The following is a 72,089-nucleotide window of genomic DNA, read 5'->3' as shown; positions in this document are numbered from 1 at the left end:
CATATGCTTTGCTCCGGATCCGATGCATAAATTTCGTCAGTGCCTCCCCTGTTGTTCTCCGGGTACACATCCTCTTTGTTTATTGCAGAGACGTGTATTAGGAGAACAGCGGGGAGGTGCTGCCGAAATTTTGCGTCGGATCCGGAGCATAGCATGGGAAAATGAACCCAATCTACACATACACGGGTGGGATTAGGACCTATCATTACCTATTAGAGTGTAGGTTGCATGGACGTAATAAAATTGACAAAGTAGATCAACTGATGAATATATACATGGTGAATTACATATATAATTGTTGTGTGTCCAGTAGCTCTGAAAGTCAAGATGAGTGACCGTGCGTGGATGTATACCGGTCACACTGGTCAGAACAAATGGAGCGCTGAATGGTTCACAAAAACCAAGGGGTTTGTGCGAGCCGCATTTGCAAATGGCCAAAAGAAAACCTGGTGCCCCTGTTTCCGGTGCGACAATTGGGAAAACAAGACAGAGGCTGAAATGGGCAAACACCTGCAGAAGAGTGGTTTTACGCACGATTATACGGTGTGGACATTTCATGGTGAGTCTGCCCAACATGACCGAGCTGAGGTGAATCGTTGTCGCACCGACGAGCATGGTACCGGGATGGAAAACATGGTGCAAGACTATGATGATGCTCGGGATTCGGACGAGGAGATGGAGGAATCTGCAAAGGCCTTCAATGAAATGTTGGAGTCTTCAAAACGTCCGCTCCACGAGCACACTAAGCTTTGTCAGTTGGATGCCATCTCACAAGTAATGGCTCTGAAGGCTCAGTTCAACTTGGGCAGAGAATGCTATGACGCAATTATGACAGTATTTGGACGCTTTCTACCCAAAGTCCATGTAATGCCTGCAAACCTGTACCAGTTGGACAAAATCCTCCGTGCACTGAAGATGCCCTATGAGAAGATACATGCCTGTGACAAAGGATGTGCCTTATTTAGGCTTGACTATGCGGACTTGAACTATTGTCCCATTTGCAAGTCTTCCAGGTATATTGTGGTAGACAACGGTATGGGTGAGAAGACACAGACCAAAATCCCCGTTAGTGTTCTTCGGTATATGCCAATCGTACCAAGACTTCAACGTCTTTTCATGGTCGAAGAGATGGCCAGACAGATGACATGGCACAAAACAGGCAAAAGAACCGAACTAGATGCAGATGGGAATCTGATGATGGTACACACATCGGATGGTGTTGCATGGAATTTTTTTGATGAATTACATGCTGACAAAGCGGCAGATCCGAGGCATCCTTGAGTCGGCATCAGCACTAATGGGTTCAGTGTGTTTGGTATGACGGCAACCCAATACAGTTGTTGGCCCGTATTTGTCTTTCCACTCAATCTCCCCCCGGACAGATTATGCAAAGAAAGAACATTTTCCTGACGTTGATAATTCTAGGACCCAACTATCCGAGGAAAAATATGAATGTGCACATGCAGCCGCTTAAGGACGAATTGCAAGAAGCCTGGGATAATGGGTTCAAGACATACGACGCCGTTAGCAAACAGAACTTCATAATGCGTGTCTGGTACATGTACTCGACGCATGACTTGCCGGCGTATGCGCTATTTGTTGGCTGGTGTGTGCATGGAAGGTTCCCGTGCCCCACATGCAAGGGAGCTCTTGAGTTTCGTTGGCTTCAGGCCGGTCACAAGTTTTCTTGCTTCGACATGCATAGACAGTTCCTGGATCCTTGCCATAAGTTCAGGAAAGACAAGAAGAACTTCATCAGGGGTAGAGTTGTCAAAAACTCTGCACCACCTGCATTGACAGGCCAACAGACCCTGGATCAGTTAAATGCTCTCGAGCCAGATCCACAACATCCAGGGTACTTCAAGGGGTATAATACTAAGCATGCGTGGACTCACAAAACATGCTTATGGGATCTGCCTTACTTCGAAGACCTCGTTTGCCCACACAACATTGACGTGATGCACACTGAGAAGAATATCGCCGAGGCACTTTTTGGTACATTGTTCGGCATAGATGGGAAGTCAAAGGATAATACTAAGGCTAGAGTCGATCTGGAGGCGCTATGTGATAGGCCGTTACAAAACATGAAAGAACCGAAAGGAAAGCAGAACTGGAGGAAGCCAAAGGCATGGTTCAATCTTAGAAGGCTAGCTATGAGGGAAATTCTCTTGTGGGTGCAACAACAGTTGATGTTCCCCGATGGGTATGCAACGAATCTAAAGAGGGGAGCGAATCTTGATAAACTGAAGATATTTGGTCTCAAGAGTCATGATTGGCACATATGGATTGAGCGGGTAATGCCGGTGATGTTGTGTGGCTTCATCCTGAGGATGAATGGCTAGTACTGGCAGAACTCAGCTATTTCTTCCGTGTTCTTTGTGCGAAAGAACTATCGCCTGGCGTGCTAGAAGAAATGGAAGAGTTGGCGCCGGAGTTGATCTGCAAGTTAGAGAAGATCTTTCCACCGGGCTTCTTTAATCCAATGCAGCATTTGATTTTGCATCTCCCGACCGAGGCAAGATTGGGGGGGCCCGTGCAAAATCGTTGGTGCTACCCAACTGAGAGGATGCACAAGACGCTTCAAGAAAAATGTAAAAATAAACGTAGAATTGAAGCATCGATGGCTGAGGCATTCATCATAGAGGAGGCGGCAAACTTCGTAACAGCGCACTACGAAGCCAAAAATCGTCATTTGCATAATCCGAAGCCTCGGTACAATGCTGACGAGCCTAAAAAGGGTGGATCCAACCTCAGCCTATTCAAAGGGAATCTTGCACCAGCTAGTGTTTCACATCCAGTATCTTTGGATAACGAAGAATGGCGGACCATTTCGTTGTATATCTTCAACAACCTGATAGAAGTGCGGCCGTACATCGAGTAAGTTCTTGGTACATTGTTTCGCAACTTCTATTTCCTTTGAACTACTCTTATTCCTGGATATGTCATACAGTCGATACGTCGCCATATTCTCGTATGGAGCGGAGATCCAAAAGGATTCCGTCGAAGAGTATGAGCTTCTCGCAAAGCAAGGAGGCGGCTATCCCGGTTTCATCTCTTGGTTCAAACAAATGGTAATTTCTATTAGACAATTTCATTTCATTCGCTAATTTGTGCATAATGCAACAATCCTTTCATATTAAACTTGTAGGCTAATTCAGAGTCTATGGACGCCGAATTGAGACAAGTCACTAATGGTTTTGACTATAAGGTCCGTTCATTTGACAAGTACGACATCAACGGGTATCGCTTTCGTACCTATGGCAAAGAGCTATCTATGGCCGACCGAAAGTCTACAAATTGTTGTGTATCTGCTATCGGCGAAGGAGGTACCGAGTATTATGGGAGAGTTGAAGAAATTTATGAACTTCTCTTCTATGGTGAAAACACACCGAATGTCGTAGTCTTCAAATGTTATTGGTTTCAGCCGAAGGAGACTAGAAGGACTCATGAACATCTAGGGCTAGTTGAAATCAACCAAAGCACCCATTTAGATGTTCCTGATGTCTACATTACGACTCAACAGGCGACCCAAGTATTCTATCTATCGTGGGCCTGCCAAACTAATCCAAATCTGAAAGGTTGGGATGTCGTTTATGAAGTGCCGCCACGTGCTAGACTTTCTCCCCCAAAGGAACAGGATTATGAACCTCACATTAACCCAAACACATATGAAGGAGAATTCTTCCAAGAGACACGTCTTTCCAAAAAGCGTTTCAAGAACCGCTATACTTCACCCCAAAACATTGAAGTAGACAGCGACAATGAATCCGACATCACCCCAGAGGAGGAACAAGAAGAGCGGGAACAAGAAGAGGTTACTGCTGCAGATGACCTATCAATGCTTGACCGATTACGTCAAGGTGGCCTTGCACATGTTGATGCCAATGAACCCTATGAGCCCATCTATAGTGATGATGATGATTATGCATTTATTGATGATACTAATCGAGATTATTAGTAGTGTCAGGTATTCAATTTTTTTATGTTGTACTTGATGATGATACACTTAAGTGATATACATATTATTATTCATGTCGGTACTTTTTTTATGTTGTACTAATTTTGTTTGTTCTTTGTCATGGCAGGTGTTGAAAGATGGTGGGCGCTGGTCGGGAGTGCGCCGAGGCCCCTTCTTCGTCGGCATGTGGTGAGAGGTCTTCCATTCCACACGCACCTCTCCGCCGAGCGTTGCTGGACAGTATGGCGACACCGCCCGACCCTTCTTCATCGACCGCGGTGCCCAGCAGGGGACGAGGTAAGAAGAAGAGAGGAGGTGGAGCACGTGGTCGCGGGAGAGGAGGTAGGGTGACTCTTACGGCGCCTTCCTCGCCACCGCCCCTAGCTGTTTCACCCGAGCACGTGACTGCTAGGGTGGACTCATCTGAGGAGGAGGCTGCATGGACTCCGGTCCACGAGCCTCCGGTCCACGGGTCTTCGGCCCACGAGCCTCGGGTCGACGGGCCTTCGACCCACGAGACTTGGGCCCACGAGACCCCGGAGGAGCACATGTCTAGATGGGGTACCTGGTCGGGTCAGCCTGAGGAGCCGAGTGGCCACGCTGATGATGGCGGGGAGCCGAGTGGCCATGCTGATGATGGCGGGGAGCCGACTGATGAGGAGGGGAGGAGGGGGGCAACGTCTGCCAGCGTGGTGCTACACGGCTCCCGTCCGTGCCGGCGACCCGCGAGCAGAGGTGGTTGATTTTCCCTGATGGGGAGAGGTAAGTGCATTTAATCTTTTTGTACCTTCTGCATTCACGTTTCTTCAAATAACTGATGTGTTGGCCTTGTCATGCTGCAGGGGTTGGGACCACCATGAAAGTGTCCGTCGGCCCAACTCCGTCCTTGGAGTTCTGATTCGGCAAAACTTCCCGGGGTTTGTCACGTTGCCTGGTGAGGGTCGGCTTCCAGAGGTTGGATTGACTTGGGAGCACTACTTGGCTGCCCCGGCCCCGCCGGGTGAGATTATCGACGGTGTCTTGTGCAAGACGAGGGCAGACGTCGTGATCAGAAAGTTCTGGGTAATTGCTCCTTTACACAATTAAAAATATTCAACTAGCTAGTTATTAATTGTACTAATCAATATTGTCTCATTTGATTGCAGACATTCTACAGGTGTGAGGAGGGATACGAGGAGGAGTCGGATCATGTTATCCACAAGGAGTGAAAGCGCCTACTTCAGAACTTACGGCATGAGGTTCGGGTGCAGGCTGTTCGAGACTACTACGCCGGGCGTGGTATCAAGAAGCCCAACCAGGAGTGCCGCGATAAGTTCTTGAGTAAGGAGAAGTACATGAAGGTAATTCTTAAGGCCTTGTACTTACTTCCTTCATTTAGTAATTCATAGCCGTAGCGCTCAAGTTTCTATTTGCTAACTTAGGCCCCTCCGAGATGGTGTGCGGATCGAATGGATTATTGGGAGGTGTTGGTCAATGTGTGGTGCTCAAAAGAATGGCTGGCCACCCACAAAGAGGCCAAGGACAAATGTGCCCAAATGGAAGGTGTGCCACACCACCAAGGCAGCTCCAACTTATTTCAGTACGGGCGGAACTGGGTATGTGGTTTGCTTCATGATTCATGCAATTCATTCATCATGCTAGCTTTAGCCCTTTAATTACTAATTTACTTTGTTTCTCTCTTTCAGGCATGCTATAATAAGGCGGATAAGGTGCCAGAGGTGTACAACCTGTATGCCATGGCCCACACTGGCCCTTACAAGAAAGTCAAGGCATTCTCTGCGTCTGACCTCGATGATCCAAAGAACTTCACCAACATCTCCGCCCACGACAAGCTCGTGCAATATAGAGATCAGGGGAAGGCGAGGAAAGGGGAGGACTTTAACCCGAGCCAGGGTCCCATTGATACAGAGCTGCTGATGATATCTGGTGGCGGGAGGTCCCATGGCTCCATAGCCATGGGATATGGACTTATCCGTTGTCCTAGCACTCTCCCGGAGATCAAGGCACGCCAGTCGAGCTCTGCTCCTGAGATAAGGCCTCGTGAACGGCCAGTCCAACTCGCCTTCAAGGTTAGTTATATGTACTCAGCTATCTTTCTCCATTACATTGTGTGCGTTTCCATCAATGATTACAAATGGTCATGTGAGTGGTGTTGCAGGCTGCTATACAGAGTGAGAGAGATAGAACGGAGAAACTTCTGGCAGAGGCGGCGGAGAGGCAACGGGAGTTGGTGGAGAGGACGACAAAGATGTTGGAGGAGGAGAGGGCACGGAATGACATGCAGGCAAGGGCCATGTACGAGCTCCTTGTGGTAAGTTTCTTCTGCAGATTACTTGCTAGTCTTAACATTTGAGTCTCATTACTAACTAGTATGACTCTGTTGTGAAAACCAAATGTGTAGTCTGTGTGCGAGAAGTCCGGTCAGACCGCTCCGCCGATGCCAGTGATTGCTCCTGGGAGCACGGTGAGTTTAATTTGAATGGACATTACTTGCTAGTCTTAACATTTGAGTGTCATAATGCTAACGAGACATTGGAAATGATCTTTGGTGCAGCTTAACTCCAGAAACGCATCGCACGATCCTTCTCCAGCTACCGGCGTGAGCCAGCCCGCTCCTTCTCTAGCTACCGGCGCGAGCCAGCCCGCTCCTACACCTCCGTGCTCACAGTAAGTTTCTCCAGTGTTTTGCTTAACAAATGCATAAAGACCTAGACTTACCTTTATTTCCTCCAATATGCTTACCATAATGACCTAGAGTTAGCTTCTTTTCCTCCAAAATGACTTAATAAGCTTACTGACCTCATAAACCATCCATTCTACCTAAGTTAGCTCTAAAATGACTCATTTTACCTTAGTTAGCTTACAAGTGATCCAATTTATCCAAGTTAGCTCTAAAATGACCCATTTTACGTAGATTAGCTCCTAAATGATCCATTTTACCTACGTTAGCTTTAAAATGACCCATTTCACCTAGGTTAGCTCCAAAATGACTCATTTCACCTAAGTTAGCTCAAAAACGATCCATTTTACCTTAGTTAGCTCCAAAACGTGGCATTTCACCTTAGTTAGCTCATAAAAGACCCATTTCAACTAAGTTAGCTCCAAAATGATCAATTTCACCTAGGTTAGCTCATAAATGACCCATTTCACCTAGGTTACATCATAAACGACCCATTTGACCTAGGTTAGCTCATAAATGACCCATTTCACCTAGGTTAGCTCATAAACAACCTATTTCACCTAGGTTAGCTCATAAACGACCCATTTCACCTAGATTTGCTCATAAATGACTCATTTCACCTAACTTAGCTCATAAACGACCCATTTCACCTAGGTTTGCTCATAAACGACTCATTTCACCTAGGTTTGCTCATAAACGACCCATTTCACCTAGGTTTGCTCATAAACGACCCATTTCACCTAACTTAGCTCCAAAATGATCCATTTCACCTAGGATAGCTCATAAACTACCCATTTCACCTAGGTTAGCTCATAAACGATACATTTCACCTAAGTTAGCTAATATATGGCATATACTTCTTCTTCTAGTCTTCTTCTTCTATTCTTTTTCTTCTAGTCTAATTCTTCTTCTAGTCTTCTTTTTCTAACTTTCTTATTTGTCATTTTGCAGGTTTCATTCACTTCACAGAAGCCAGCTTCCTATGATGGATTGCTTGCTTTTTCCTGTTTTTTCCTTTGATGCACTTCTTGTATTCTGCTCGCTTGCTATGATGAAACTTTGCATATTGTAATATGTATGGATCGATGGAACTATGTACAACCTACTATGTATGTATGGATGGATATATATGTGCTGGATATTTATTATGTTGGATATATATGTGCTGGATATTTTTGTGATGGATATATATGTGCTGTGAAATATTTGTTGTGATAATTGTTGGATATAAGAAAAATAGAACAAAAAAGAGGCAGTGCAGGCTCTTTGCCGTCCGCGGCAGACGGCAAAGACACCTTTGCCGTCGATGGCAGATGGCAAAGGGGGCACGTGGCGCCCACCTGTGCTTCCTAGGGATGGACCATTTGGCCAATTTGCCTACCGTGGCGGACGACAAAGCCAAGCTGATGGCAAAGACTTTGCCTTTGCTGTCCGCCGGGCGGACGGCAAAAAAGAGCGGGCGCTGACATATAGCTGAAGTCGTCTGGCGGACAGCAAAGAGGCGCTCAAATTTGCCGTCCGCTGGCGGACGGCAAAGGCCACCGTTAGCCGCCTAACAGAGTGACGCTGACGGACGTGCAACATTTTGCCGTCCCCCCTCTTTGCCGTCAGCCGCTGTAGGCAAAGGGCTCTTTGCCGTCCGCCATAAAAAGCCGACGGCAAAGGACCTGTTTGCCGACCCTATCTTTGCCGTCACTATTTGCCGTCCGCCACGGACGGCAAAGTGCTTTGCCGTCAGCCGCCCCTGCCTTTGCCGTCCGCCATGGCAGACGGCAAAGTACTGGATTCCTGTAGTGTGTGCGGCCCAGGCCCGGGGCCTCCTGTCGGTGTACAAAAGTAGGGGCCTTTCTGTACCCCTTTACTTGTGCATGTGCAGTCGTAGCCACACCTACAGCCACGCTTGACGGGGCAGAGGAAGCAAGATGCAAGACTACTAGAGCAGCACTGAAGCCAGAGGCGCGAAGGGAAAAGGGACAAGATGGGTCTCCCACGGCAAGAGCCTTGCCGGGGACGACCTACGCTACCCCAGAAAGACCCTTGCCAGGGCAACTTGCCCAACACCAGCAGGACCGCCACCCTTGAGCCTAAAAGTTCTGGCACCGCCAACAACATCATAACCATGGCTCGGAAGGCGCCTGCATGGTGGCATACAGATCTTTGTGAAGACTAGAGACCTGCAAAACTAGATGAGAACTAGGAGACAAAGACCCCCGGCAAGATCCTTGCTAGGGACGCCCATGAGACCCCGGCAAGGCCCGTGCCGGGCCCCCGACAAAATCCTTGCCGGGGACGTCTGCGAGGCCGAAGCCAGGACCGCACCTGCCAGAGTTTCGCTGCTCCACACCCATTCCAACGTGGCGGCCAGCCCGCCACCTAGGAGAGCGCCTGCGTGGAGGCATGCAAATTCCAAGCAACTAGCCAAGCACCTGCTTGATGGCATGCAGATCTTCGTGAAGGCCCTGCCACCACACCAGCTCAGCAGCCAGCCAGCCAGCATGGTGCTGCATGCCTCGTCACCTTGAACACATGTCGAAGCAAGGCGAGGCGGCGACGGACGGGACAAGCTTCTCTGCCGTCCCCGATAAAGCAAGAGGACACATAGATGGCGCATTAAATGCGTTTGTCCTATGACATCAGGAGATAAACTTGTACACTGTAGACACTTTCCACCTCCTGTGTGCCGCTGTGGCAGCCCCTTTGACATATAAAAGGAGGCCCGAGGCATACTGAGGAAGGATTCGAACTTTTTGGACTGGGCATGCATCGCAGCTAGTTCAAGAACTCAAGAATACTAAATACACACAAAGCAGGACTAGGGTATTACGCATCGTTTGCGGCCCGAACCTGGGTAAACATTCCCTCGTGTTGATCTTCTCGACCCGCTCTTCGCGCAGCCCACGCCCCGCCAACCGTAGTAGGGATTCCCTATGATCCCATAGGTGTCGCTCCAGAAGCCCCGACAGCCGCCGTCTGGCATTGTCAACATGGTCAACAACCGAGAGGAATCAGGAGATGAATGTATGTGGAGAGGCTGACAGTAGGGACCCACCAGGGTCATTGCATTATGCAAGCCCTTGTTATTACAAGCCAACAAAAATACTTCATCCTAATTGTTTGACAACTAGGTCCCACGCCATTGCCAATGTAGTCAACAAACAAAAAAATTACACAACAAGCGGATAACATCAGGGACACAACATCTCGCCCAGTTCTTTTTTAGTTTTAGAGACGGAGCTCAACTACGCATTGTACAGGGGTTGTGGCCCGTCTAGCCCACGCTTATGCTTTTATTTAAGCACATGATGAGCCCAGTTGATATCTTTTTTGTTTCTGAAAATGGCTAGCCCAGTTCTTTTTTTTGGAGAATAACCAACCGAGGCCTACTTGCTTTTCTCAGCCCTGGTGGGCTGCAAATCTTTCAAGACGAGGAGGGATGTAAGTAGTAAGAAATGGGCTTCCCCAGAAAATGGGCTATAAGTTGTAAGAAATGGGTTGTAAATTTTTAAACCAAAGCCATCCGGTAAATACATTAAAATATCATTTTTTCTGGATTTCTCTACTCTTATAAAAAGAAGAGTTGGTGATGATGGTGTGCCTGCCATCCTACAATATAGGTCGCCGATCTATATCTAACAGATAGGAAGGAAACTATGACAATTTACCCGCACTCCTCTCCACATTTGCAGATATGGCCTTCCCTCGTTCATCCTTTTCTCCCACAAGATAAACTACTCATACAAATGCATCTTCATGTTTCGTGCAACGCACGAGCATCTTGCTAGTAAATATTTTAAATTTCATTCATTTTTTGCGGAGTTTTTTTTTTGAATTTTACTTTGCATTTTTAAAAAATTATTTTTAACATGACTCGAACTTATGTCTATCATTTGACCTTGAAAACATGGTTGTGCCTTCACCTCCTTTGTTCTTGGTTGAACTCAGGTGTGATGTCGAAGAAGGCCAAACACATTTCAGTCCGTGCAAAACAATGTTTTATGGTGAGGAAACAAAGTTAGGAATTCATGAAGAATGAGTTGTCTGCTGAAGAAACATTGTTCCGATTCTGACAAAACAATGTTTTGCACGAGTTTGGATATCCCAACATGCGAAAGGTTTCCAGAACTCGAGTTTTCTGCTGAAGGAAACATTGTTCGACTCCAGTGAACAATGTTTGGTCGGGAACCGCCAACCACCTCCAACGAGAGTTTTCCAGAAGCTACCTCATTAAGTCTTGAAGCCATTTAGTCAAACAAAGCTGGTTCACTTTCACACCTAAGCTGGTTCCAGAAACTAGTTCTCTTTCACACCTATCCAGGGGGTTGTCCCGATTATAAATAGGCTAGCTCTTCCCTTCATTGGGGACTTTTGCCATTTCTATCAAAGACTAAAGACATAGACTCCTCCTGAGATTGGAGAGCTCTTGTTATCCATTCTCGTGATTCCTTGAGAAATTGCTCCTAATTTGTGCTCCACGAGTAGATTGTGTTGTGTGGGTTAGAGTTTGTGGTTTCCCTTGTGGATTGCACCTATCTCGTGCTCCACGACTTGAGTGTGGTTGTGTGGGGTAGTATCGCGGGTTGTGGATCGGTGAATGTTCGGGTTGCAAGCTTCGGTGAGCCTCCTGCTCGTCAGGTCATTATCTCTCATTTTCCATTTTCCGGCTGCTTGCAGCCAGTTATCCCCATCCAGTTATCGATCCTATGCCGTGAAGATCGGACCTCCCTTGAACTACCTCTTCTCCGAAGATGGGATCACATCATCTAGTATTCAGAGCAAGGTTTACACTGTAGGATCTGTATCCTTTTAGCTAGATCTATCCTTTTTAGTTTGGTTTTTCCCCGTCCTATAGTCCAAAGCCAAAAAGCCACAAAAAATCCAAGCCTTTGTTTGTTGAGATATAGTTGTTTGCTTTCCTCTTTGTATTTGCACCAAGTTCTATCCAAAGTTGCTGATGTTTTCTTTGAGTCTTGTTGGATCTTTTGTGCTGCAAAAGAAGAGAGAGAGAAAAAAGAGTGAAAAAAGCAAAAAAAGAGCAAAAAAAGAGAAGAGAAAATATTGAGCAAGTGTGCAATCATTTTCAGTTGGATGAGAAATTTCAAAAGTTGTAGTGGCAAGTGTTGCAGCTCAAACGTGGTGCAAGGATCTACAATTTTTTCTTGTTATTTGGTTTGCATCAATTGGATCTCGGCACTAGCCCTCCCTTTTTACCCCACCCAGATCCACCTAGAAACCATCAGCTTCCTTCCTTTCATTCGCTTGTCCACTCCTGATTTGCTACTTCCGCACAGCCGCCAAGGAATCCTTAGAATTTGGGTAAGCAAGAAGGTGAGCTGAGTGTTTTCCACATATATTTTTTCTTTCGTCCACTTGTTTCCAAGAGTTAACATGAGAGGATCCAACTCGAGTGTACATGGACATCAACATGTGGAAGATGATCTCAAAACTCGCGCATCACTTGGTGATATGATTGAGGAGAGTATAGTTGCAGCTATGCGAAGGATGTTTGGTGGCCGTCTTCCTATCGCGGGTAATGGGGATCAACATCAACACATCCCCGATGCCTCGCTAGCCGCCGACAACCGACAACGTCAAGAAAACAATGATCGCCTTGTTGGTCGTGGAAGAGCGGCAGGAGCTGCTTCCCATGTCGCCCCAGCTGTTGGTGTTGAACGGAGGCGTGGCGACTTTGCTGCCCTCGGTGAGGGTGGGCTGCATGGAGGAGAAGCTAGCGGGCGAGGCCATGACCCCCGCCGGTTTGCTGCTGATCACAAACGACGAGCGGCACATGATGGTGATGGCATCTTCCTTGAATATCTCTCCGAGCATGGTGATGGAGATGAAGGAATGTGGGACTATGAACCCTACTCCCCGCCTCGCCGTGGTGCTGTTTTTGGTAGCAATGGTCATCATTATGACCATCGTGATCAAGATGACCGTGACAACCAAGGAAGAGTGATGCTACATGTGCCATCATTCACGGGAAAAGAGGATCCGGATGCATATATTGAGTGGAAAGAGAAGTGTGATCAAATCTTTTGCATCCATGATTTTTCTGAAGCCAAGAGAGTTGATCTTGCTGTTATGGAGTTCTCTGGTTATGCTCTTACATGGTGGAATCAGCTGCAAGATGATCGGTTGATGTTAAGTAATAATCATGTCCGCAGCAGGACTTTGATGAAGCAAGTCATGAGGCGCCGTTTTGTTCCATCATACTATGAGAGGCAACTATACAAGAGATTGCAGGGGCTCACTCAAGGTTCTCGCATTGTTGAGGAGTACTATAAAGAGATGGAGGTGCTGCTAATTCAGACAAGAACCAGTGGAAGTGATGAGGCGAAGATGGCAAGATTTTTACATGGGCTGAATGATGAAATATCAGATTTTGTGGAGATGTTTCCTTATGATACATTACAAGATGTGGTACATCAAGATATAAGAGTTGATAAAAAGAATATGCGTAATGGTCATACTCGTGCTTTCCAAGGCCGCACCACCACACGCTCATGGCAACGAGCACAATAGCCATATGGTTCTCAGTTTAAGGGTGCACCACCTAGACACCCACATGCCTCGACGGCTTCCTCACCTGCTATTCGCAATCAAGATAAGAGGTCATCAGCTACAACAGGTGTATCCTCTGCTCCACATCCAGAAAAGAGTTCTACACGCAGCAGCGACATTCAATGCCACAAGTGCAAAGGAAGAGGTCATATTTCTTTGGAATGTCCAAGAAAAAGAACTATGATCATCAATAAACGAGGTGAATGGGAGTCTAAAAGTGACCCTGAAGGTGGCAATGATGAAGTGGAAGAGGACTAAGGTTGGGAAGTAGGAGGATGTCGGATTTCGGGTTCCGGCAGACCCTTGAGGTTTGAACACTGGGGTGCGCGTGGAGATCTCTCCCCTACCGACCTACGTCCGATCTCCTCGCGTGATCTAAGCTGGAAACAACAAACAACACAAGGGACACGAGGTTTATACTGTTTCGGGCCACCGTTGTGGTGTAATACCCTAATCAAGTGTGTGGTGTGGTGGATTGCCTCAGGGGCTGATGATGAATAGTACAAGGGAAGAACAGCCTCGCGAGACGTGTTCTTGAGCGGTTGTACCATTGGCCGGTAGTTCTAGTCTCACGACCGCTCCAAGTACCACTCAAGGGTGACTCCCTTTTGTACCGGGTACGGTGGTGGACCGGTGGTGGAATGGTAGTTCCAGTTTATCTTGACAAACCGGTACTACTGGTGTTCAGGGTGGTAGTACCGCCTCGGACCCCACCACCCAGGGACTGCTGGCTCAGCGGTAGTTCCGGACCAACCTCCGCTCCAACTACCGGCCTGAGGGGTTTACTTTCTGTATGTGGCCCGGTAGTTAGGCGGTGGTTGTGCGGTAGTTCCGGTGTATTCCGATAGACCAGTACTACCGGGTGCACCACCGGAAGTAATGCCCTGGTGCCCTAGTAGGGGTTTCCCGCATTCACTGGTTGTACCTGTGTCTATTGCGGAAGTACCGCTCCTATGCGTTTCTGCACATAACGGTTGGATCTGTGGGGGGGCCTATTTAAGGAGGTGCCTCTCCTACCTCTTGCCTCTCTCGCTCTCCCCCATTACTGCTATTAAAGCTGTCTTGCCCGATCTCTCTCTCTAGCCACTCAAACTCGTTGATTTGCTAGGGATTGAAGGAGGAGACCTAGATCCACACTTCCACCAAAGGATATTTGATTCCCCCATACTTTCTTGTGTGGATTTTGTTACTCTTGGGTGCTTGGGCGCCCTAGATGGAAGAGGTCACTTCGGAGCCACATTCCATTGTGGTGAAGCTCCAGGGTTTTGTTGGGAGCCTCCATTTAAGTTGTGGAGAGAGCCCCAACCTTGTTTGTAAAGGTTCGGCTGTCGCCTTTAAGGGCACCAATAGTGGAATCACGGCATCTCGCATTGTGTGAGAGCGTGAGGAGAATATGGTGGCCCTAGTGGCTTCTTGGGGAGCATTGTGCCTCCACACCGCTCCAACGGAGACGTACTTCCCCTCAAAGGGAAGGAACTTTGGTAACACATCCCCGTCTTCACCGACTCCACTCTTGGTTATCTCGTGCCTTTACTTGTGCAAGCTTATCTTGTGTAGTATCCCTTGCTTGCTTGTGTGCTTGTTGTTGTTGCATCATATAGGTTGATCACCTAGTTGCATATCTAGACAACCTACTTTGATGCAAAGTTTAAATTGGTAAAGAAAAGCTAAAAATTGTTAGTTGCCTATTCACCCCCCTCTAGTCAACTATATCGATCCTTTCAATTGGTATCAGAGCCTCGTCTCTTTTTAAGGACTTTGCCGTCCAAAGAGTATGGTTGACATCGTAGAAGGCGGGGAGGAGCACTTCGGTGTGAATCCGTTCTCGTCTACAGCCAATGGGGGAACCGCGGTCTCTTGTGAGGAATTCAATGTGGCTTTGGACACATTGAAAACCTCCATGATGACCGACATTGAAAGCGTGTTTAACAAATTCTTAGGTGGGCTTAAATTATCCACTACACCGATGAAGTGGGTGATCCCACTGACAAGGTGATGGATGCTAACTCCGACAAGGGGGAAGCTGCTACTGAAAAGGCTCCTTCTTCTAGTGGTAAATATGGCAACGGCATCTTTGCCCATGTGGAACCTCCGCTTACTTATGGTGGACTGATTCCCTCCACTCATTTGAATCATGTCGGTCCTCCCCCTAAGATTGTGAAAAATGAGGACTTTGATTCTTGGGTTTATCGCTTTAAGCGTCATTTAAACCATGTTAATACTAATCTTTGGAGAATCATTGAAGAAGGTTTTTATCCGCATTTCCGAAGCAACTTCACCCCTAGAGAAGCCGCGGATAATCAATTCAATGAGAATACTCTCTTCATCATCCAAGATGTGATTCCACCCGAAGATCTTGCTCATCTCCGGCCCTTCACCGTGGCCAAGGATGCATGGCGCCATGTTGTTTCTCTCTACAGGGGAAGCACAAGCATTCAACGCTCCAACTATCAAGTGGTGCAAGATGAAGCCGATGAGTTTGCAATGAAAGAAGATGAAGAACCTTGTGAGATTTATCGGAGATTAACTACTCTCGCGGTCTCACTCCGAGATCATGGGAGCAAGGATACGGATGACAATTGGATCAAGCGCAAATTCCTCAAGGCCATGATGCCTTACCACAAGGCCATGTCCTCCGTCATTCGTCAAAGGCCAGATTTCCACACATTGTCCTCAAGTGAAGTGTTGGATGAGTCTGTGGCTATGAGTATCTTGGACAAGACTGCCGACAATGCGGTGTTACGTTCTCAAAGAGCAAAGAAGCCCAACCTTGCCTTGAAGGCCAAGGTTAGTGTGGAAGAAGAGGACGAAGAGGAAGAAGAGGAGAGTAATCCCGAAGATACAAAGTATGCTTATCATGAACACATGGCTCTTGCTTCAAGGCAATTTTGGAGCAAGAAGAACACAAGGCCCAACTTTAACAAGAACACCTCAAGTGGCACGAAGGGCAAGAAATGAGTGAGGACTTGCTATAATTGTGGCAATGTGAGCCACTTTGTTGCGGAATGCCCTTATGAGAAGAGGGAAGATAATGGTGGCAAGCTCATCCGAAAAGACAAGGCCAAGTCCTTCCCCAACAAGAGCAACTTCACCAAGAAGACTCCTCCCAAGGGGTTGGTGGCACAAGAATAGTACAATGAGGATGATGATGATGATGAAGACGGTGAGTCAGTTGCCATGGCCTCCGTTGCCATTGCAACAACTCCACAGGTGTCTCTCTTCGACTCACCCAATGAGAACATCACCGCCAAGTGCCTCATGGCTAAAGCCACCAACAAGGTAACCCCCAACATCAAAACTACCATCATTAATAATCCTTTTTAATGGATTTCATTGATGAACATGAGGGGTCTAATGTGGAGGAGAATGAATTTGAGTCTTTTATGAGTAAACTCAAGGGTAAGTCCAAGAAGCACTTCGTTGCTCTCTTGGAACAACTTGGTGAAGCCAATGACATGATCGAGGCTCACGAAGGTACCATCTCTAAGATGGAGGGGCATAGTCGTGACTATGCCGATGAGATTTCAGATCTTTCAAATGCTCTTGAGGAAGAGCGAGGTCTTCGTTTGGCTCTTGAGGAGTCATACAATGATGACCACTCTAAATTAAAAGATCTTGATCATTCTCTTGTTGTATCTCGTGTGCTAAACTTCGAGAAGGCCAAGCTTGGGGTTGATCTTGCTAGACTCAAAGAGGAGTTTGACTTACTTGACAAGGCTCACAAGGTCTTGAAGGTGCTCATGCTAGCCTCAAAGAGTATCATGATCAACTCCAAGTAAAGCTAACCAAGGAGAAAGCCACTTTTCCTCATATGGTCTTAATTGATAATGCAAATGCTACTAACCCGTGTTGTGAGCATGTGCATCTTGTTGAGGAGAATGCAAAGTTGAAGGAACAACTTGAGAAAGGCCTTGTGTCTTGCATACAAGGCGAGAAGAATCTCAACGACCTTTTGAGCAATCAAAAGGAAGTTGTGGCCAAGGAAGGGATTGGGTACGCGCCCAAGTCCAAGAACAAGAAGAAGAATGACAAGGCCAAACGACCTCCTCCTCTCAAGCAAACCTTTGTGAAGGAGGGAGAGGGTGCTTCTAAGGAGAAGAAGAAGAACAATGTGAAGGGTAGTGATGCCAAGAAGGGCAATGCTACCCCTCCAACAAAGCCGACGACTTTAACCCTTCTTATGTGTTATGTCGTGCTAGTGATGGACATGTTTATGCTAAATTTGTTGGTTCTCCTTATGAGTACATTGAATGGTCTATTTGGGTTCCTAAGACCCTTGTTACTAACATCAAAGGACCCATTACAAAATGGGTACCTAAAACCAAGCATTGATCTCTTGTAGGTGTTTGCTTCCGGTGGGGGATCATGGTTGCTCGATAGTGGAGCCACAAATCATATGACCGGAAGCAAGGACTTGGTGGTGGACGTACACAAGATTCCATCTATGCCCACCAATGTCGAGTGGGGTGATGCCTCGTCTTCTAAGGTATTGGGACTTGGCAAGGTTGTCATTTCTCATGATCTCACGATCGAGAAGGTCATGCTTGTTGAGTCCCTTGCATACAATTTACTTTCCGTTCGTCAACTTGCACTCATGGGCTTTGCCACTTTCTTTGATATTGATACAGTGGCCCTCTTGTGGAGCAAGACTCTTAAAGTAGCCTTTATTGGGCATGTCGAGAATGGTCTCTATGTGATTAACTTTTCGGAGCGACCCACTAAGACTGCGACATGCCTAATGGCTAAAGTTGATGTGGGATGCTTTGGCATCGCTGTTTAGCCCATGTCAATATGAGATCTTTGCAAAGTCTTCTCAAGGGGGACCATGTCCGTGGACTAACAAATGTTAGCATTGCTAAAGATCGTGCTTGCGGTGCTTGTATCGAAGGAAAGCTACATGAAAAGGTTCACCCTCCCACGACTATCATTTGTTCGAAGAGGCCTTTGGAGCTCCTTCACTTGGATCTCTTCGGGCCTCCATCCTTCGGTAGTCTTGGGGGTAGGAAGTATTGCTTGGTGATTGTCGATGATTATGAAAGATACACTTGGGTATACTTCTTCAAGAGGAAGAGTGAGACTCAACAAACTATCATTGACTTTGCAAATGAAGCCCAACGCCAACACAATGCAAAGATCTTGACAATAAGAAGTGACAACGGCACCGAGTTCAAGAACTACACCTTGGATGAGTTTCTCAGTGATGAGGGGATCAAGCATCAATATTCCGCACCATACACCCCTCAACAAAATGGTGTATAAGAGAGGAGAACCGGACATTGATGGATGCGGCAAGGACCATGATGGCGGAGTTCAAGTCTCCTTACAACTTTTGGCCGAAGCCATCAACACCGCTTGTCATGCATCCAATCGGCTCTACCTCCGCAAGGGCTTGAACAAGACTCCATATGAGATACTCATCGGTAACAAGCCCAACCTTAAGCACTTCCGGGTGTTCAGGTGTAAGTGTTTCATTCTCAAGAAAGGTGTTCATTTGTCTAAATTTGAGGCTAGAGCTCAAGAGGGCATATTTGTTGGTTATGCTACAAACTCTCATGCTTACTGTGTCCTCAATAAGTCCACATGACTTATTGAGGAGACATGTAACGTGGAGTTTGATGAGAATAACGGCTCCCAAGTGGAGCAAAGTGGTACTTATGATGTAGGTGATGAAATTACTTCTCAAGCCATAAGAAGAATGGGTGTTGGCTTTATCCTACCCATTGAAGAACCCCTTGGGGCCAAAGGAGAAGGACAATGTTCCACTCAAGTGGAACCATCACCAACTCAAGACCCACACGTTTCCTAAGAACAAAGTGAAGGCCCTCAACCAAATGAACAAGATAAAGGGCAAGATCAACCTCAAGATGGTGGTGAATCACCAATTGATGCTCAAGATCAAGTTCTCTCCTCCGAGCTAGTTCAAGATCAAGAACAAGCTCAAGACGGCGCTCAAGATAATCAAGTTTCCGCTCCTCAACTCACCCCTGAGGAGGAATTGGAGAGTTGTGCCACTAAGATTGCTTCCAAGCTATCCACCAAAGATGATCTCATGACAAATGTGCTTGGAAGCTTAAGAAAGGGGGTAAGCACTCGTAGACAATTAGCAAACTATTGTGAACATCACACGTTTGTCTCTTGTGTTGAACCCCAAAAGGTCTATGAGGCGCTCGAGGATCCGGATTGGCTTAGGATCTAGATTGGCTCAATGCCATGCATGAAGAACTCAACAACTTTGAGCACAACAAGGTGTGGAGATTGGTGCCAAGGCCAACGGGGAACCATAATGTCATTGGAACCAAGTGGATATTCAAGAACAAGCAAGATGCTCATGGAATTATCATTCGCAACAAGGCTCGCTTGGTAGCACAAGGCTACTCCCAATTCGAGGGTATCGACTATGGTGAGACCTTTGCTCCCGTTGCTCGCCTTGAATCCATTCACATGTTGATTGCTTATGCTTCTCATCATAACTTTAAGTTGCAACAAATGGATGTGAAGAGTGCTTTTCTTAATGGTCCTATTAATGAGTTGGTGTATGTCAAGCAACCCCCCGGGTTCGAGGATCCCTATTTTCCCGATCATGTGTACCAACTCGATAAGGCACTCTATGGCCTTAAGCAAGCCCCACGTGCGTGGTATGACCACCTTACCGAGTTGTTGCAAGATCGCGGTTTTGAAATTGGGAAAATCGACCCCACTCTTTTTACTAAGAAGGTCAAAGGGGAGTTGTTTGTGTGCCAACTATATGTTGATGATATTATCTTTGGTTCCCCTAACAAAGCTTTCAATGAGGAATTTGCCGCTCTCATGACCTCAAAGTTCAAGATGTCCATGATGGGAGAGTTGAAGTTCTTTCTCGGGTTCGAAGTCAAGCAAAGAAGAGAAGGGACCTTCATCAACCAAGCCAAATACACTCAAGACATGCTCAAGAGATTCAAGCTAAGTGATGTCAAGTCGGCTTCCACTCCTATGCCCGTCAAATGCCAACTTGACATAGATCCCAATGGTAAAGTGGTGGATCAAAAGGTATATCGCTCCATGATTGGCTCCTTGCTTTACCTTTGTGCATCTAGACCGGATATCATGTTGAGTGTGGGAATTTGTGCACGGTTTCAAGCCGCACCTAAGGAAAGCCACTTTGTGGCGGTCAAGCGAATCTTTGATATTTGGCTCATACCCCAAACTTTGGCTTATGGTACCCAAGAGGAGCAACTTCAATCTTGTAGGCTATTCGGACTCCGATTGGGCGGGAGACAAAGTGGATAGAAAGTCCACTTCCGGAGGGTGCCAATTCCTTGGTTGCTCTCTGGTGAGTTGGTGTTCTAAGAAGCAAAGTTGTGTGTCTCTCTCGTCCACCGAAGCGGAGTATGTGGCCGCCGGCAGTTGTTGTGCACAACTTATTTGGATAGGCAAACTTTAAAGGATTACGGTGTCATTTGTGACAAAGTGCCTCTTTGGTGTGACAATGAAAGTGCCATCAAGATTTCTCTCAACCCGGTGCAACATTTCAAGACGAAGCATATTGAGATTCGGTATCACTTTATCCGGGATCGTTTTAGGCGAGGGGAGATCGAGCTCAACTATGTCAACACTCATGATAACCTTCCAGATATCTTCACGAAGCCCTTGGATGAAGCAAGATTTCGCGAGTTAAGGCATGAGCTAAATATCATTGATTCGAGCAATGTGGCTTGAACCTTTGCACACCCCACCTTACTCATCATGATGTCTTGCTCTAGGTGTAGGCATGGACATAGGGGGAGTATTGTTCTCTCAATGAACTTTTCCTCCCCCCATTATGCATAAATTGATCAATTCTTTCACACTAGCCATTGTTGATGGTACTTGTGCTTCAAAGATGAGTTTTGGTCATGGGCCCAAGGATAATTCTTCGGGGCGCCATACCATGTAACTCAAACATAGGTGGATTCGGCCACCACCCTTGTGCTTAGGTGTTTTTCCTTGTTGTGTGTTTCCTTTTGCCTGGCTCTTTTGGCTCTTCTAGATGTTTGAATTCTCTAAAGAGTAGCTTTTCTTGTTTGCTTCTTGCACTCTTGAGAGTCTCCATCATCATATTACAGTGACTTGCTTCCATCCTAAGCCTTCTCATCCCAAGCCATCTTTTCCAAATGTACACAAGTTTGATCTCCTTTTTGTGCTTGGGCTGATGCATCTTGGCGGTACAACCGGTGGTCAGAACGGTTCTACCGGTCTTCCACTATGTTGTATAGTCCCAGCAGTACCTCCGGTCTCGCACGAGCGGTTCTACCGCTCCTGCCTGCACCTGTGTCCCTAGCCGGTACTACCGGTATTTGGAAGCAGTACTACCGCTGCTTCTGGAGCAGAAGTACCGCTCTCAAACATCGGGTAGTTATAGGACCGGTACTACCGCTCCTCAGAGCAGTACTACCGGCTGACATCTAGGGCTTATATAAGGGGCGCGGGCTGAGAGGGTTTTCTTTTTCCCCTTCGCGCTTGTCCCTTCTCTAATCCCTAGCCACCGGTTGCTCTGTCCATCGCCCCGGAGCGCCCTCAGGCCCTCCGGATCAGTCGGCCCTTCATCGGATCCGCTCCGTGGAGGTCGCCTCCTCTTTGATCTACTCCCATGGATACCGGTAATGCCCTGTTTCTTATCGTTCTTAGGGTTCCTCTTGTTGAATCCTCTCTCTAGGGCATTGCTTGTACTCCCACATTTTTGGACAAATGTTTGGTGGGAGAGATCCGTATAGTCTCCTTCTGTTTCCTGTGCGTAAGTAGAAGTAGGAATATTGCATCTAGATTCGAGATAGGGCGGTTCCCGTTCTTCCACTCGGCAGATCCGCTCTCAGCGGTATTACCGCTCAAGCGGTTCTACCGATGGAACAACCAGAACAACCGACTCCTCTGAACCTATATGCACTGTTTTTCTTCTACTAACATACATGAGACATATTCCTCTGATCTTGTGTACATTCCTCTCATCTTTGCAGGGGTTTCTGTGTGCTCTCTGTGTGCGTCTGTAGGTGGCTCTAGTTCTCGTGCTGCTCGGAAGCCTCAAAACACCAATAAGAGGGCCCGTAGGGGCAAACCTTCAGATGACAATGAGGATTCTCATGAGGTGGTGATTCCTACCAAGGCCACTCGTCGAGAGAAGTCTGATGCTGCCAAGCAACATGTTGCGGTGCCAATGGACAAATGGAAGATGCCGGACTGGCAAATGTTTCGTTTCCAGGATCCCTACATTGCAGCACCGAATCCTCATTGGAACAACCCTCAGTTTTGGAATGAGTTAAAGATGAGGATTGTGTCAGAAGTTTTCGAGCATCACAAGAACAAGTTCACCCGGATGTGGTCCATTGACATCGATCATTGGAGGAACAACCTTGATTACTTTGGAGAAGCTCTGGCAATCTGTGAGGAGTTTGATTTGATCAAGCTCATGACCGTGAATTGTGACTTCGATGTGCAGCTCATCCATCAGTTTTATGCTACAATCCACTTCGGCTCTGATGAGGAGCGCCACCTCTCCTTGATAAGCTGTGATGAGTTCTTTCATGTCCCATGGAGAGCTTTTTGCAATGCTCTTGGCTATGAGGATATCGGGGTGGAGGGTCAAGGTGGCATCCGTCCTCACAACCAAACTCACCCCATGGACAAGGTGAAGCTTTCCCCTCTGTACATCCCTGGACATGGTATTGTGGGCAAGTCCAATGATCTTCTACCAGTCTATGACATTATGCATTGTGTGTTCCGCTGTGTGTTTCTTCCCAAGGTTGGGAATCAAGATGACATCTATGGTTATCTGGTGGATTTGCTTGTGGCCATGAAGACCAAGAGGGGATCCGGTGCCACGTTTGATGTATCCAAGTGGTTGTGGGAGGAGATGTACAATATGGTGTTGTACCACAAGGTTCCGATCTATGCTCCTTTTGTGATGCAGTTTCTGAACACCGTTTGGGTAGTCCATAGGCCAGGAGAGCCTCTCATCACCCCTGCCAACCTCACGAAGCACGAGGTTAAGGAGCTAAGGAAGAAGAAGCATACGACTCCTCACTTTGCTTCAGGCAATCAGGAGGATGTGTTTGCTACCTCGGACGACAAGCACTTTGAGCTAGAGCCTGGGGCCCAGCCCTCGTGGGTTGAGGAGTTGACTTCCAAGATCAAGAAGACCTTTTGCCTGCAGACTCACATTCAGAAGAAGATCTACAAGGCCCATGTTGCTGAGAATATGGTGCGTCATAGGCAGATTTAGTTGATGAGGCACCTCAATGTGCCAGATGTGAAGAGTGGCTCCGAGAAGACCATCACTCCTGAGGATACATGGTGCTTGAAGAACTTTCAGTGGTCTGATGAAGCGCCTACTACCTCCTCTGCCCGTGTTCCTGAGGCAGCTACTGCGAGGTCCGAGGAGTCTGAGGAGGTTGAGGAGCCTGACGATGATGTTGATGATGATGCTTCTGACAACTCCACGGCAACTGGCGAGGAGATCTACTGAGCCCCGGGGCGCTAGCTTCGCTCTTTTCCTTTTTGGTGTCTTGATGCCAAAGGGGAGAGAGATCCATTAGGTCATGGGAGTTGCATGGGTGGTTTATTTGCAGTTGGTCTTGAGAGTTTATTTGCAGTTGCTCTTCCTAGTGTCTTGTGGACTTATCCTGTGTTGTGATCTCGTGCATGGTGTAAGACATGTGTCCCTTATCTATTTATCTATGCACTCATCTATCGGTAGAGTTTATGTGTTGTTGGTGCCCTTATCCTTGTCTCTGCCGCTTTATGTTTTGTTGTGATTGTTTTTCTATCTCCGGTTGGTCTATAAAATCCAGGGGGAGCATTGATCCTAGTGTGCGCACTTTGCATTCCAAAAGCAAACTCTAAATAGTACTCACACTCAGGGGGAGCCCCTTCTTTATTTTCTAGAACTCCCGGGATTCTCGTGTGGTTGTCATCACCCTTAGGGTTTTGGTGATGATGACAACACACGTGTGGACTAATCGTGCGCCATAGTTTTCTTAGGTACACATTGTGTGGCGCAAGACGGCTAGGATTTCCCTCTATGCGGAAAAGATCGAAGACGGAGTTTCCGACGTTTTTATTCCTTTGTTTGTAGGATATCCGTACTATTAAGAGGGAATCCACATCGGAAGGTATTGGGTGAATCACTTCACGTACACCTTCTTTGCACCCACCATATACCCTCCGTTCGAGGAGAGATAGGTTCCCCGTCCTCTGTCCTGTGCAGTTATGCCCATGGAGATAGTACCACTCCCTTGAGCGGTTGTACCACTGGCCGGTAGTTCCGGTCTCACCACCACTCCAAGTACCGCTCAGGGGTGACTCCCTTCTGTATCGGGTATGGTGGTAGACCGGTGGTGGAATGGTAGTTCCGATTTGTCTTGACAAACCGGTACTGCCGGTGTTCAGGGCAGTAGTACCACCTCAGACCCCACCACCCAGGAACTGCTGGCCTAGCGGTAGTTCCGGCCCAACCTCCACTCTAAATACCGGCCTGAGGAGTTTACTTTCTGTATGTGGCCTGGTAGTTGAGCGGTGGTTGTGCAGTAATTCCAGTTTATTTGGATAGATCGGTACTACCGGGTGCGCCACCGGAAGTACCGGCCTGGTGCCCTAGCAGGGGTTTCCCGCATTCACCAGTTGTATCGGTGTCTATTGCGGAAGTACAGCTCCTATGTGTTTCTACACATAACGGTTGGGTCTATGGGGGGCCTATTTAAGGAGGTGATTCTCCTACCTCCAACCTACCTTTTGCCTCTCTCTCTCCTCCATTACTGCCATTAAAGCTCTCTTGCCCGATCTCTCTGTCTAGCCACTTAAACTCATTGATTTGCTAGGGATTGAAGGAGGAGACCTAGATCTACACTTCGACCAAAGGATATTTGATTCCCCCATACTTTCTTGTGTGGATTTTGTTACTCTTGGGAGCTTGGGCACCCTAGACCGAAGAGGTCACTTCGGAGCCACATTCCATTATGGTGAAGCTCCGGGGTTTCGTTGGGAACCTCCAATTAAGTTGTGGAGAGAGCCCCAACCTTGTTTGTAAAGGTCCGGTTGCCTCCTTCAAGGGAACCAATAGTGGAATCACGGCATCTCGCATTGTGTGAGGGCATGAGGGGAATACGGTGGCCCTACTGGCTTCTTGGGGAGCATTGTGCCTCCACACCGCTCCAACAGAGACGTACTTCCCCTCAAAGGGAAGGAACTTCGGTAACACATCCTCGTCTTCACCGGCTCCACTCTTGGTTATCTCATGCCTTTAGTTGTGCAAGCTTATCTTGTGTAGTATCCCTTCCTTGCTTTTGTGCTTCTTGTTGTTGCATCATATAGGTTGATCACCTAGTTGCATATTTAGACAACCTACTTTGATGCAAAGTTTAAATTGGTAAAGAAAAGCTAAAAAATGTTAGTTGCCTATTCACCCCCCTCTAGTCAACTATATCGATCCTTTCAGAAGGAAAGGGGGGCCGCGCCCCCTCCCCTTGTCCGATTCGGACTGCCAATGGTGGGGGGGCGCCACCCCTTGTGGGCTGCCCTCTCTCTCCCCTATGGCCCATAGAGGCCCACTACTTTCCCCGAGGGGTTCCGGTAACCCCTCGGTACTCCGATAAATATCCGAAACCATTCCGGTGTCCTAATACTATCGTCCAATATATCAATATTTACCTCTCGGCCATTTTGAGATTCCTCATCATGTCCTTGATCTCATCCGGGACTCCGAACAACCTTCGGTCACCGAAACACATAACTCATAATACAAATCATCATCGAACATTAAGCGGGCGGACCCTACGGGTTCGAGAACTATGTAGACATGATCGAGACACATCTCCAATCAATAGCCAACAGCGGAACCTGGATGCTCATATTGGTTCCTACATATTCTACGAAGATCTTTTATCGGTCAAACCACAATGACAACATACGTCATTCCCTTTGTCATCGATATGTTACTTGCCCGAGATTCAATCGTCGGTATCTTCATACCAAGTTCAATCTCGTTGCCGGCAAGTCTCTTTACTCATTCTGTGATACATCATACCACAACTAACTCATTAGTCACATCACTTGCAAGGCTTATCGTGATGTGCATTACCGAGAGGGCCTAGAGATACCTCTCCGATACTCGGAGTGACAAATCCTAATCTCGATATATGCCAACCCAACAAACACCTTCGGAGACACCTTCATAGCATCTTTATAATCACCTAGTTACGTTGTGATGTTTGATAGCACACAAGGTGTTCCTCCGGTATTCGGGAGTTGCATAATCTCATAGTCAAAGGAATATGTATAAGTCATGAAGAAAGCAATAGTAATAAAACTTTAACGTTCATTATGCTAAGCTAACGGGTGGGTCTTGTCCATCACATCATTATCCTAATGATGTGATCCCGTTCATCAAATGACAACACATGTCTATGGTCAGGAAACTTAACCATCTTTGATTAATGAGCTAGTCAAGTAGAGGAATACAAGGGACACTTTGTTTTGTCTATGTATTCACACATGTATCAAGTTTCCAGTTAATACAATTCTAGCATGAATAATAAACATTTATCATGATATAAGAAAATATAAATAACAACTTTATTATTGCCTCTAGGGCATATTTCCTTCACTAAGATCTTGTTCTTTTTAGTGAGGAACCGGTCCCAAAATTTTCGAGCTGATTCGCCTGGCTGCTAAGTGACATGGCTGAGGTCATCAGTGTCCAGAGGTCGGACGTAAGTCCCTTGGAAACATACCCGGAAAGCATCCTCGAGGGCTTTCCAACTGCTGATAGAATGAAGAGGCAGGCTATTTAGCCAATACCTCACCGACCCCTTTAATTTGAGGGGCAAGTATTTGATGGCATGGAGGTCATCTCCGTTAGCCATGTGTATATGAAGAAGAAAGTCTTCGATCCATATGGCTGGGTCTGTTGTGCCATCATATGATTCTATATCGGTGGGCTTAAACCCTTCTGGGAACTAGTGTTCCATAACCCTATTAGTAAAACAGATCGGGTGGGCTGGACCTCGAAACCGAGCTTTGTCACGTCGGAGGTCGGGGAGAGCTGTGTGTAGGCTTGATCTCGGGCATGGCCATTGCTGTCTAACTAGGCATCGTAGCCATCAGCCCAGAAGGCTTCAAAATAGAATTCAAACTCATGCCAAAACATTCTAAAATATTTTATGTTGCAGACATGGACCTAGCCACATGCCCATAAATTATTTCAGGAGCATTTGAAGATATATTCTAGTTATATGAATATAAACTCAAATTCAAAATACAATATGATTTAAAATTACACTAGTAGAAAATAGGGCTTTGGTCCAGGCCGAGGTGGCCCATTAGTCCCGGTTCAGTCCAGAACCGGGACCCATGGGGCCATCTGTCCTAGTTCGTGAAGCCAGGGGCCTGCCGGGCCTCGTGGGGGCATTGGTCCTGGTTCGTCATGCCCCTTTGGTCCCGGTTTGTGGGACGAACCTGGACCAATGGGCCTTGCTCCTGGCCGACCACCATTGGTCCCGGTTGGTGGCTTGAACCGGGACCAAAGGCTTCCCTTTGGTACTGGTTCATGCCACGAACCGGGACCAATGAGGTGCATATATATACCCACTCGCCGGCGAGCAGAGCACTCCACACTGCTCTGTTTTTTCTGGCCGGCGAGGGGAGAGCTTTGTGGTGCTCTAGCTCACCTCCTATTCACATGAGGTGTTCGATGAAATGCCCGAGCCACACTAGTTAAGCTTTCTCCTCTCGAAGCTCAACCTCAATGCTCCATTTTCCTCGAGATTTGTCTAGGTTTAGCGGCTCGTCACGTCCCACTCCCGTCTTCACCGCCGTGGATCGCCCGCACCGATCTCATCGCCGGCACCACCGTGGTGAGCCTCTTGTTCTTATCTTATTTCCGAAAGAAAAAATTCTTACTTTAGCTAGATAGATACTTGTCTAATTTTCTTACTTTTATTATTGCTTGTTATTATATAGTGCGATGCTTTTGGTATCCTCCCCCGTCTCGTCCTGGCTATGATTCATATGTGGTATATATTATCTTTTTATAACTATTTGGTTCATTTATTGTTTATGAAAATTATGCCGACCAACGTGACATAGATTTTTTATCTAGGAGGTAGTTGAACCAGAAATTCCAACCGACCCTATTGTTGAGAGGTTAAATTTAGTTGAAGAAGAAAACAATTACTTGAAGGAAAAAATAAAAAAATTGAGGAGGAGAAGATGATATTGGAGTTGCATGTTGCGGATGTCGTCGATGATCACAAGATCAAGATGGATGCAATGCGGTTGAAGATGAGAAATATTAGAAAATATGCCATTTATACCGAGGCTTGGTATCATTATGCCGTTGGATCAATTGTTACCTTGGTTGCGATTATGATCGCATTTGTTTTCGCATTGAAATGTTTTACATAGTTTCAATGTATGGTTTAATTAATTAGATGCTCTGGAGAGCTATATGTTGTTAGATGAGAACTATGTATGTACTTTGGTTTTAATGTGATGATGAACTTCTATTAATTTGGTCACTTAATTATCTATTCATGATGTTCTGTAATGGTTTTTGACACACTTAATTATATATAATGCACGTAGATGAACCGGCAATGGATGTACGGTGGCAGACACACCTCCGAGTACATTAAGGGCGTGCATGATTTTCTCGAAGTGGCTGAGGCAAACAAGCAGAATGGTTTTATGTGTTGTCCATGCCCTAAATGTGGGAATACGAAGTCTTACTCTGACCGGAAAATCCTTCACACCCACCTGCTTTACAATGGTTTCATGCCACACTATAATGTTTGGACGAGGCACGGAGAAATAGGGGTTATGATGGAAGACGGTGAAGAAGAAGAGGACGATGACAACTATGTGCCCCCTGAATACGGTGATGCTGCAACGGGGGAAGCTGCTGAAGATCAAGAGGAACCAGACGATGTGCCCAATGATGCTGCAACGGGGGAAGCTGCTGAAGATCATGAGGAACCAGACGATGTGCCCGATGATGATGATCTCCGCCGGGTCATTGTCGATGCAAGGACGCAATGCGAAAGTCAAAAGGAGAAGCTGAAGTTCGATCGCATGTTAGAGGATCACAAAAAAGGGTGTACCCCAATTGCGAAGATGGCAACACAAAGCTCGGTACCGTACTGGAATTGCTGCAGCGGAAGGCAGAGAATGTTGTGCCTGACAAAGGATTTGAGAAGCTACTGAAAATATTGAAGAAGAAGCTTCCAAAGGATAACGAATTGCCCGACAGTACATACGCAGCAAAGAAGGTCGTATGCCCTCTAGGATTGGAGGTGCAGAAGATACATGCATGCCCTAATGACTGCATCCTCTACCGCGGTGCGTACAAGGATCTGAACGCATGCCCGGTATGCGGTGCATTGCGGTATAAGATTAGACGAGATGACCCTGGTGATGTTGACAGTGAGCCCCCCAGGAAGAGGGTTCCTGCGAAGGTGATGTGGTAAGCTCCTATAATACCACGGTTGAAACGTCTGTTCAGAAACGAAAGCATGCCAAGTTGATGCGATGGCACAGTGAGGACCGTAAGAAAGACGGGAAGTTGAGAGCACCCGCTGACGGGTCGTAGTGGAGAAAAATCGAGATAAAGTACTAGCATGAGTTTGCAAGTGACCCAAGGAACGTATGGTTTGGTTTAAGCGCAGATGGCATTAATCCTTTCGGGGAGCAGAGCAGCAATCACAGCACCTGGCCCGTGACTCTATGTATGTATAACCTTCCTCCTTGGATGTGCATGAAGCGGAAGTTCATTATGATGCCAATTCTCATCCAAGGCCCTAAGCAACCCGGCAACGACATTGATGTGTTCCTAAGGCCATTAGTTGAAGAACTTTTACAGCTGTGGAATGGAAACGGTGTACGTACGTGGGATGAGCACAAACAGGAGGAATTTAACCTGCACGCGTTGCTGTTTGTAACCATCAACGATTGGCCCGCTCTCAGTAACCTTTCAGGACAGACAAACAAGGGATACCACGCATGCACGCACTGTTTAGAAGAAACTGAAAGTATATACCTGGACAAATGCAGGAAGAATGTGTACCTGGGCCATCGTCGATTTCTTCCGACCAACCATCAATGTCGAAAGAAAGGCAAGCATTTCAAAGGCGAGGCAGATCACCGGAAGAAGCCCGCCATGCGTACCGGTGATCACGTACTTGCTATGGTCAATGATTTACACGTAATCTTTGGAAAGGGTCCCGGCGGACTAGCTGTTCCGAATGACGCTGAGGGACACGCACCCATGTGGAAGAAGAAATCTATATTTTGGGACCTACCCTACTGGAAAGACCTAGGGGTCCGCTCTTCAATCGACGTGATGCACGTGACGAAGAACCTTTGCGTGAACCTGCTAGGGTTCTTGGGCGTGTATGGGAAGACAAAAGATACACCTGAGGCACGGGAGGACCTGCAACGTTTGCACGAAAAAGACGGCATGCCTCCGAAGCAGTATAAAGGTCCTGCCAGCTACGCTCTTACGAAAGAAGAGAAAGAAATCTTCTTTGAATGCCTGCTCAGTATGAAGGTCACGACTGGCTTCTCGTCGAATATAAAGGGAATAATAAATATGCCAGAGAAAAAGTTCCAGAACCTAAAGTCTCATGACTGCTACGTGATTATGACGCAATTGCTTCCGGTTGCATTGAGGGGGCTTCTACCGGAAAACATCCGATTAGCCATTGTGAAGCTATGTGCATTCCTCAATGCAATATCTCAAAAGGTGATCGATCCAGAAACCGTAGCAAGGCTAAGGAGTGATGTGGCGCAATGTCTTGTCAGTTTCGAGCTGGTGTTCCCACCATCCTTCTTCAATATCATGACGCACGTCCTAGTTCATCTAGTCGACGAGATTGTCATTCTGGGGCCCGTATTTCTACACAATATGTTCCCCTTTGAGAGGTTCATGGGAGTCCTAAAGAAATATGTCTGTAACCGCGCTAGGTCAGAAGGAAGCATCTCCATGGGCCATCAAACAGAGGATGTCATTGGGTTTTGTGTTGACTTCATTCCTGGCCTAAAGAAGATAGGTCTCCCTAAATCGCGGTATGAGGGGAGACTGACTGGAAAAGGCACGCTGGGAGGGGCCTCAATAATATGCAGGGATGGATATTCTTGGTCTCAAGCGCACTACACAGTTCTACAGAACTCTACCTTGGTGACCCCGTATGTCGATGAACACAAGAACAGTCTGCGCTCCAAACACCCGGAGTAGTGCGACGACTGGATTACATGTGAACACATCAGGACTTTCAGCAGTTGGTTGGAAACACGTCTCAAAGGTGACAACACTGTTTGTGATGAGCTGTACTTGTTGTCCAGAGGACCATCTTTGACTTTATTGACTTACAAAGGATACGAGATAAATGGGAATACATTTTACACAATCGCCCAAGATCAAAAGAGCACCAACCAAAACAGCGGTGTCCGCTTTGATGCAGCAACCGAGAGGGGAAAGGACACATATTATGGTTACATAGTGGACATATGGGAACTTGACTACGGACATGATTTTAAGGTCCCTTTGTTTAAGTGTAAATGGGTTAATCTGTCAGGAGGTAGGGTACAGGTAGACCCACAGTACGGAATGACAACAGTGGATCTCAACAATCTTGCGTATGCAGACGAACCGTTCGTCCTAGCCAATGATGTGGCACAGGTTATCTATGTGAAGGACATGTCTACCAAACCGAGAAAAAGAAAAGATAAGGAAGCGAATACATCATACGATGAGCCAAAGCGCCACATAGTTCTTTCAGGAAAAAGGGACATCGTGGGAGTGGAGGGCAAGACAGACATGTCTGAAGATTATGAAAAGTTTCATGAAATTCCTCCCTTCAAAGTCAAGGCCGACCCAAGCATCCTAATAAACAATGAAGATTATCCATCGTTACGGCGCAATAAGCAAATGACACAAGCGAAGAAAAAGTGAAGACTTTCTCCCGCAACTATTATGATGATACCATGCCAACTTTGTAACAAAAGTGTATGATACCATTGTCCGTTTTGTATATGCACATGCTATGTGGGTGAAATTATGATACCATGCCAACTTTCAACTTTTTCAGACTTCATTTGAAATGCTTTAATGTCTTATGGTTCGGCCCTCGTAATACCATTATTCAAATTTTAACTATTCAAATTCGAAAACTAATGGCACTAATAGAAAGTTTTTAATTTTGTCTAAAACTAATGGCACTAACAGAAAGTTTATAATTTTTTTGACCTAAAAGCAAAAAGAATTAAAAAATAAAGAAAAAAACAAAAGAAAATAAATAATGCAAAAAACAAAACAAAAAAACTGGAAAAAACTATTTTTATAGTAAAGTTAATCACAAACTTGTGATTCACACAAATTTCAAAGAGTTCAAATTTTAACTATTCAAATTTGAGAACTAATGGCACTAACAGAAAGTTTATAATTTTTCTAAAACTAATGGCACTAACAAAAAGTTTATAATTTTGCTGACCTAAAAGCAAAAAGAATTAAAAAACAAAAAACAAAAGAAAATAAATAATGCAAAAAACAAAACAAAAAAATGGAAAAAAAATCTATTTTTATAGTAAAGTTAATCACAAACTTGTGATTCACACAAATTTCAAAGAATTCAAATTTTAACTATTCAAATTTGAAAACTAATGGCACTAATAGAAAGTTTATAATTTTTTCTAAAACTAATGGCAAAAAGAATTAAAAAAATAAAGCAAGAAACAAAAGAAAATAAATAATGCAAAAAACAAAACAAAAAAACTAGAAAAAAATTAAAAAAACTGCCACCTATTGGGCCACCACGGCCTGAATACGATTAGAAACCCAACCTGGGTCAGGATTCAGGCCCGCAGAAGGCCCAATAGGCCCACAGACAGCATAGTGTGAGATTAGGCCCGTAAGCCTGCATTTGAGAGGAGCTCGAGAGGGCAGCCGCAGTGGGGCTTATAAACCACTCTGAGCCCCTCTCAACTAGCGAGGTGGGACTAAACTTTTGGCCGCGGGCAGCGCAAGGCCTTTGGTCCCGGTTGGTGCCACCAACCAGGACTAAAGGGGGCATTGGTCCCGGTTCGTGGCACCAACCGGGACCAATGCTCCTCCTCGCCCCTGGCCCATGACCATTAGTCCCGGTTTGTGCCACAAACCGGGACTAAAGGGTTGGTCCTCGTTGCAGGCAGAGTTTAGTCCCACCTCGCCAACCGAAGGGGGCTCACACCGGTTTATAAGCCCTTCCCTCTCTGCCTTGTTGAGCTCCTCTCAAAATGAAAATAGATGCCCTTATAAAGAAAAGTTTAACCTAAATTCAAAGTGAATTTCTCTGTAATTCATAGAAATTTACTATGAATTTAGGTTGAATTTTCTCAATAAGCTCATCTATTCTCATTTTTTAGTATGTTAATCACAAACTTGTGATTCACACAAATTTCAAAGAATTCAAATTTTAACTATTCAAATTTGAAAACTAATGGCACTAACAGAAAGTTTATAATTTTTCTAAAACTAATGGCACTAACAGAAAGTTTATAATTTTGCTAACCTAAAAGCAAAAAGAATTAAAAATTAAAGCAAAAAATAAAAGAAAATAAATAATGCAAAAAACAAAAAAAATAGGAAAAAACTATTTTTATAGTAAAGTTAATCACAAACTTGTGATTCACACAAATTTCAAACAATTCAAATTTTAACTATTCAAATTTGAAAACTAATGGCACTAACAGAAAGTTTATAATTTTGCTGACCTAAAAGCAAAAAGAATTAAAAAATAAAGCAAAAAACAAAAGAAAATAAATAATGCAGAAAACAAAACAAAAAACTAGAAAAAACTATTTTCTAGTAAAGTTTATCACAAAACTTGTGATTCACATAAATTTCAAAGAATTCAAATTTTAACTATTAAAATTTGAAAACTAATGGCACTAACAGAAAGTTTATAATTTTTCTAAAACTAATGGCACTAACAGAAAGTTCATAATTTTGCTAACCTAAAAGCAAAAAAGAATTAAAAATTAAAGCAAAAAACAAAAAAAATGCAAAAAACCAAACAAAAAACAGGGAAAAAACTATTTTTGTAGTAAAGTTATTCACAAACTTGTGATTCACACAAATTTCAAACAATTCAAATTTTAACTATTCAAATTTGAAAACTAATGGCACTAACACAAAGTTTATAATTTTGTTGACCTAAAAGCAAAAGAATTAAAAATAAAGCAAAAAACAAAAGAAAGTAAATAATGCAGAAAACAAAACAAAAAACTGGAAAAAAAACTATTTTTCTAGAAAGTTTATCACAAACTTGTGATTCACATAAATTTCAAAGAATTCAAATTTTAACTATTCAAATTTGAAAACTGATGGCACTAACAGAAAGTTTATAATTTTTCTAAAACTAAAAGCAAAAAGAATAAAAAATAAAGCAAGAAACAAAAGAAAATAAATAATGCAAAAAACAAAACAAAAAAACTGGAAAAAAAATGCCACCTATTGGGCCACCACGGCCTGAATACGACTTGAAACCCAAGCTGGGCCAGGATTCAGGCCCGTAGAAGGCCCAATAGGCCCATAGACAGCATAGTGTAAAATTAGGCCCGTAAGCCTGCATTTGAGAGGAGCTCGAGAGGGCAGCTGCAGCGGGGATTATAAACCTCTCTCGAGCTCTCTCAGCTAGCGAGGTGGTACTAAACTTTTGACGCGGGGCAGCACAAGGCCTTTGGTCCTGGTTGGTGGTCCCGGTTGGTGCCATCAATTGGGACCAAAGGCCTCCGCTTCGCCTTTGGTCCCGGTTGGTGGCACCAATCGGGACTAAAGGGGGGCATTAGTCCCGGTTGGTGCCATAGACCGGAACTAATGGCTTTGCTATATAAGATGACACTTAGGAAATTTTCACTTCTCATTCGTAGTTGCCCCCGACGACGCCGACGACATCGACGCCACCAGGCTGCCTCGTCGCCGCCCGCCGCCCCCGCCGTCGCCGTCGCCCATCGTCGCCGTGGCCCGCGCCTCGCCGTGGTCCGTGCCCTCGCCCGATGCCGTCACCGCTCGTCGCCCCTGAACTGACGTGCGCCACCACGGCCCTGCCCCAAAGCGCGCCGCCCCGGCCCGCACCGTCATTGCCGTCGCGCTGCCCCGCCCCCTTCGTCGCCGTCGCCCCCTGCCCCGAGCGCGCGCCCCTGCCCCGTCGACGTCATTGCCATCGCCATCCTCGCCGCCAACCCTGCGCCCCTGCCCCGATCTCCTTGGTCCAGCCGGCGCCCTCCCTATCCTATATATATGCTTGTTTTTTTCATGTATATATGCTTGTTTTTTTCATATATATGATGATATATATATATATGCTTGTTTTTTTTCTTATATATGATGATGTATATGCTTGTTATCATAATTGTTTTTGTTCATATATATGATGATTTTTATATAGAATATGATGTTTTTTTGTTCATAGATGATCATATATATGATGTATGCATGGATGTGGATGAAATGAGATGAGATGATATGTGTTTTCTGTTGGAGAAGAAAACATTTTTTCCATGCAAAAGTTACATGTTTAGAAAAGTTTTATATATTGCTAGGAAAGGAAGAAGAAGAAAAAGAATGAGAGGAAAAAGGAAAATAAGAAGAGGAAGAAAGGAGAAGAAGAGGAGAGGAAGAAGAGGAGAAATAAATAAGAAGAAGAAGAAAAAGAAGAAAAAGAAGAGGAGAAGAAGAAAGGAATAGAGGAGAAGAAGAGAAAATAGAATATTTCTCTATTTCTCTTCTTCTCCTCTATTCTTCTTCTTCTCCTCTTTTTTCTTCTTTTTTCTTCGATCTTCTCCTCTATTAATATCTTCTTCTCCTCTTTTTATTTCTTCTTCGTCTTCTTATTTTTTATCGGATATGTCGTTGTCGATATACCCCGTGTCCCGATAACTTCAACACGAGGGGGGGGGTTCGACCTACCCCTCCCCGATAATATTATTTTCCCATGTATGTATGCAAAAGTTACATTTTTAGAAAAGTTTTATATATCTAGCTAGGAAAGGAAGAAGAAGAAAAAGAATGAGAGGAAAAAGGAAAATAAGAAGAGGAAGAAAGGAGAAGAAGAGGAGAGGAAGAAGAGGAGAAATAAATAAGAAGAAGAAAAAGAAGAAAAGAAGAGGAGAAGAAGAAAGGAATAGAGGAGAAGAAGAAAAAATAGAATATTCTATTTTCTCTTCTTCTCCTCTATTTCTTTCTTCTTCTCCTCTTTTTTTCTTCTTTTTTCTTCTTCGATCTTCTCCTCTATTAATATCTTCTTCTCCTCTTTTTATTTCTTCTTCGTCTTCTTATTTTTTATCAGATATGTCGTTGTCGATATACTCCCGATAACTTCAACACGAGGGGGGGGGGGTTCGACCTACCCCCTCCCCGATAACTTATACCACGGGAGCACCCCCCGGCCCTCTCGCTCGACCAAAACTCTCGAGGACACCCAAACCCTAGAAAAAAATGATGTCGGTCTCCTACCCCCTCCCGCCGCGCCCCTATCCTTGAAGCGTTGCCGAGGCCACCCCCATCCTGGAATAAGCTAGGTCTACGTTTGCCACTAATATATCCACATGCTGTCATGTTTGTGTAATAATTGCCATGTTGTAATATTTGCAGAAACAATGGAGTTCGGACGAGACGAGGAACAAGAACAGGTGTTGGGGGACATAATCTTAGCCGGAGGTGATGTCATGTCATATCTTAACGACAATGATGGTCTGGAAGCAGAATAGGGTGAATAAGAAGCAGGCTACGGTGATCGAAGAATGGAGGAGGAAACACATGATTATGATGGCTCCGGTGACCCAATGCTGGTGCAAGAAGGAGCCCGTGGTGACGGCTCCGGTGACCGAACAGAGTCCGGCCAGGTAAATATATTAGTTAAGCCTGTGATGACTAGCTAATTGATGCATTCATTGTTTTGGTATGTACACATATTAATTAACTCTCGTCTAATTCTTCTTTTTTCTAGCCCTCCGGATCGAGCACAACTTCGGTAAAGAGACGAGGCCCGAAGAAAAAGTTGCGCTCGGATGAAAGGTTTGAGATCACAGAAATCGCGCGCGATGGCATGCCGATTGAACCCATCCGGACAAAGGAAGCATTTTCTGCTCAGTTCGGGGTTCTTGTTAGGGACAAGATCCTGATCAGCATCCAGCAATGGTGTAAGCCTAAGAACGAAGACCCTGAGGTGTCTTATGTCAATGATATGCAGAAAGATGATCTTTGGACTGAGCTGAAGGCAAATTTCACCCTACCGCCAGAGGAGGATCCGGAGAAGCCAGTTAAAGAGCAATTAATCAAGTCTCATGCTCTTAAGAAGATGGCAGAGCTATTCAGGAGGTGGAAGAAAGAGCTGAAAACGTTTGTCGACAACGAAGAGACACCAGAATTCATCGGCAGATATGAGAAGATCAGAGATCACTGGCCCACATTAGTGGCCTACAAGACATCGGAAAGGAGTAAGAAGATGTCGGTGACAAAAAAGAAAAATCCTGCAAAGAAGAAGCTTCACCATCGCACGGGGTCAGGTGTCTACCTCAAAGCCCAGCCTAAGTGGGCCAAGGCTGAGAATGATCTGCTTGATAAAGGGATCGAACGAGAGACAATGAACTGGCCAGACCATTGCCGGACTTGGTTCTTCGGGGCTGGCGGAAACGTGGACCCTGTATAAGGGAAATGCATTTGGATGGACGAGCAAATGAACATACCAGTCAAGAAGCTAAAGCACTATATCGATGCAGTGCAGCAAGGGATGTTCGTTCCAGACAAAGAGAACGACGAGCTCACAATGGCCCTCAGGAATCCCGAGCACCCTGGACGGACACGAGGCACGCCAGGCTCCATTCCGTGGAGGGCTGGTTTTCCAGACGCAGGCAATTACAAATGCCAAGAGAGGAGGAAAAAAGTGCAGCAGACCCAAATGCAGGCGCTGCACGCAAGGGTACAAGCGATAGAGGAACGAGAAGCAAATCGCACCAAACGAACTGCCGTAGCTTCCCCCGAAGCTACCCCGCCATCTCAGCGGAGAAGCAGCGTGGCTTCCACCGAGCTGTTTCAGCCGGAGCATGTCTTGACGGCTTTTGCCAGCTATCCCTGGATGCTATCATGGAGTCTCAAAATTGCCACCTTATGACGCAATGGATGAATTTGAAGGTCAAGGCGGCTGTTGGCTCTATTTTTCCTACTGAACCCGGCGCAACTTTTCACTGGCGATCGATTCCAGAAGGATATGCTAGGGTGATGGTGGATGAAATAACGGAGGTATTTGAGGACCTCCAGCTGGACCACCCTACCAGTGAAGGGGAGACTCGGCTGGGTTCTGCTCTGAAGACTCCATGCCTATGGCGGAAGGAGCTCATCAACCTTCCGAACTGGACGCCTCCGCCTCCTCCTCCTCCTCCGACGAGTCAGGGCACTCCGCCTCCTCCGCCGCCTCCTCCGCCGGCGAGTGACGATCAGGGCACTCGGCCTCCTTCTTTGGCACGTGGCGGCACTCCGCCTCCTTCTCCGCCTGCGCCGGCGCGCCCGAGCAGCCAGCCTCCTCCTTCTCCGCCTCGTCAGCAAGGGCGGAAGAGACCCGCCCCCGCTCCGGCTGCTCCGGCGCGTCGTAGTCCTTCTCCTCCTCCTCGTAAGCAAGGAAAGAACACAGCCGCAGCCGCTCCGTCTGCTCTGCTGGCGTCTAGCAGTACAGCCAGAGGCGGGAGGCAATACAGATTCGGTCCTTCTCTGAAGACTCCAGAGAAGTTACCATACAAGAGGACCCCGGAGGAGAATGCCGAGATCGCGTGAGAATAAGTGAGGAACTTCTTTGAAGGGTGAAATCAAGGAATCATCCACCTCCGGAGGAGAAGGTAGATCCGGTGAAAGCGAAGCGCACTCTGGCTGCCCTGAAAAAACCAGCAAAGTCTCTGCCGAAAGGCAACTATGAGGGCATTATCAAAAAGTCATTTGTCGAAGCGGAGCGATCGGGAAGTACTGTCAGTGACCAAAGGTTAAAAGAACGACGAGCTGGGAAAAAAATTCCCCAGCTCGGCGAACAAGCGAACCAATCGTGCCCCCCGCTCAAGGTGCCTACTAATGATCCGAGGATGGTGCCCGGTTATAGCAATCTTGGAGATTACCTGCCCGACGATGTACATTATGAGTTCTTGGAGGTGGAGGAACACAAATACGAGTACAGGAAGCCTCTCGTCAAAGATGAAAGATCTCTAACAACGATGATGCGAAGATTCCATGATTGGTACATGAAAACCTGCAGAGAGTCTGGGGGGAGGAATACTTTGACGCTGAGAGTTAGAGAGGAGCATGACCTCGTTGGAATTGAACTGTTGAATGTTCCATTTGAGGAGTTCTTCCAGTTTTTCAATCAAAAGGCCCTCGATAAAGCAACGGTCACTTGCTACTGTCTGTAAGCAGTACTACTTCTGTCATTAAGTCTCTCTATATAGGTCAGCTCTTTCATTGCATGTATTTATAATTATCCTCACTATATTATGCAGATTGAAGATCTCCGAATTGAAGAGAAGACAAATCGGTGATATTGGGTTCATTAACACAAATCTCGTAGATGCAACTGAGGTTAAATATCGTGCCGACGATACCGAGGCCAACTTGCTACGATCGTTGGTAATAAATGAAAACAAAGATATAATACTCTTTCCTTACAACTTCAAGTGAGTGTTACTGTCTTGTGCATATTCGGTTTCCCTTATTAGTCCAGGTTATAGTAATGTAATTGATGAGTTATGCATGCGTGCACAGGTTCCACTATATTCTCCTAGAGATTAAGCTTGAGCAGGGACTATTAACCGTCTTAGACTCGAGACGAAAAGATCCCCAGGACTATGCGGACATGACTCAAATGCTCAAGAAGTAAGTTAAATCGATCATTATCCACCATATCAACAACTTTGTTTATTTCCTGATATCAAGTAATTGTTTTATTTGTCTGGTAGGGTTTGGAGAAAATTCAGCAAAAAAGCTCCGGGACTGCTGAAGAAGCTGCAATTTAGACACCTGAAAGTAAGTACCATAGTAACATGTTCCGCACATCTCCTAGTGATTCAAGCGCTAGTTTCATCAATACCATTTGGCATGCTTGCTTATCAGTTTGATTGACCTCTATTTCTTGTAAAGTGGTTGTGGCAGGAACAAGGAAATGATTACTGTGGATACTACGTTTGCGAGTCCATCCGCCACACGGCCTGTGAACGAGGGTACTCTGACAAACAATATGAAGTGCGTAAGCAATAATATTCACAATTTTATTTTATTACCATCATTTGTGTTGAGTTTCATTTATTCATATATATATATATATATATATATATGTATTGACCCCCTTCTTCAAATTAGATCTTTCGGATGCGGGATGAACTCATAGCACCAGCTCGTATGCGAGCAATTCAAGAGGAATTGGCGGCATTCTTCCTTGACCACGTGATCGCTGAAGACGGGGAATACTATGTGGATCATGTGTTCGTATATAATTAGGAGATTATATTGTAAGAGATAATTATTGTGTATATGTAGCCGGTAGTGTCGGATAGATATACGAGAACTTGTTGTTCGACCAATCTCTCGGAGAAGGAGAGGTGGTCGATATCACTTCTCTCTGTATGCATATATGTTCATGACGATCTTCTGTTTCCTTCGTTTGCTTACTAGCTAGCTAGCGTGTCTAGTCCTCTCTATACGTATATAGTACGTAGCGTCGACCAAGCACGAACATAAGAGAGGACACTTCTCTCTATTAATTAGCTAGCTAACACAATATATGAAACACCTAAATTAACCTCCCAAAACCCTGAACCCCCCCCTTAAAAAAAAACAAAAACCTCAGCCCCTGAAATGCTGACACGTGGATGCCTATTGGTCCCGGTTGGTGCCACCAACCGGGACCAAAGGCAAAAAACAAAACCTCAGCCCCTGAAATGCTAACGCGTGGATGCCTATTGGTCCCGGTTGGTTCCACCAACCGGGACCAAAGGCCCTCCTGCCTGGGCTCGGCGCACCGGCCACGTGGAGGCCCATCTGTCCCAGTTCCTGTTTGAACTGGGACTAAAGGGCCAGGTCATTAGTAATGACCCTTTAGTCCCGGTTCAAAAACTGGGACAAAAGGCCCTTACCAACTGGGACAGAAGACCCTTTTTCTACTAGTGTTAGTGCCCAAAATTATTCTTAAAAAATGTTCATTATTTTTGGTTTGGATCAAGACCATTGCCAAAAATATCAAACATCAATGAAGAGCATTTTGGGTTCATTGAATGCAATTTTTAGGGTTCTTTGCCATTCTTTTAATTACATTTTTTAGGCTTTCAATTTTCCTCTGTTCAACTTTTAGAATTTAGACATGATGCAAGGATGCAATGCTAGTAATTTCAAGAATTATTCTACCATTGTGACAACTCACCGCGTCCTCTTGATCCGTAAATGGACCGAGGAGGCGCCCAATTTTCCTTGATGTGACGTTGAATGTCATGATGGTCTAGGTAGTCGACAGGGTATTTTCCATGATGGCATGGTGCCATATGGGTGCGGAAGTCTTCTTGTGTTGGCCTGTCCTACCATCTAGGGGGTCAGTAAGGTTGGTCAGTACTTATGCGTGTTAAAAGCACATCTTCTATTAGTTCTGGTGGGAAACGTTGCATGGAAAACAAAAAAAATTCTACGCACATGCAAGATCTATCAAGGAGATGCATAGCAACGAGAGGGGAGACTGTGTCTACGTACCCTTGTAGACCGTAAGCAGAAGCGTTTCACAACGCGGTTGATGTAGTCGAACTTCTTCGCGATCCAACCGATCTAGTACCGAACGCACGTCACCTCCGCATTCAACACACGTTCAGCTCGGTGACATTCCTCGCCTTCTTGATCCGACAAGATGTCGAGGTAGTAGATGAGTCCGTCAGCACGACGGTGTGGTGACGGTGATGGTGAAGTGATCTCCGTAGGGCTTCGCCTAAGCACTACAAAAATATGACGGGGGGTGTAAACGGTGGAGGGGGGGGCACCGCACACGGCTAACAGTTGATCTGGTGTGTGCTAGGCACCCCCTCCCACATATATATAGGTGGGAGGGAGGGAGGAGCAGCCATAGGAGGCGCCCAAGTAGGAGGAATCCTACTTGCAGTCCCTCCCAAGCCGCGCCCCCTGTCCTGGATCTAAGGCTGATAGTAGAATGGGGGGTAGGTATGAGGAGGCAAGATCTTAGCTATGGCGAAGTTGTACACACGAGTTTTACGAGTTCAGGCCCTTCACGAAGGAAGTAATAGCCCTACTTCTCGGTGCCCGGAGGCGGTCGACTGGATTATGCGTGTGTGTGTGTTACAGGGGGTGCGAACCCTTGTGCCAGTGGAGGGGTTGGCTTATATAGAGTGCGCCAGGACCCCAGCCAGCCCACGTTACAAGGAATTCAATGTACATAAAGAAGGAGCGTTACAGGTAACGTCTGTAATAAAGTGATATAAATGATCATTAAGTCTATGAGTAACGCCCGACCATTGCTGTGCAGAGTGACTTTAGATTTTCTGTCTGTCGAGTAGTTTCTGTTAAAACTTTCCGAGTGGAATGCTTCTGCTCGAGTGGATGCTGTTATCCTTTGAATACTTCTGACTTTAAGGTGATGTCCTAGGGGAGGGTGTATAGGTCAGGCCTATGACCCTACCCTAGGTACATAGCTTCATCATTACCCCCTGAATGGTTCAGGGTTCGAGTGGAGAAGGAGTTGAGAATTCTTCCGACTCAATTTCTACGCTTCGGAAGCGTCTTGCCTGGTTCAATGAATCAACACGATGACTCCAACTTCTTTTTTAGTCGCCTTGATCCATTCCTGGTTTTGTCGAGTGAACTTTTATTGTTAAGCTTTGAGTGCTGGTAAGGAAATAATCTTCAGTCTGACAGGTTGCTCTGCTGTTTGCGGATCTCCCAGGATTCGAATTTTGGGAAGCGCGCGAGGCGGAGGGGGCCACGGTAATCAGGACGGATCAGGTAGGGCCGCCTCGATTCTCACGTCGCCTTTTTTGCCACGTATCGTGCATGCGGCTATTGCGGGATTTGACAGGATCGCCTGGACCCACGCGTCAGCCACTCGGAAAAGATCTCATATAAGGCACTGGCCTGGGGTTTTCGCACTGTGCGTTCCCATTCCTCTTCTTCCTCCTCAATTTTCTCTGCCACAGCCACCTCTGCTCTCAGCGCCGTTGCTCTATTCGAGCCCTGCTCGCAAGAATGGGGAAGGAGAAGACGGTGGCTTTGGAGCGCGTGAAGAAGGCGATGGCGAAGGCGAAGGGGAAGAAGTCCAGTCGGGGCGGATCCTCGTCGAGGTCTGGCCTGCCGCGTGACTGGATCCAGGGCGACTGGATTCGGTCGACGATCCATCAGGATGACCTCAACGATTTGGCCAAGGGGGGACTGATCCCCCACGGATCCGCGCGGCTCCCGGAGGGCGAGACCGAGCCGCAGCCGCAGGAGGGTGAGTGCGTTCTCCTCGCCACCCATGTCGATCGTGGATTTTCTCTGCCTCCTCATCCTTTCTTTCGAACTTTCTTGAACTTTTTTGGAGCACAACTCCACCATTTTGCCCCCAACACCATCGTGTACCTTGCTGCCTTCGTGTCTATGTGCGAGAATTTCTTGGGTTGTCGACCACACTAGGGCCTCTTCAAGCACATTTTCACGTGTCGCTCTCAGTCGGTCAAGAAGGCCAATCCGAGTGATGAAAGGACACAAGTGATCCAGATGTGTGGGGGTCTTGGGATTCATATGAGGGGCAAAAGCTCTTTCCCAGCCATGATCCTTCCTGAGTCAGTCCGAGGGTGGCAGTCGACCTGGTTCTACTGCAAAGACCAGCTGACTCCAGGTCAGTCGACTGGACTTCCCCCCTTTTCCATGGCTCGAGTAGAGAAGCCCTCCGCTTTGAAAGTGACCCCGGAGGAGAAAGCAGAGGTGAAGGTGCTGGTAGAGCGAGTGGTCCAGCTCGTCCGTGATGGCGTGACCGCCATGGATCTCTTGGAGGTCTTCCTCAGACGCTGCATTCAGCCGCTTCAAGCTCATGACCATCCGATGTGGATGCATTCGGGCATTGATGATTCCACTCGGATCCACCCAGAAGAAGTCTAGGAGGATACGGTGGAGAAGTGGTTGAGGGGTATTACTAGCAACAAAGATAACCCCAGGGGGTCCAGGAGAGTCCCTCCACTCGACAACTTGTACGAAATAGACAAGGTCCAACTCCGAATTGTCGAGTGTTTTATTGATTTATCATGTAACTGCTTGTAGTCAACCGACTGATTTTGTTTCACTTGATGTCTTTTAGGTCTTTACTGAGATGTACTCAATGCCCAACAGGGAGCAGGAGCAGGATCCAGAGGGGGAGGTGAGTGGAGGCGAGAGCGGTGAGTGGCATTCTAACGGAGAGGAGGACGAGGAGAGCGATGACCCGAGTGATGAAGAAGAGGTCGACTCACCTCCCCGTAGGGAAAGGTGATCCAAGCACACTCATGATCCGGCAAGCATCCGCGACAAAGCAACCGCGCAAACCGGGTAGTCGTCATAGCGCCCTCGGACGTCTTCTCCAGCGTCGACTGAGAAGGCACCTAAGCAACCGAAAGCTACGCCGTCAAAACCGCAGAAAGCCTTTCCCAAGATCAAAGTGACCGTTCCCACTGTTTCTGGGTAATAGTTGGACTTGAATTCTTTGTTTAGTATGAACTGGGTCTTGGTTGACTCACTGTTATAGATATGGCCGACTGGATCTTGAAATTTGCAGTACTACTACCTCCGAGACTTCCGCATACAAGAATGAAGATGAAGAAATGGAAGATGCAGTCACCTCAAATCCAGGTATGATTCTCGTAATCTTGTCCTTATTTACTCGGTTGTTTTGTTGGTCGATTGAATTTCTGGCAATTAATTATTTTTGCAGCTCCTCCCCATGTCATTGATCTTCTAGATGATGACGAAGACGTGCCACTGAGTTCCCAGGGGAGAAGAAACAGGAAGGCGTCAGCTGGAAAGACACATCAGTCTGCATCGGCGACTGAAACGGCGATCCAGGAAGGTGGCAATGCCACTCGGACTTCTATAACTTTCATCGTACCACTGACGAGTGCTCAGCCTTCAACGTCGACTGCTCAGACTCCAGCCGATCCATCTTCGCTCTTTACTGCACATCACGTCCCAGAGGACCAAGTGGGTGCTGCCAAGGAAGCCATACGCCAGGCGGGTATCATGATGGAGCAGATGAAGGTGGTCCGGGAAGCCAGGCAAGCGGCTTACGATGCCAGCTTAGCCTTCAGAGCAACGTCCAGGTTGGTTGATCACCAACTGACTCTTTAGCTTGTCGCTTGTTCTGTTAGGATATGCTACCTGAAAACTTTCTTTGAAGAACCTTTTCATCTGCCTGCGTTTCGCATTCGTACACCCATTGGGTGTTTTGATTTGCGACTAAGCAAACTTATATCTTGAGTAGACTAGGTTGTTTCGATTGGATCTTTGAACTAGTGGGGGCACGCTGAGTGCACCCACTGGGTGTAGTCCCCGAGACCATAGTTGACTGCGGGTAGTCGACTGTGGTCTGAGAAGCTAAATTTTGCACTCAGCCCGGACGAACCGTGTCGAGTGGAACCTGAACCAGTGGGGGCACACTAAGTGCACCCACTGGGTGTAGTCCCTGAGACCGTGGTCGACTGCGGGCAGTCGACTACGGTCTAAGAACAACTTGTCTCTTTTTTTACACTCGCCCTGGACAAACCACGTCGAGTGGAAACTGGACCAGTGGGGGCATGCTAAGTGAACCCACTCGGTGTAGTCCTTGAGACTATTGTTGGATGTTTGATTCGGCAATAGTCTTAGAACTTGCTGAATTTATTAGACCATTGCTCTGAAGTAACCGGTCTTTCCATCTGTCGATTGACTGTCCTTTGATTACAGAAATCTTGTGAACTTGGAGCTTGTTTTGCTGACCTGGAGAAGAAGCAGATTCAACTCAACCTCGATCTGGAGCTGGCCAAGACAAATCTGCAGAAAGCCAAGGATGAAGCCGATGGAAAGAAAAACTTGTCGACTGATTTGTCTCTGAACCGGATTTTATTTTGCTTTTTCTGAACCGAGTGATGTTTCTTTGAGAGAAACTGAACCAAGCTCTGGCGAAAAAGGACCAAGATCTTGTTGCCGCACAGAAAGCAGCTGATGAGAAAACTGCACTCGCTGAACAGAAGTTAGCTTCAGTCGGCAAACTGGAGAAAGAAAACGCCAAGCTGAAAACTGCCCTTGACAAAGCCAATAAGGAAGCGACTCGACGTGAAGAAGGATAAGAACAATCTAAACGAGAAGATGGAAGGCATTACTCGCAAGAGGGACGATCTTGAGAATTATCTGGGAAGTCTTGCCAAGAAGCTGTTCGTCATGCTTGAAGGTATTTTCTTTGACCCGATTGACTTGTTACTGTCGACTCGACATACAACCACCGACTCATCTTTGAATTGTGCGTGCAGAATTTTGCCAGAACTTTGAGGAAGAGACTGGGCGAGTTGAGACAAGCTTGGACCCCATCCACTCTCCAGTGAAAGACGAAGCTGCCATGAACGTACTCCGACTGGAATCTCGCGTTGCTGGTGTTGTCGACTATCTTGCTCGACTGAAAGTCGCAATGTCGCGGATCGACACAGCTCTCTGGCCAAGGGCGACACTCCAGAATGACCTCGAGTCTCTGATGACTCGGCTTAATGAGGTTCCCGGTCGAGTGCAAGAATGGAAGAATTCTTCTGCCCGGTGCGGCGCTGATGTGGCTCTGTCCTTGGTTTGTGTCCACTGCAAGGAAGCTTGAGAAGAGAAGATGGCAGCGATCAAGGTTGCCAATACCAAGAAGCACGACTTCCAATCTTTCATGGAGACCTTCATTGCTGCTGCCACTCGGATTGCCGACGGAATCGACCTGGACGAATTCGCCGAACCTGCTAGCCCTCCTCCCGTGGAGTGAACAAACTTTTATGCCTCGCCTTAAATTTGCCTCGGAATGCCGAGTGATTTTGTAACCGTTAAACTCCTTCAGGCTTGATGCCCGAGTACTTTAATCCGCGGTTCGGAACCTTAGGATTTATCTGAATTTGGTTTATCTCCAAATATGCTTGTGTTTGCTGTCGACAAGAACTTGTCCTTCACTCGGAATAACCTTTGTACTTGAGATGCAGCTCTGAGGAGGAGATTTCAGTCGTCCTACATCTCGTCGACCTTGCGGATAGGGATGGAGCATACGTTATACTTGTGGCGTAGCTCCGAGGAGAAGGTTGCAGTCGGCCTACACCTCGCCATCCTTGCGGATAGGGATGGAGCGTACGTTGTACTTGTGACGTAGCTACGAGGAGAAGGTTGTAGTCGACCCGCACCTCGTCGTCCTTGCGAATAGGGATGGAGTTTACGCTGTACTTATGATGTAGCTCCGAGGAGAAGGTTGCAGTCGACCTGCACCTCGTCGTCCTTGCGGATAGGGATGGAGCGTACATTGTACTTGTGACGTAGCTCCAAGGAGAAGGTTGCAGTCGACCTGCACCTCGTCGTCCTTGCAGATAGGGATGTGTTTCAAACTAAGGCGAGTACTGGACTGCAACTAAGCCTCCCAGTGGGAGGGTTGCTCACCACTCGGTAGGATTTTTCAAACTTAGGCGAGTACTAGACTGCAGCTAAGCCCCCGAGTGGGAGGGTTGCTCACCACTCGGTAGGATTTTTAAAACTTAGGCGAGTACTGGACTACAGCTAAGCCCCCGAGTGGGAGGGTTGCTCACCACCCGGTAGGATTTTTCAAACTTAGGCAAGTACTGGACTGCAGCTAAGCCCCTGAGTGGGAGCGTTGCTCACCACTCGGTAGGATTTTTAAAACTTAGGCGAGTACTGGACTGCAGCTAAGCCCCCGAGTGGGAGGGTTGCTCACCACTCGGTAGGATTTTTCAAAGTTAGGCGAGTACTAGACTGCAGCTAAGCCCCGAGTGGGAGGATTGCTCACCACTCGGTAGGATTTTTCAAACTTAGGCAAGTACTGGACTGCAGCTAAGCCCTCGAGTGGGAGGATTGCTCCCCACTCGGTAGGATTTTTCAAACTTAGGCGAGTACTGGACTGCAGCTAAGCCCCCGAGTGGGAGGCTTGCTCACCACTCGGTAGGATTTTTCAAACTTAGGCGAGTACTGGACTACAGCTAAGCCCCCGAGTGGGAGGATTGCTCACCACTCGGTAGGATTTTTCAAACTTAGGCGAGTACTGGACTGCAGCTAAGCCCCCGAGTGGGAGGATTTCTCACCACTCGGTAGGATTTTTCAAACTTAGGCAAGTACTGGCCTGCAGCTAAGCCCCCGAGTGTGAGGCTTGCTCGCCACTCGGTAGGATTTTTCAAACTTAGGCGAGTACTGGACTGCCGCTAAGCCTCCGAGTGGGAGGCTTGCTCTCCACTCAGTAGGATTTTTCAAACTTAGGCGAGTACTGGACTGCAGCTAAGCCTCCGAATGGGAGGCTTGCTCTCCACTCGGTAGGATTTTTCAAACTTAGGCGAAACGGATTCGTAGCTAAGCCCCCGAGTGGGAGGCTTGCTCACCACTTGGTAGGATTTTTCAAACTTAGGCGAGTACTGGACTGCAGCTAAGCTCCCGAGTGGGAGGGTTGCTCACCACTCGGTAGGATTTTTAAAACTTAGGCGAGTACTGGACTACAGCTAAGCCCCCGAGTGGGAGGGTTGCTCACCACCCGGTAGGATTTTTCAAACTTAGGCAAGTATTGGACTGCAGCTAAGCCCCCGAGTGGGAGGGTTGCTCACCACTCGGTAGGATTTTTAAAACTTAGGCAAGTACTGGACTGCAGCTAAGCCCCCGAGTGGGAGGGTTGCTCACCACTCGGTAGGATTTTTCAAACTTAGGCGAGTACTGGACTGCAGCTAAGCCCCGAGTGGGAGGATTGCTCACCACTCGGTAGGATTTTTCAAACTTAGGCAAGTACTGGACTGCAGCTAAGCCCCCGAGTGGGAGGATTGCTCCCCACTCGGTAGGATTTTTCAAACTTAGGCGAGTACTGGACTGCAGCTAAGCCCCCGAGTGGGAGGCTTGCTCACCACTCGGTAGGATTTTTCAAACTTAGGCGAGTACTGGACTACAGCTAAGCCCCCGAGTGGGAGGATTTCTCACCACTCGGTAGGATTTTTCAAACTTAGGCGAGTACTGGACTGCAGCTAAGCCCCCGAGTGGGAGGATTGCTCACCACTCGGTAGGATTTTTCAAACTTAGGCAAGTACTGGACTGTGGCTAAGCCCCCGAGTGTGAGGCTTGCTCGCCACTCGGTAGGATTTTTCAAACTTAGGCGAGTACTGGACTGCAGCTAAGCCTCTGAGTGGGAGGCTTGCTCTCCACTCGGTAGGATTTTTCAAACTTAGGCAAAACGGATTCGTAGCTAAGCCCCCGAGTGGGAGTCTTGCTCACCACTTGGTAGGATTTTTCAAACTTAGGCGAAACGGATTTGCAGCTAAGCCTCCGAGTGAGAGGCTTGCTCTTCACTTGACAAGATTTTTTTTCAAACTTAGGCAAAACGGATTTGCATCGAAGGCACCTGGCCACTGGGGGATTTGAAGCATACAAAAAGGAAACAACAATCATTTAGGAGACTGTAAAACTGTGTCTTTGATAATCAAACTAGAATGTATTTCTTATTACATCTCAACAGTCTGAATGCTTAACTGTAAAAGGGGCAGAGCAGCTCCGCATTCCAAGCGCGTGGCTCGTATTTCTTGTGCTCGATGTTGTAAAGGTGGTATGCTCCATTGTGGAGCACTCTGGTGACGATGAAGGGGCCTTCCCAAGCAGGAGCAAGCTTGTGTGGTTTCTGTTGATCCACTCGAAGAACCAAGTCTCCCTCTTGAAATGCTCGACCCCTCACATTTCTGGCGTGGAATCGACGCAGGTCTTGCTGATAGATGGTCGACCGGATTAAGGCCAGCTCTCTCTCCTCTTCCAGGAGATCAACTACATCTTGTCGTCCCTGTTCTGCTTCATCTTTCGAAAAAAACTCGACTCGGGGTGCATTGTGGAGCAAGTCACTCGAAAGTACAGCCTTAGCTCCATAGACCAAGAAGAATGGAGTTCGGCCAGTCGACCGATTGGGAGTTGTCCTCAATCCCCAAAGCACTGATGGAAGTTCATTGACCCAGGCGCCTGCTGCGTGCTTGAGATCTCGCATCAGTCGGGGTTTCAGTCCTTTGAGAATCAATCCATTTGCTCTTTCAGCTTGTCAATTCGACTGGGGGTGGGCGACTGAAGCATAGTCAAGTCGAGTACCTTGGGAAGCACAGAAGGCTCTGAACTCACCAGAATCGAAGTTTGACCCGTTGTCAGTGGTGATGCTGTGCGGAACACCATATTTGGATGTTAACTCTCTGATGAAGCTGACAGCAGTACTGGCTTCAAGGTTTTTGTTAGGCTTTGCTTCAATCCAGTTGGTGAACTTGTCGACTGCCAAGAGCACATGAGTGAAGCCGCTCCTACCAGTCCTCAGAGGTCCAACCATATCCAATCCCCAAATAGAAAAGGGCCAGACGAGTGGGATGGTCTTCAGGGCTGACGCAGGCTTGTGAGACATGTTGGAGTAAAACTGGCAACCTTCACATTTGTCGACTATTTCGTTTGCCATCTCATTTGCTCATGGCTAATAAAATACCGCTCGGTATGCTTTGGCCACAATGGTCTGAGAGGACCCATTGTGACCACAGGTTCCCGAGTGGATGTCATTGAGGATCACTCAACCTTCTTCTGGTGTTATGCATTTCTGGCAGACTCCAGTCACACTTTCTCTGAACAACTGTCCTCTTATCACATTAAAGGCTTTGGATCGACGGACGATCTATCGAGCCTCTTCTTCATCCTCTGGGAGTTCCTTTCTAAGAATGTACGCGATATACGGTACTGTCCAGTCATGAGTGATGACCAAAACCTCCATGATCAAGTCGACCACGACTAGAACTTCGACTTCAGTCGGATCAGTAGCACTCTTTGGTTGTGGGGGATCTTCAGTGAAAGGATCTTCTTGAACTGAAGGTGTATGAATATGTTCCAAGAACACATTGCTGGGAATGGCTTCCCTCTTGGAACCTATCTTTGCCAGATCATCGGCTGCTTGATTTTTCAGTCGGGGTATGTGATGGAGCTCTAACCCCTCAAACTTCTTCTCTAACTTTCTCACTGCATTACAATAGCCAGTCATAGCTGGGCTTCTGACGTCCCACTCCTTCATCACTTGATTGACCACTAAATCCGAGTCGCCATAGACCATGAGGTGACGGACGCCGAGTGAAATGGCCATACGCAACCCGTACAGAAGTGCTTCATTTTCGGCTTCATTGTTGGTGGAGTCAAAATGAATCTGGAGAACATAGCTGAGTTTATCACCTCGGGGGGATACCAATACCACCCCAGCACCGGAACCATTCAGCATCTTGGATCCATCAAAGAACATGGTCCAATGCTCCGAGTGAATCTGAGTCGGAAGTTGCTGTTTGACCCACTCGGCGAGGAAATCTGCTATTGCTTGGGACTTTGTAGGTTTCTTTGCCTCAAACTTGATGTCCAAGGGAAGGAGTTCAATCGCCCACTTTGCCACTCGACCAGTTGCATCTCTGTTGTTCAGGATCTCTCACAATGGTGCGTCGCTGACGACTATAATGGAGTATTCAGAGAAGTAATGTGCAACCTTCTTCGTGGTCATGTAAATCCCATAAACAAGCTTCTGATAATGTGGATATCTTTGCTTGGATGGAGTTAGAACTTCAGAAACATAGTATACCGGGCGCTGAACTTTATAAGATTTTCCTTCTTCTTCCCGCTCGACCGTGAGCACCGTACTGACAACTTGCCCTATGGCTACAATATAAAGCAGTAAAGGCTCTTTGCTAATTGGGGCAGCAAGCACAGGCTGGGTGGAAAGCAGGGCTTTGAGCTCTGCAAATGCTGCGTCAGCTTCATCTGTCCACTCGAACTTGTCAGATTTCTTCATCAGTCGGTAAAGAGGCAAGGCCTTTTCACTGAGACGAGATATGAATCGACTCAAGGTGGCCAAACAACCAGTAAGCTTTTGGACATCATGCACACGCACAGAGCGCTTCATCCGGAGTATGGAACCAACTTTCTCTGGGTTTGCGTCGATCCCTCGTTCGGAAATGAGGAAACCAAGTAACTTTCCGCCAGGAACTCCGAATGTGAACTTTGATGGATTAAGCTTGCTATCATACCTTCTGAGGTTGGAAAAGGTTTCAGCAAGGTCAGCCAGCAGGTCAGAACCTTTACGTGACTTGACCACAATGTCATCCATGTATGCTTCCACATTCCGACTGATTTGAGTGAGAAGACACTTTTGAATCATCCTCATGAATGTGGCTCTGGCATTCTTCAGGCCGAATGGCATGGTGACATAACAGAAGCATCCGAATGGAGTGATGAAAGCTGTTTTTATCTCATCGGGTCCATACAATCGGATCTGATGATACCCGAAATAGGCGTCCAGAAAAGACAATCACTCACACCCCGCAGTCGAGTCGACAATTTGGTCGATGTGGGGGAGATGAAAATGATCTTTTGGGAAGGCCCGGTTGATATGCTTGAAGTCAATGCACATGCGAAGTGAGTCGTCCTTCTTGGGGACCATGACAACATTGGCGAGCCACTCGGAGTGGTAAATTTCTCGGATGAACTCAGCTGCCAGGAGCCGAGCCATTCCTCACCAATTGCTTTTCTTTTCTGTACGGCGGACCGTCGAAGATGTTCCTTGACTGGTTTTACTTTCGGGTCGACTCACAAACGATGCTCAGCCAGTACCCTGGGTACACCGGGCATGTCAGAAGGCTTCCATGCAAATATGTCCCAGTTCTCACGGAGGAACTGGATGAGCGCTTCTTCCTATTTGCCGTCGCGTGAAGTTGAAATATGAGTAGGAGCAGCACTAGGATCGGTCGGGTGAATATGAATCGGCTTGGTTTCACCGGACGACTAAAATGAAGAATCAGTGGCAGGCTTCTTGGAGCGCAACAAATCACTCGGATATGTCTTCTTCCGGTATTCTTGCATTTCGACTGCTGCCATTTGTGCATCGACGATTTTTGAGCCCTTTTAGAAGCACTCTTCTGCCTTCTGCCGATTGCCAGTGATAGTGATCACACCTCTGGGACCAGGCATTTTCAACTTGAGGTACACGTAACATGGTCGAGCCATGAAACGTGCATAGGCAGGCCTACCCAGAATAGCATGATAAGCACTCTAGAAATCCACTACTTCAAATGTCAACTTTTCTTTTCAGTAATTCTTGGAATCACCGAAAACCACATCAAGGGCGATCTAGCCGAGTGATTCAGTCTTCTTGCTAGGTATAACGCCATGGAAACTCATATTTCTTTCTCTAAGCTTGGACATCGGAATGCCCATTCCCTTCAAGGTCTCAGCATACATGATATTCAAGCCACTTCCACCACCCATCAGCACTTTAGTCAGTCGAGTGCCTTCAACAACTGGGTCGACCACCATCGCTTGCTTCCCAGGGGTGGCTATACGTGCTGGATGGTTAGACTGGTCGAATGTGATGGCAGTCTGGGACCACTTCAAATAACTTGGTGTTGCCGGAGCAACCATGTTCACCTCTTTGTTGATAACTTTCAGTCGACTTTTGCTTTCAACATTAGCCAAAATCATCAGAGTGGAATTGACATTGGGAAAACCATCATCATCTTCTTCCCTATCCTCACCCTTGTCCGACTCCTTTTCCTTCTCCTTGGGTTGTTTCTCTCGGAACTGCTGGATCAGGAGCCGACACTGTCGAGTGGTGTGTTTAGGGTAAATGAGATTAACCTCTTCATATTTTTTGGTGTGAATGTGGCATGGTAAATCCAACACATCATTTCCATCTTGATCTTTCACTTTCTTGGGGTTCCACAGCCCTTTGGGTTTCCCCTTGAACTTTCCTTGAACCACAACTAAAGCTTCACCAGGAGCCGCTGGTTCGGCCTTACGTTTCTGCTTCCGACTGGAATTCCCTCCTCCGGTTTCTTGGGCGACTATTTTGTGTTTGCAACTCCGGAGTCAGTCTTCCTCTTCACCATTAGTGTACTTGGTGGCAATCTCCATCATCCGAGTCGGGGACATATCCCCTGTCCGACCTAATTTCAGATTCAACTCTCGATACTTAACACCCTCCTTGAAGGCACAAACTGCTTGGTGATCTGACACATTCTCCACTGTATGGTGAAATGTGATCCATCTCTAGATATAATCTCTCAAGGTCTCATTCAGTTTTTGCACGCAAGACTGTAATTCTGTTAACCCTGCTGGTCGTTTGCATGTACCTTCAAAGGTTCTATCAAAAACTCGGGCAAGTTCCTCCCAACTATATATGCTGCCAGGTGCTAACTAATTCAACCATGCTCTGGCCGAGCCTTCCAACATCAGAGGAAGGTGCTTCATGGCCACTTCATCATTGCCGCCACCGATCTGTACAGCCACTCGGTAGTCCTCAAGCCACGTGTTAGGCTTGGACTCACCAGTGAACTTGCTAACTGTAGTCGCCAACCTGAAGTTGGGAGGAATCACTGCAGCCCTGATGGCTCTGCTGAAACACTCTGGACCTGAAACGTGCACTTTGCTGCCAGTCGGATAATCTCTGTCACGGCCTTCTCTGTGTGCTCTATTCCTGTCAACCAGACCTTGAACGAGAATAGATCTCGCATCAAAGCCCGGCTCTCTGGGTCGACTGGAATTCTTCGCCCACCACTGTGAGGGCGTCTGTCATCGTGTTGCCGAGGCACATATGACCCAGTCCTCGGGGGAGGCGTGGGCACTCGACAAGGGTCATCGTGGCCGAGTCGGTGATCATACTGCTCACCGTTTCTGTACTGATCTCGCCGGTCTCCACGTCCCTCACGCCGCGGGGGCGATCTTAGGCTGTGAGTCGATTGAACTGTGTCTGCCATCACAGATCTGCTATGAATCCTATTCCGTGACTAAGATACTGCTATGTTCTGCTCTCCCACTGCCCGGAGTAAAGCCCGGATCTGCATCAAACCTCTATCAGCTTCCGACTGGGAAGGCTGAATCGATTCTGCTATTCGGGCTGCAGCTGTGAGATTTTGAATCGGAGTTCGGTATACCTGAGTTGGAGGCGGAAAAAGATGTCGTTGACTGGACTCAGGAATCCGCTGCCGAGAATGCTCGTCGAGTGCGTGCTGGAGATTCTCCAATCGAGTGCGCTCAGCCAAGTTGGCTAGGCACACCTCCTCCAAGGCCCGGGCCTCAGGGGTTTCTCCAATGATAGGAGTGTGAAGTGCATCCATATTGCGGCGGCGGAGCTCTTCCCTCTGCTGGGAAGAAAGAGGCTCGGGCGGTACTCCTCGTCAGCGCGCGACGGATCGCCACCGCCATCACCACCACCGTCGCGGGGGAAGCCAAGAGGACTGCATGGTCCATTGACCATCAAAACTTCCGCCGCGGGTCACTGCTATCGCACTCGGATGTGGTCTTAACGGACCCAGTCGAATAGGCCGTAGAGAGTTTCGTCGGGCTCGATTGCCACGACTTGTGGGTGGCCGACTGCGGGCCACCGTGTTCCTCGCCCACCGCTGGAGCCACGACCAACTGAAACACTTGCGCCGGCGAACAGCAGGGAGCGAGGACGCAACAGGAGCCGACCGATACTGATTCGACGGCTGCCGAAGAAGGACGACGCGGACCCACGCGCGAAAGTTCGTCGCCCTGCGGACGGGGAGCGCCTCGACATCGAGTGGAGCCTCTTGAAGCCAGGAGGAGTCATCGATGACAAAAACGTGCGCGCCAAGACAGATCTCGCGCCCCTCAGCCATTCCTCCGCCAGAAACCATGACGATGGGGATCGAAAAAAATCGCAACTTCACCAACAAGTCGCTAAAACACCTGCCCCATGATGGGCGCCAACTTCATGGATCTAAGGCTGACAGTAGAATGGGGGTAGGTATGAGGAGGCAAGATCTTAGCTATGGTGAAGTTGTACACACGAGTTTTACGAGTTCAGGCCCTTCTTGGAGGAAGTAATAGCCCTACGTCTCGGTGCCTGGAGGCGGTCAACTGGATTATGCGTGTGTGTGTTACAGGGGGTGCGAACCCTTGTGCCAGTGGAGGGGGGTGGCTTATATAGAGTGCGCCAGGACCCCAGCCGGCCCACGTTACAAGGAATTCAATGTACATAAAGAAGGAGCATTACAGGTAACGTCTGTAATAAAGTGATATAGATGATCATTAAGTCTATGAGTAACGCCCGACCGTTGCTATGCAGAGTGACTTTAGATCTTCTATCTGTCGAGTGGTTTCTGTTACGGTCGAGTGACATAAAACTTTCCGAGTGGAATGCTTCTGGTCGAGTGGATGTTGTTATCCTTTGAATACTTATGACTTTAAGGTGATGTCCTAGGGGAGGGTGTATAGGTGAGACCTATCACCCTACCCTAGGTACATAGCTTCATCACACCCTGCCATATATAACCGAGGGGAAGGAAAGAGGGGGAGAGAGGGAAGGAAGTGGCAATACTAATCCACACTTTCCTTTTCCTCCCCCCTTTCCTTCTCCTAGGCCAGCCTGCTATGGGGGGCACACCAGCCCCTTGTGGCTGGTGCATTCCCTCTCTTGGCCCATAAGGCCCGTATCTTTTGCCGGGGGTGCCGGGAACCCCTTCTGGTGACCCGATAAGTACCTGGCAACCCCCGAAACACTTCCGGTGTCCGAAAAGCATCGTCCTATATATATCAATCTTTACCTATCTACCATTTCGAGACTCCTCGTCGTGTCCATGATCTCATCCGAGACTCCAAACAACATTCGGTTACCAAATCACATAACTCATATAACACTATATCATCAACGAACGTTATGCGTGTGGACCCTACGGGTTCGAAACACCTCTCCGGTCAATAACCAATAGCGGAACCTGGATGCCCATATTGGCTCCTACATATTCTACAAAGATCTTTATCGGTCGAACCATTATGACAACATACGTAATTCCCTTTGTCCATCGGTATGTTACTTGCCCGAGATTCGATCATCGGCATCTCTATACCTAGTTCAATCTCGTTACCGGAAGTCTCTTTACTCGTCCTATAATACATCACCTCGTGACTAACTCCTTAGTCATTTTCTTGCAAGCTTATGATTTGTACTACCGAGAGGGCCTAGAGATACCTATCCGATACTCAAAATGACAAATCCTAATCTCGATTTATGCCAACTCAACAAAAACCTTCAGAGATACCAGTAGAGAATCTTTATGATCACCCAGTTATGTTGTGACGTTTGATAGCACACAAGGTGTTCCTCCGGTATCGGGGAGTTGCATAATCTCATAGTCGAAGGAATATGTATTTGACATGAAGAAAGCTATGGCAATAAAATTGAACGATCAATATGCTAAGCTAACGGGAGGGTCTACTCCATCACATTATTCTCCTCATGATATGATCCCGTTATCAAATGACAAAACATGTCTATGGTTAGGAAACCATAACCATCTTTGATCAACGAGCTAGTATAGTAGAGGCTCACTAGGCACACGATATTTGTTTATGTATCCACACATGTATTTAAGTTTCCAATCAATACAATTCTAGCATGAATAATAAACCTTTATCTTGATTTAGGATATAAAATAAAAACCATTTTATTATTGCCTCTAGGGCATATTTCCATCAGTCTCCCACTTGCACTAGAGTCAATAATCTAGTTCACATCGCCATGTGATTAACACCCATAGTTCACATCGTCATGTGATCAATACTATTGGGGATATTAGTGCTGGGCGTAAACCGGCCAGGAGAGGTCAGGTTATCCCCATAATGAGTTATTCTATTTGAAGCCCATGAAGACAAAGATGATGGCGCTTTATAAAGGCCTAGGGCCCAAAGGTGGATTAAGGCCCATAGACATATACCGACATTGATATGTAAGTTTGTGTTATAAGATAGAAATAGTAGAGACCGGGCCGGACACGTTTATGCGCCAGCCTCGGGATACTGTAAACTGACGGGCATCAACCCATGTATATAATGGGACGACCCGGCGGCGATTTAGGGACAACAAACAACAACTCGAGAACCAAGCATAGCGAATTTGCTCCCTGGTCATTGAAACCCTAGCAATTCCACAACAACTGGATCGTAGGATTTTACCTTCACCGCAAGGGGCCGAACCAGTATAAACTCTTTGCATCCCTTGTCCGTTTTAACCCCTTTAAGCTAACCCGTCGCGATGGCTCCACGACTAAGTCCTTCTTCTAGGACATTTGCCGTGACAAAACCACGACAGTTGGCGCCCACTGTGGGGCTATCACACGATGGTTTCGAGTTCTTAGAGGGCAGCTTCGAAGGGCTTAAGGGATACCCTGTGGGCCGAATGATGAAGAGTCGTCGCGGCAAGCTCTACATCGACGATGCGGGCTGGGGCCCCGAGGCCGGCTTAATCGAGTACGGGTACCGAGTCTCCTTTGGCGGCATCCACGTTTTCATTGGCAATATCAGCGAACTGGGCCCTGAGCCGGACATCTGCACTGACATCATCGAAACGGCTTAGCGTGCGAGATCTGCCCGGGTTTAGCCTGCCATGAAGCGTACCTTCGTGGGAGTCATCCATGGAGCGGAATCTGAGGTTAGATCGGCATCTGGTGGTGAGATCGTCGTTTACTCAGATGGCTAGTCATCGACTGGAGAGACCGAGTCACTGTACCAACTGCAAGATGGCCAGATTGAGGGCTGTTCCGATGGCAACAGTATTCCGGACCCCTTCGATCCGCCAAGCCGGGTTGCGATCTTCATGGCCGGTACACAGCCAGCGCTCCACTCTTTGACCGCGACGGCGATGGTTTCCGATCAGTAGCAGCGACAGCGGCCGGGGCAGCAGGCCCTGTGCGACTGCCGGCTCAGGTCTTATCTGACTTATTCGATGCTTTGGCAACCATAATGGTGGAAGTTAACCCGGCGAATCAAGATGAGCATAATGCGGAAATCGCAAAGTTGAAAGATCAGATAACTCAAGCCAAGGCCGACCTGGCAGCTGAGGATACTAGGATGGCTGCAGAGCGGGCTGCATTGGATACACAGGCTTACCAGCTTATGTTGGATCAGAGCGCGTCAAATGATGTCATGAGGAGAAGGTACCAGTCTCACCTACCGCCGGTTTATGAGGCCAGGAACCTCTTTAATACCCCAGGAGCAGGGACCAGTAATCCGCCAGTGGTAAACCCGGTGGAGGCACCTGGAACGGGGGCGCCGGTTCAGCCACGTCCAACAGATCTGCCTTGTCAGAACAACGTTCCGTCACAGCACGTCCCGACACCACCGGGTCACTACTCCAACCCAATGGATAACATTGTCGCTGCCGCTTCACGATTGGCGGCTCTCCCGATTGAAGGCGAGTCCTAGTAGCAGTTGAGACACGACGGGCTAGGGAGCTTCTTCAAACAGCCTTGACTCAGCAGCAGGCTTATTCATACAGTCGTGAAAGGATTCATTCTACTCCCCGCCCGAGCCGGAGTTACAGCAGGCACATGGATGAACCAGCTGTGTCGAGCAGTGCGCGAAATCGTAACCCGCCCCGTGGCCATACCCCGGCGGGTGGCGGTGGTGATGCTCAGGATGTGGTGGATGGAGCCAGGGCACGTCGAGAGGCCGAGTTAGTGGTGCAGCATGAGGCCCGCCAACTCACTCCGGTTCGCCCAACAACGTCGGTGGAACCAGGGGTCACCTCTAGCTCTTTGGGGATACCGTGTCTCGTCCCGGCGATGTGCAATGTATGGCTGCCCAAGGATTTCAAGGGGTCACGCAAAGTGCCAAATTACACTGCCGATTTATCCCCCGAGTCATGGGTTGAAAGTTATGAGATGGCAATGGAGATGCTGGATGTGGATGATGCAGCGTGTGCTAAATACTTCACCATGATGTTGGAAGGAACGGCACGCACTTGGTTGAAAAACTTGCCAGCTAATTCTATTGGGTCATGGGCCGAGTTAAGGGCCCGGTTTATTTAGAATTTCAAAGACACGTGCAAGCAGCCCATGTCAATTATGGACTTAGCTGCCTGTGTCCAGGAGGAAGGAGAATCAACAACCCATTGGGTGCACTGGGTTTTGGAGACTTTGCATTCATCAGACCGAATCAACGCTGATACAGCAGTTTTAACGTTGGATGGCAATTGCCGGTTTGCACCTCTGAAGTTGAAGTTGGGACGGCTCAAACGTCACTTCAATGACATGGGAACACTTATGGTAGCTCTGGTGAAGTATGCCGACTCTGATAGTACCAAGGACCCCGAGTCTGACGACGACAAGAAAGGGAAGTGAAAGTAGAGCGGCAACACCAAAGGGCAGCAGCATAACCCGGCGAGTCATGGAAACAGCGGTGAGCGTAAAGCAGATAACAGTTTAGATTTCGTGGCTAATACCAATGCGCAGGACAAGGGCCAGCGTCGTAAGGGTAAGCCCCCGCATGGTGGAGGACAAAGTCCCAATCCGGAGCGCATGTCTTACCTGTTAAACTAGCCTTGCCCAAAGCACGGGTCGCGGGACAGATCGGCCACGCACCTCTGGAAGGATTGTTATATCATGCAGGAGTTCAAAAATTTAGATTTTTTCGGTATGATCACGGACCGGGCGGCGGTTCAGGCCCCGGATCTCATGGGTCGGGTTACAATGGAGGCAATTCCAGTTCAGGTTTTCACGGTAATCAAAGCGGACATGGTAATCAAGGCAATCAGGGCAACCAAGGTGGTTATAATCATCAGGGAAATCAGCAACAACAGCAGCAGTCGGGTTACCAGAGCAACCCGAAGCAGTTGAATAGTGGGCAGTACCATGTATTCACCACAAGCGTGTGCAAGCGTGATCAGAAGCTTCATAAAAGGGCAGTGAACTCTGTTGAACCGGCGGTGCCCCATTACTTGCGCTGGTCGGAGCAGCCCATTGTGTGGAGTTGAGAGGATCATCCGCCTCGGGTTGATAATCTGGGTCATCTGGCATTGGTGGTGGCACCTCAGGTTGGAGGTTATAAGTTCACCAAGGTACTCATGGATGGAGGGAGTAGTATCAATATCCTTTATTATGAAACCTTCCGTCGCATGGGGTTAACAGATAAAAATCTTAAACCGTCCAACACTGTTTTCCATGGTGTGGTGCCTGGCAAATCGGCGTATCCAATGGGTAAGATAGCTCTGGAGGCTGCTTTTGGTGATGAGCATGATTCAAGATCAGAGACATTGACTTTTGAAGTGATAAAAATCAAGAGCCCGTATCATGCCCTGTTTGGACGGCCCGCTTATGCTAAGTTCATGGCAAGGCCCTATTATGTGTATCTGCATATCAAGATGCCAGGTCATAAGGGGACTATCACGGTGCATGGGAGCCGCAAGATTGCTTTGGAATGTGAAGAAGGTGATGCGGCATATGCTGAGTCGGTTTGTGCAAAAGAGGAGTTGAAGTTCTACAAAGACAATGTTGATCCGGCGGATATGACTTCTTTGAAAAAGCCAACTACAGAGCATGATCTGGCCTTGAAGTTTAAATCAACTGATGGAACTAAACTGGTTGATTTTGTTCCAGGCGATTCATCCAAGCAGTTTAGCATTAGCGCTAACTTGGATCTAAAATAGGAAAGCGCGCTCATTGAGTTCATCCATGAGAATCAGGACATCTTTGCGTGGTAGCCTTCTGACATGCCAGGTGTACCGAGAGAACTCGCTGAGCACACTCTTAATGTTGACCCCAAGTATAAACCGGTCAAACAGTTTCTTCACTGGTTCAATGAAGAAAGATGCAAGGCAATTGGTGAGGAAGTAGCCAGGCTCTTGGCGGCTGGGTTTATCATTAAAGTATTTCATCCTGAATGGTTGGCTAATCCGGTGTTGGTGCTCAAGAAGAACGACACTTGGCGTATGTGTGTGGACTACACAGATTTGAACAAGGCTTGTCCGGCAGATCCTTTTGCTCTCCCTCGTATTGATCAAATCATTGATGCTATGGCGGATTGTGAGCGTTTGAGCTTTTTGTATGCATACTCTGGTTACCATCATATCAAAATGGCAGTTAAGGACCAGGAGAAGACAGCTTTTATAACTCCTTTTGGAGCCTTCTGCTATGTACTTATGCCTTTTGGGCTCAAGAGTGCCCAGGCGACTTAACAACACCGTGTGCAGAATTTTCTTCATAATCAGATCGGCCGCTATGTTCATGCTTATGTGGATGATATTGTAGTGAAATCCAGAAAGGAGGAGACATTGATAGATGACTTGAAGGAGACCTTTGATAACCTCCGGGTTTATAAAATGATGCTTAATCCGGCCAAATGTGTCTTTGGTGTACCAGCAGGCAAGCTCTTGGGCTTTTTGGTGTCTAACAGAGGCATTATAGCTAATCCGGAGAAAATCAAGGCTATAACTTCTTTGGCTAAACCGAAGTGTATCAATGATGTTCAACGCCTGGCAGGCCGGATTGCAGCCCTGAGCCAGTTTATCAGCCGCCTTGGGGAGAAGGCCATACCTTTGTATCAGATGCTGAAAAAGACAGATAACTTTGTATGGTGTGACGCCGCCAATGAAGCATTTGAGGACTTAAATCAGCAACTAGCCGAGCCACCTATCCTTGCTGCTATGGTTGATAAAGAGCCCTTGTTGTTATATGTAGCTGCTAATGCCCAGGCTGTCAGCATGGCTATTGTGGTGGAGCGCAAGGAGGCTGGAAAGGAGTATCTGGTTCAACGGCTGGTTTATTATATCAGTGAAGTACTTATTGAGTCCAAGAAGAGGTACCCGCATTGCCAGAAGCTGGTGTATGGAGTTTTCATGGCGAGCCGAAAGTTTAAGCAATATTTCCAGGGTCGTCCCATCACTGTGGTCAGTTCTGCTCCTTTGGGAGATATAATCCAGAACAGGGAAGCAATTGGTCGGGTTGCCAAGTGGGCTATTGAGCTTGGGCCTCACGGGTTAAAATATGTGCCCCGGACGGCGGTCAAATCTCAGGCACTTGTGGACTTCATCAATGACTAGATAGAGTTACAGGCGCCAGAAGAGAAGCCAGATCATACTTATTGGACTATTCATTTTGATGGGTCTAGGCAATTGGAAGGCTCGGGGGCTGGAGTCGTATTAACTTCCCCACGAGATGATAAGTTTTGTTATGTTCTCCGTTTAATGTTTCCTTGCACTAACAATGCAGCTGAATATGAGGTTCTACTCCACGGTCTTCAGATGGCTAAGGAGATGCATTTAAGCCGGGTTAAGTGCTTCGGTGACTTGGACTTGGTGGCTCAACAAGTGTCCAGTACATGGGATTCCAAGGACCCACTCATGGCAGCATATCGTCGAGAGGTGGACATTGTTGCAGGTTCACTTCAAAGGTTATCAAGTTGATCATGTGGACCGGCGGAAGAATGAAGTAGCGGACGCTTTAAGCCATTTGGGTTCTCAACGTAAACCGGTTCCACCCAATGTCTTCCTGGATGTACTGCATAATCCGTTAGTCAAGCTCCCTACAGAGGAGGATTTGGTTGTTCCTGATCCGGAGGCTCAGTTGGTGGCGCCTTGATACGTCTCCGTCGTATCTACTTTTCCAAACACTTTTGCCCTTGTTTTGGACTCTATCTTGTATGATTTGAAGGAACTAACCCGGACTGACGCTGTTTTCAGGAGAATTACCATGATGTTGTTTTATGTGTAGAAAACAAATATTCACGGAATGACCTGAAACTCCACGGGAGGTCTTAGAAAAAACAATAAAAAATCCTCGCCAAATATGAAGACCAGGGGGCCCACACCCTTTCCACGAGGGTGGGGGCGCCCCCCCCTAGGGCGCGCCCCCTACCTCGTGGGCCCCCTGTTGACCCTCTGACGCCAACTCCAACTCTATATATTTGCTTTCGGAGAGAAAAAATAAGAGAGAAGAAATCATCGCGTTTTACAATACGGAGCCGCCGCCAAGCCCTAAAACCTCTCGGGAGGGCTGATCTGGAGTCCGTTCGGGGCTCCAGAGAGGGGGATTCGTCGCCGTCGTCATCATCAACCATCCTCCATCACCAATTTCATGATGCTCACCGCCGTGCGTGAGTAATTGCATTGTAGGCTTGCTGGACGGTGATGGGTTGGATGAGATTTATCATGTAATCGAGTTAGTTTTGTTAGGGTTTGATCCCTAGTATCCATTATGTTCTGAGATTGATGTTGCTATGACTTTGCTATGCTTAATGCCTGTCACTAGGGCCCGAGTGCCATGATTTCAGATCTGAACCTATTATGTTTTCATGAATATATGAGAGTTCTAGATCCTATCTTGCAAGTCTATAGTCACCTACTTTGTGTTATGATCCGGCAACCCCGAAGTGACAATAATCGGGACCACTCCCGGTGATGACCATAGTTTGAGGAGTTCATGTATTCACTATGTGCTAATGCTTTGTTCCGGTTCTCTATTAAAAGGAGGCCTTAATATCCCTTAGTTTCCAATAGGACCCCGCTGCCACGGGAGGGTAGGACAAAAGATGTCATGCAAGTTCTTTTCCATAAGCACGTATGACTATATACGGAATACATGCCTACATTACATTGATGAACTGGAGCTAGTTCTGTGTCACCCTATGTTATGACTGTTACATGATGAACCGCATCCGGCATAATTATCCATCACTGATCCGGTGCCTACGAGTTTTCCATATACTGGTTTACGCTTATTTACTTTTCCGTTGCTACTGTTACAATCACTACAAAATACCAAAAACATTACTTTTGCTGTCTTTACTTTTGTTGCCGCTACCACCGCTATCATATTACTTTGCTACTAAACACTTTGCTGCAGATACTAAGTTTCCAGGTGTGGTTGAATTGACAACTCAGCTGCTAATACTTGAGAATATTCTTTGGCTCCCCTTGTGTCGAATCAATAAATTTGGGTTGAATACTCTACCCTCGAAAGCTGTTGCGATCCCCTATACTTGTGGGTTATCAAGACTAATTTCTGGCGCCGTTGCCGGGGAGCATAGCTCTATTCTTTGAGTCACTTGGGATTTATATCTGCTGGACACTATGAAGAACTTGAGAGATCCAAAAACCAAGATCTATCCCTCAACTACGAGGGGAGGTAAGGAACTGCCATCTAGCTCTGCACTTGATTCACCTTCTGTTATGAGTAAGTTTGCGACACCTACACCTGCTTCTGCTATTCGTTCTGATATGTCGCATGTTATTGATGATGCCACTTCTGCTATGCATGATACTTATGATGAAACTGCTTCTATGCCTGATACTACTGTGCCCCTTAGTGAATTTCTTGATGAACAAATTGCTAGGGCTAGAGAAAGAGAAATTATTGAATCTGAATACGATGATGATAGTGATGATGAAAATATGCCTGTTATTCCTGAAGGTTATTTATTTGATCAAGATGCTTCTTTAGCTATTTTAGCTTGCAGAGATAGATATGAGCTTAAGAGGTTATTAATTAAATGGAACAAAGAATCACTTAGAGATAAAATGAAACCCGATCCTGCTTTTGCTACTTCACCTATATGTGTTCCTGATAAAGATTATGAATTCTCTGTTGATCCTGATATAATTACTTTGGTTGAATCTGATCCGTTTTATGGCTATGAATCTGAAACTGTTGTGGCACATCTTACTAAGTTAAATGATATAGCTGCCCTGTTCACTAATAATGAGAGATCACGTTACCTCTATTTACTCAAAATATTTCCGTTCTCATTAAAGGGTGATGCTAAGATATGGTTTAATTCTCTTGATCCTGGTTGTGTGCGTAGTCCCCAGGATATGATTTATTACTTCTCTGCTAAATATTTCCCTGCTCATAAGAAACAAGCTGCTTTGAGGGAAATATACAACTTTGTGCAAATTAAAGAAGAGAGTCTCCCACAAGCTTGGGGGAGGCTTCTCAAGTTACTTAATGCTTTGCCTGATCATCCTCTTAAGAAACCTGAAATACTTGATATCTTTTATAATGGACTAACCGATGCTTCCAGAGATTACCTGGATAGTTGTGCTGGTTCTCTTTTCAGGGAAAGAACACCGGATGAAGCTGAAATTCTATTGAATAATATGTTGACAAATGAAAATAATTGGGCACCTCCTGAGCCACCTCCTGAGCCAACTCCTGCTCCAATTACTGAGCCTATTCCTAAACCAACTCCGAAGAAGAGAGGTGTTCTATTTCTCAGTCCCGAAGATATGCAAGAGGCAAAGAAATCTATGAAAGAAAAAGGTATTAAAGCTGAAGACGTTAAGAATTTACCTCCTATTGAAGAAATACATGGTCTTAATTCACCGCCTATTGAAGAAACTTATGATCTCAATTATTTATTTACTGAAGAACCTCCTGATCCCGATATCCCGACACAGGTAGTAAAGGTAAATTCTCTCTATAGATATGATAAAGCTGAAGTCCCTCCTACTAAAATTGCTAGTCAGTGCTTGGATGAGTTTGATAACTTTATGTATAAGCAAGATGACTTCAATGCTTATTTTGGTAGACAATTAAAAGAAAATGCTTATATGATTAGACGCTTGGGTGATTATATGGCTGATATTAAAGGTGAACTTAAACTTATTAGCAAACATGCTTCTATGGTCACCACTCAAGTAGAACAAGTACTTAAAGCTCAAAAAGAAGTGCTTAATGAAATGAATAGTAAGAAAAATGATTATGCTGTTAGAGTGGCTACTAGAACTGGTAGAATGACTCAGGAACCTTTGTATCCTGAAGGCCACCCTAAGAGAATCGAGCAAGATTCTCAAAGAAATAATATTGATGTTCCTAGTTCTTCTAAAAAGAAGAAGAAGAAAAATGATAGAACTGTGCAAACTTCTAGTGAACCTATTGCTGAACCACCTGATAATCCAAATGATATATCTATGTCTGATGCTGAAACACAATCTGGTAATGAACATGAACCTACTAAAAATATTAATGATGATGTTCATGATGATGCTCAACCTAGTAATGATAATGATGTAGAAATTGAACCTGTTGTTGATCTTGATAACCCACAATCAAAGAATCAACGTTATGATAAAAGAGACTTTGTTGCTAGGAAACATGGTAAAGAAAGGGAACCTTGGGTTCAGAAACCCATGCCTTTTCCTCCGAAACCATCCAAGAAAAAGGATGATGAGGATTTTGAGCGCTTTGCTGAAATGATTAGGCCTATCTTTTTGCGTATGAGATTAACTGATGTGCTCAAAACAAATCCTTATGCTAAATATATGAAAGATATCATTACTAATAAAAGAAAGATACCGGAAGCTGAGATTTCCACCATGCTTGCTAATTATACTTTTAAGGGTGGAATACCAAAGAAACTTGGAGACCCCGGAGTACCTACTATACCTTGCTCCATTAAAAGAAATTATATTAAAACTGCTTTATGTGATCTTGGAGCCGGTGTTAGTGTTATGCCTCTCTCTTTATATCGTAGACTTGACTTGAATAAGCTGACACCTACTGAAATATCTTTGCAAATGGCTGATAAATCAACTGCTATACCTGTCGGTATTTGTGAGGATGTGCCTGTTGTGGTTGCAAACGTTACTATTTTAACGGACTTTGTTATACTTGATATTCCCGAGGATGGTAGTATGTCTATTATTCTTGGAAGAACTTTTCTTAATACTGTAGGGGCTGTTATTGATTGCAACAAAGGCAATGTCACTTTTCATGTTAATGGTAATGAGCATACGGTACACTTTCCGAGGAAACAACCTCAAGTTCATAGTATCAACTCTATTGGAAAAATTCCATCGATTATATTTGGAGGTTTTGAATTTCCTCTTCCTACTGTCAAGAAGAAATATGATATTCTTATTATTGGGGATGTGCATATCCCCGTTGAGGTAACTTAGTGTTATTTGAAATTTCTCCGATTTAATGATTATCGGAATGAGTTTGTTAACAAGACTTGATCAACCTTGTTAGCGAATTCTTTTTGATGAGCATGAGATGGATGAAACTAGTAGCACAAACTTCTGTACCCTCTTTATATTTTCTGTTATTTGTATTAAATAAAGTAAAAATAGTATTTTCCGTCTGTTTCCTGACTTATCCGTGCAATATAAAAATATCCCGGAAATAAAAATCCTCAGAATGCCATGCCAATTTAATTTGATTTTTTCGGGAATATCTGAGGATTTACTGTGCAAAAAATACTGCGGGAGGAGCTGCCACCTGGCCACAAGGGTGGTGGGCGCCCCCCTAGGGCGCGCCCCCTGCCTCGTGGGCCCATGGTGGCCCTCCTCCACTTATTCCAGCACCCATCTTCTTCCTCTATCTCACACAAAGCCGAAAAACCAACTCAAGCACGAGTTCCAGCCACTTTTGCTGTAATTTTCGATCTCCTTGCTCAAAGCACCTCTCGCAAAACTGCTTGGGGAGATTGTTCCTTGGTATGTGACTCCTCCATTGATCCAGTTTTTGTTCTAGTGCTTTATTCTTTGCAAATTTGTGCTGCATAGGTGACCATGTTCTTGAGCTTGCATGTCAAATTTATATGGTTCCCAGTAGTTCTAATGCTTGATATAGGCTCTAGGCACTTGTAGGAGTAGTTGCTATCAGTTTAATTGAGTTTGGTTCACTTTTATTTCGAAGTTACTAAAAATTTCTGAATTTTTCAGAGAAAAACAATATGTTTAGGAAGATGTTCCAAGGTGGTTCCTCTAAGAAGCAAGGACCCAGAATTGCTATGCGCGATGCTGACGAGGATCCACCAAGAGACGCTCCAGTACGGCCTTGCGAATGGCCGTCGGAAAATTTTATGGACCGTGCGGGAATTAAAGAAGAATTCAAATCATATTTGCGCAATGCCGGTCTTGAGGATTTTGAGGCTAACAAATGCCCCCAGTATCATGATCTCACAAGTTCATTTGTGAGGAGGTTTGAGTATTCATCTTCGCGTAATTCTCCTTCAGTCATGTTTGATCTTTATGACAAATCTTATACCATGGACCTAGAGGATTTCACTTCTGCTTGCGAACTTCCATCATGGGGCAGTATTAGGGATCCCCCTAAATCTGAATTTAGAAACTTTCTTGCTAGTATAACTGTGGGGGAATCCAGAGATATAACGCAGGCTACCATAGGGAGCATTCACTTTCCTGCTATACATTATTTTGCTCTTTTCATCGGTAGATGCATAAATGCTAAGGATGAAGCATGTCACATGTGTGTCCCTGATCTCAGCATTCTTAGGAGTGCTGTGTTAGGAGACCAATCTTATCATATGGGAGCCATTGTAGCTCGTAGGTTGCATCATAATAGACATAATGGAGATTTCTTTGGAGGAATTTATGCAACTCGCTTAGCTCATTTTCTTGAAATAGACATTCGTGAGGGTGATATGGAGTTGCCTCCTGCATATTTAGATTATAACTCTATGGCTTCGCACTAGTTTGTCGAGAGGCCTGAATCACCTCTCTTATATCGCTTAATTTTTGATAAACGACGTGTTTTCCGTATTACTCTCCCTGCTCCTGCCTTCTTTGATTCACAGACAAAAGGAAGATATGTTATTACCAGAGAGGAGGCAGAAGAGTACGAGAGGAGAGCGGAGGCAGCCCGACTCCACGCTGCAGCTCAGCAGGCGATAACCGCTACACATCAGTATGATCCCAACTATTCCTCCTCATCGCAGTACGACCCCAACAACTATTATTATGGATATCCACCAGGCCAGCCGTGGCCATAGACCAACTTAGGCCAAAAGCCTAAGCTTGGGGGAGTACGTATTTCTCACCGACATTACATTTATGTTCACACACACTCATTGCTAGATGTCGGTGCTCATACTTTTTCAGTGTAATATCCATGCTAGTTTATTTTCTTTTTCCTGCTTTCTTCTTGTGTGTTTGCTTAACCTTAAGAGAAACCAAATAAATTAGTAGTAGTTTATTTTTCTGCTGTAGTAGTAATAATTAAAAAGAAAACCCAAAAATATTTCCCGTTTTTCTTTCGCTTGTTGGGAGCTTTCCCGTGTAAATAGTTTTATTTCTTTTCCTTTCTTGGGGGTAAGTAGGAGAAGACCATAATTAAATTGTTGAAGTGGCTCTTATATGCATTATTGATTGATTTAACCAAGAGCCCATATTGCCTTATCTCCTCCTGTTTATTGAATGCTCGCAGATTACAGCTTAGTCCAATGCACGTGCACTCTTATTATTATTCACACCGTTCGGTCGTGCAAGTGAAAGGCAATTATGATGATATATGATGGACTGACTGAGATGAGAAAAGCTGGTATGAACTTGACCTCTTTTGTTTTTGTAAATATGATGAGTCCGTCATTCTTGATTCAGCTTATTATGAATAAACATGTTTGCAACTTATTGAGATGATTATGATGTGGTATGATGGGGTGGTATCCTCCTTTGAATGATTTAAGTGACTTGACTTGGCACATGTTCACGCATGTAGTTGAAACAAAATCAACATAGCCTTCACGATATTTATGTTCATGGTGGATTATATCCTACTCATGCTTGCATCCAATGTTTATTAATTTTAATGCATGTACATGGCTGTTGTCGCTCTCTAGTTGGTCGCTTCCCAGTCTTTTGCTAGCCTTCACCTGTACTAAGCGGGAATACTGCATGTGCATGCAATCCCTTAACCCCCAAAGTTATGCCATATGAGTCCACTATACCTTCCTATATGCGGTATCTACCTGCCATTCCAAGTAAATTTGTATGTGCCAAACTCTAAACCTTCAAATAAACATTCTGTTTTGTATGCTCGAATAGCTCATGTATCAACTAGGGCTGTCCGTATCTTCCATGCTAGGCGGGTTCTTCTCAAGAGGAGTGGACTCCGCTCCTCACTCACGAGAAAATGGCTGGTCACCGGGATGCCCAGTCCCATGCTTTACGCAAACTAAATCAAAATTAATTGCAAACAAGACTCCCCCTGGGACCTCATATATGTTGGAGGCACTCGTTGTTTCGAGCAAGCCATGGATTGATGCTTGTTGGTGGAGGGGGAGTATAAAATTTACCATTCTGTTTGGGAACCGCCTATAATGTGTTTAGCATGGAAGATATCGCCATCTCTTAGTTGTTACGTTGACAATGAAAGTATACCGCTCAAAATACAATTTATCTCTATTTAAAAACCGATCTCTGGCACCTCTACAAATCCCTGCTTCCCTCTACGAAGGGCCTATCCATTTACTTTTATGCTGAGTCATCACCCTCTTATTAGAAAGCACTAGCTGGAGAGCACAGCCATCATTTGCATTCATCACTATTAATTTATGTTGGGTATGACTATGATTGGATCTCTTTTACCATGAATTACAATGTCTAGTAAGTCCTTGATCTTCAAAGGTGCTCTGCATTTATGTTTTGCGATCTCACAAAGGGCTAGCGAGATACCATCTTGTTATACCATATTATGATTGTTTTGAGAAAGTGTTGTCATCCGAGATTTATTATTATGACTTGCTAGATGATTATGCTATTGATATGAGTAATGATGAGACCTGAGAATTATTGCAAATGTGGTTAGTTATGATTTATGCTGAAAACTTGAATGTTGGCTTGACATAGTTACAACAACAAGAGCAAACAAAGTTTGTAAAAGTTTTTCTTTCTTTCAGTTTGTCAACTGAATTGCTTGAGGACAAGCAAGGGTTTAAGGTTGGGGGAGTTGATACGTCTCCATCGTATCTACTTTTCCAAACACTTTTGCCCTTGTTTTGGAATCTATCTTTTGTATGATTTGAATTGAACTAACCCGGACTGACGCTGTTTTCAGCAGAATTACCATGATGTTGTTTTATGTGTAGAAAACAAATATTCTCGGAATGACCTGAAA

Source organism: Triticum aestivum, chromosome 6A (genome assembly GCF_018294505.1).
Source record: "Triticum aestivum cultivar Chinese Spring chromosome 6A, IWGSC CS RefSeq v2.1, whole genome shotgun sequence".
Taxonomy (NCBI): domain Eukaryota; kingdom Viridiplantae; phylum Streptophyta; class Magnoliopsida; order Poales; family Poaceae; genus Triticum; species Triticum aestivum.
The sequence above is the reverse complement of the archived record's forward strand: the minus strand, read 5'-3'. Positions refer to the sequence as shown.